The 72,089-nt window shown below is 43.9% G+C and overlaps 1 protein-coding gene across 2 annotated transcripts; it reads right to left on the bottom strand.

Annotated features, from left to right (window-relative positions):
• Positions 1–38,230: 38,230 nt before the first annotated feature.
• LOC121316669 (cytochrome c oxidase subunit 7A-related protein, mitochondrial-like) lies at positions 38,231–71,497 on the bottom strand. Of its 2 annotated transcripts, XR_005950432.1 has the most exons (5): positions 71,343–71,497; positions 69,773–69,907; positions 55,563–55,644; positions 38,849–40,292; positions 38,231–38,655 (listed from the first exon to the last, which is right to left on the bottom strand). XR_005950432.1 is itself a non-coding variant. In XM_041251715.1 (3 exons), exons 1-3 carry the CDS (start codon positions 71,412–71,414, stop codon positions 55,504–55,506), a joined length of 348 nt encoding a protein of 115 aa, XP_041107649.1. In that variant the 5' UTR covers positions 71,415–71,497; the 3' UTR covers positions 55,017–55,503. The 2 variants fall into 2 exon arrangements, 1 of the variants encoding a protein (XP_041107649.1); XM_041251715.1 differs by lacking the exons at positions 38,231–38,655; positions 38,849–40,292 and having other exon boundaries at positions 55,017–55,644.
• Between the last annotated feature and the right edge of the window lie 592 nt (positions 71,498–72,089).

Below are 72,089 nucleotides of genomic sequence, written 5' to 3'. Positions count from 1 at the left end.
ATTTGCATTTAGATTAAAACATCAACATGTTTTAGAATTATTCTTTATGGCTGTCGTTCTTTTCTTATTAATATTAACTGACCTTTTCAAGCAGAATTATCCAGGACCTTTCCGCTACACAGAAACTCAGCTGGATCATTTATTCCACGAGAGATTTCAACATAAACAAAGGGGAATTGTGCACAGCACCTTTTAAACAAGTTCATTCTTCCGAGACGACTGTTACAGCTTCCCATAACATAATGTACTGCAGCCTGTTTGCATAGAAACAAGAGATCAGGATGTAAGCTCTAGCAGATAGAAGATTCAACGATCATGTAAACTAAATCAGGATGTAAGCTCAGATAGGACCTGGAGGACTCAGCGATCATGTAACCTAAATCAGGATGTAAGCTCTAGCAGATAGAGGATTCAACGATCATGTAAACTAAATCAGGATGAAAGCTCAGATAGGACCTGGAGGACTCAGCGATCATGTAAACTAAATCAGGATGTAAGCTCTAGCAGATAGAGGATTCAACGATCATGTAAACTAAATCAGGATGAAAGCTCAGATAGGACCTGGAGGACTCAGCGATCATGTAAACTAAATCAGGATGTAAGCTCTAGCAGATAGAGGATTCAACGATCATGTAAACTAAATCAGGATGTAAGCTCAGATAGGACCTGGAGGACTCAGCGATCATGTAAACTAAATCAGGATGTAAGCTCTAGCAGATAGAGGATTCAACGATCATGTAAACTAAATCAGGATGAAAGCTCAGATAGGACCTGGAGGACTCAGCGATCACGTAAACTAAATCAGGATGTAAGCTCTAGCAGATAGAGGATTCAACGATCATCTAAACTAAATTAGGATGTAAGCTCAGATAGGACCTGGAGGACTCAGCGATCATGTAAACTAAATCAGGATGTAAGCTCTAGCAGATAGAGGATTCAACGATCATGTAAACTAAATCAGGATGTAAGCTCAGATAGGACCTGGAGGACTCAGCGATCATGTAAACTAAATCAGGATGTAAGCTCTAGCAGATAGAGGATTCAACGATCATGTAAACTAAATCAGGATGTAAGTTCAGATAGGACCTGGAGGACTCAGAGATCACATAAACTAAAGTTAGCACCAGTGGGAATCAAACAGCTCTCTGTCAATGGAGGCAAAGCACAGCACTACATTCATTTTATCAGCTTGAGCTTTCAGAGAGGTTTCGCAGCACTACATTCATTCTGTTTGCTTGAGGTTTCAGAGAGGTTTCACAGCACTACATTCATTCTATTTGCTTGAGGTTTCAAAGAGGTTTCACAGCACTACATTCATTTTATTTGCTTGAGCTTTCAGAGAGGTTTCACAGCGCTAGATTAATTCTATTTGCTTGGGGTTTCCTTTAGCCACAAACCTGAAAGACAGCTGTTACCCTGACATGGTATAGAATCAAAACATTTAAAATGTAGTTTTCAAATCATCACACACGCCTCTGAAAACGACACAAATCAATGAGCCCTGTTCATAAACCTAACCCTAACCCTAACCATAATCCTAACCCTAACCCTAACCCTAACCCTAACCCTAACCCTAACCCTTGAGCTGGATCAATTTTATTTCATGTTTAAAGGAGGCTTGTGTTTTAGATAGTGGAATCAATGGAAACTGTATAGACATACAGTAATTATAGTGTAGTTAAAGACACTTCACAATTGTAGTAACACTATAATTAAACGACGAGAGAACAGACGCATGCATAGAGAAAATTATAAAGGTTCAGGGTAAAGTTCTTTTTTGGGATCTCCTTCGTTACTCCCTCTGTTTTCCCGCAGTCCAAGGCAAGTCTTTTAAAAAGGAAATCTCAAGTGGAATTTGCAATTTTCAGCATTTTTTTTTCAACAGATATATTTCTGCCACAAGCAAACCTATTGCAAACAATAGCAGCTCAAGAGTGTCTTCTGCCTCCTGCCTCCCATCCTCTGTATCCCTCCTGCTCAGCCAGGCTGGCTTTATTGAAATGAGAAGGCTGATCATCTTTTGTCTCGACAGAGAGCATCTGATTTAATAAGCATGTTCCCTTGCAAACAATAACAGTTAAACAAAGACACAATGAAGCATGCATGACAGCGTGGACAGCCGCGGGGTGAACAGGTGACAGAGTAAACTGAAAAAACGAGAGCTGATCTTGAACAGGTCTTTGCCATTTATTGATGAATCAGAGGTCACTGGTAATCTGCCAAACAATATGTTACGAGCGGCCAGTGGGGATGAAGGGATAACCAGTGAACTACAGAACAGCTTGTCTTCCGCTCTGGAAAGATAAAAGATTAATTCATTTATTAACAGCAATGTCTCGCATCCTCTTTTCCAATCTGCCTCTTTCCTTGTCAAATAAGCTTGGATGGGGGTAATGCAGTTGTATTTATGCATGCGCTGATATTTGGAGGGATTTGAGTGTCACAGAGCCTAGCCTCCTCGGGTTTCTTCAGATTCATTCTCTAAGGTTCAATGAATGGAACTAGCATTTTTGCACATCATCTATTCATCAGAAATATTAGTAACACTGCAATAATAGTAATACTTATATTATAAAGAATGTGATTATTTATAATGTAACATTCTTCATACATTGCGCAGCAAGATCTTATTTTAAAAGCTTATTGTAAATCAGTTACTCTTTCCAATCCAGATCTCTACTTGTTAACGATCTATCCAGAGAGTTGCGGATTGTAGAGTTGTATTCTATCATAGAAACAGATTCAAAACTAATTCATGATGAGAACGATGGGCAGCACAGATGGTCATACTATTACCATTTCCTATAAATTCCATTAATTCCATATACTGAGGACTGTAAAAAACAAACAGGCTAGCACATGAATGGGTTGCGAAGAATAAATGCAATGCAATGAACCCCTCTGCTGACGGTTTGCTAATCCAGGTGACACCCAGGAGAGTCACTCTTCAAAGACCAGCTCCTTCCCCTCTGTGTGGACACACGCATACAGCATGTCCCTGGTCATGCAATGCTCCTTCCCCTCTGTGTGGACGCACACATACAGCATGTCCCTGGTCATGCAATGCTCCTTCCCCTCTGTGTGGACGCACACATACAGCATGTCCCTGGTCATGCAATGCTCCTTCCCCTCTGTGTGGACGCATACATACAGCATGTCCCTGGTCATGCAATGCTCATCTACAGGATCCTTACTTAGAAAAGTTTCCAACAGTAAAAGCATAGTAAAGTGTAATAAAGCACAATGAATGCATGGTAAAGCATAGGCAAGCCTTGTGAAACGCAGAGAAGTATGTTAAAGCATGTTAAAATAAACATGGCAAACCATGGCAAACTGTGGTAAATACATTGTAAAACCATCAGAAAAGAATGCTGAAAGTGCAAAATTATCTTGAACAAATACCAGAGTAAATGTTTATAAGGGCTCGCAGGCATTTCACAGTAGAAAAAATGTGCCAGAGAGTAATTGCACTCAAAACATTCAAAACACACAGCACATAACGGTCACTCTTTCTGCATTGGCTGTTAGTCTTCCTTGCCTGCTTCAGTGATACAGTACTCTCACACCTCTCACTGCTTCAGTGATACAGTACACCACACCTCTCACTGCTTCAGTGATACAGTACACCACACCTCTCACTGCTTCAGTGATACAGTACACCACACCTCTCACTGCTTCAGTGATACAGTACACCACACCTCTACTGCTTCAGTGATACAGTACACCACACCTCTCACACCTCTCACTGCTTCAGTGATACAGTACACCACACCTCTCACTGCTTCTACACCACACCTCTCACTGCTTCAGTGATACAGTACACCACACCTCTCACTGCTTCTACAGTACACCACACCTCTCACTGCTTCAGTGATACAGTACACCACACCTCTCACTGCTTCAGTGATACAGTACACCACACCTCTCACTGCTTCAGTGATACAGTACACCACACCTCTCACTGCTTCAGTGATACAGTACCCTCACACCTCTCACTGCTTCAGTGATACAGTACACCACACCTCTCACTGCTTCAGTGATACAGTACACCACACCTCTCACTGCTTCAGTGATACAGTACACCACACCTCTCACTGCTTCAGTGATACAGTACACCACACCTCTCACTGCTTCAGTGATACAGTACACCACACCTCTCACTGCTTCAGTGATACAGTACACCACACCTCTCACTGCTTCAGTGATACAGTACACCACACCTCTCACTGCTTCAGTGATACAGTACACCACACCTCTCACTGCTTCAGTGATACAGTACACCACACCTCTCACTGCTTCAGTGATACAGTACCCTCACACCTCTCACTGCTTCAGTGATACAGTACACCACACCTCTCACTGCTTCAGTGATACAGTACACCACACCTCTCACTGCTTCAGTGATACAGTACACCACACCTCTCACTGCTTCAGTGATACAGTACACCACACCTCTACACCACACCTCTCACTGCTTCAGTGATACAGTACACCACACCTCTCACTGCTTCAGTGATACAGTACACCACACCTCTCACTGCTTCAGTGATACAGTACACCACACCTCTCACTGCTTCAGTGATACAGTACACTCACACCTCTCACTGCTTCAGTGATACAGTACACCACACCTCTCACTGCTTCAGTGATACAGTACACCACACCTCTCACTGCTTCAGTGATACAGTACCTTCACACCTCTCACTGCTTCAGTGATACAGTACCTTCACACCTCTCACTGCTTCAGTGATACAGTACACCACACCTCTCACTGCTTCAGTGATACAGTCACTTCAGTGATACAGTACACCACACCTCTCACTGCTTCAGTGATACAGTACACCACACCTCTCACTGCTTCAGTGATACAGTACACCACACCTCTCACTGCTTACTCTAGTCATTGAGACCAGTCATTAACACATGTGCCACACACTATTGTTATGAACGCTCTACAGGTGAGAGGAGGAGGATCTCTTATAAAGTGTATTTTTGCAATTTTACCCCATGCTCTTTCCATGGTTATACAATACTATGCATTTACCATAGTTTACCCTGGTTTGCCATGTTTCTAGTAACATGCTATATTATACCTTGCCATTCTTTACAATGCTTACCAATAGGGTGGCCAGGAAAGAAAACTCGTGAACTACTGCACAACACAAGCGATGCAAACTATGTGTCTTTCTTTAGTAGATGGGCTTTTTAATTCCTTCCCCTTCCTGTGTGCACTGCACGTAGGCAAAAACAAAAACTTTGAGAAATATAATAAATAAATAATAAAAAAATACTCCAAAGCGGTTATCTTTCTTGTTTACTGTTCAGGTGACAGTGATGTTTTACTCAGTGTCTGTTCTGGCTTTTCTGTGACCTGTACTGTGTGTAGCAGGTGGGACAAAGGCAGTGCTGCATTGTTTTGATTTAGATTTCTAAAATCTAGTTTTCAGCATTAGACGTAAAATACCAAAAATGGACGACAAAGCAAAACAAGCAAACTATATTTCTGATGGGGATCGTGTCAAGACATTTCCCAAGGAAACTGTACATGCAGATGGAGGTTATTGTTTTGCATATCTTGTAATGTGATTTATAGATCGCTATAAATTCAGAATCACACATTAAACTAAAGGCTACTGCAGAGGTGGCTGAACAGAATGTTAAACAAACAACAGCTTTCAGAAAACAAACTGAAAAGTCAGCGCAGACACAAAAACTATCCCTTTGTCGGTTGTGCACTACAGGTACAATCAAGCACAGCTACCTCAAACAACCTGCTGTTTATTTTTTAAACACAGTTAGAATTTTAGACCCGTGAAACCCTAATTATAATCCTAATCCTAATTGGATGATTTGACCATGGGCATATGATTGAATACATTCTCCCCACTACGTTCTTTTTTGCTTTTTAGTGACAGGCTCGTCAACACCAGCCATCATGACACTTAAAACCAGTAAAACCGGACACACAATCGCACACGCCAAGAAAAACATGACTGCAGTTTAATGTGACTGGATAGCTGCACAGATGCAATGCAAACAACTCACTCAAGCAACACGCCCTAAACCAGTAGAGTAGGCCACGGCACCACGAGACAATACAGCAGCTACATATATGAAAGTTCCTAACAAGAAACTAAAAATGTCACATTTTACGCCTGGGTTTTCAACATTTAGTTGAAAAAACAGGATAAAAGGATAAAAAAACAGGCTTTGTCAGTCGGGACACGGGACAAAGCCCCTAATATCAGGACAATCTCGATTTTATCATGACATCTGGTCACCCTGCTTACCAGTGCTTTGTCATACTTTCACTATGCTGTATTACACTTTGCTATGCTTTTACTATAGGACATTTTTATAAAGGTTAAAAGCTGTATATCTCTCTGGTAATCTATTTTGTTTGTACCACAGGAGCACCACAGGAATGTAAGGTGGGTGCTGCAGTCACTCCAGCACCACAGTGCATACAGTCAAACAATCGATCAATCTTTATTTTATATAGCGCCTTTCATAATGGACCACCATCACAAAGTGCTTTACAAGATGCAGTAACAAGAAAATCCATAATACTTTAAATACAGAGAAATGCATAATACAGTAAAAAAAAATAAAATAAATAACAATGCATAATAAATTAAATACAGTGGAACGAGCATAATACAGAATAGTAGCATAATACATGAAATAGTACATTAAATACAGTGGAAAGTGCATAATACATGATAGTGGCATAACAGGACTATAGTGTCAGTGAGGCCAAAGGGGCATTGCATTTAAATTGTACAGAAAGCAGCTCTGCAGATCCTCACAAAAAGTCCCCCTCCCGTTTCAGGTGTTTAATCTGCTTTCAATTCCACGTCTCAAGAAATGTGCTTCGCTGTGATAATTGCCTGTTAATTTTTGATGTTATAATGAAGCACTTTGAATTCTGTTTGAGCACTAAAATCCTTTCATTGTCTAATTCCTTAAACCCACCAACGACACTGAAGTAAGTGACATACCAGCACCACTTAGCCATCTGTAAATCTCATGAAAATAATTGACTCTTTGTTCCCCTTACTTTGAAAAGTCATGTTTATGCTACTATTCTGTTTATGATGAACAGCCTGCATAAGACAGATCTCTACATGAGTGTTACACACAGCTTCAGAAAGGCCCAAATATTTTACCTGCGATTCTCTCCCCATAAAGCTCTGGAGACCTGAACATTCAGTGAGCAGCTCTGGAGACCTGAAGGTTCAGCGAGCAGCTCTGGAGACCTGAAGGTTCAGCGAGCAGCTCTGGAGACCTGAAGGTTCAGCGAGCAGCTCTGAAGACCTGAACGTTCAACGAGCAGCTCTGGAGACCTGAAGGTTCAGCGAGCAGCTCTGGAGACCTGAAGGTTCAGTGAGCAGCTCTGGAGACCTGAAGGTTCAAAAAGCAGCTCTGAAGACCTGAACGTTCAACGAGCAGCTCTGGAGACCTGAAGGTTCAGCGAGCAGCTCTGGAGACCTGAAGGTTCAGTGAGCAGCTCTGGAGACCTGAAGGTTCAGCGAGCAGCTCTGGAGACCTGAACATTCAGTGAGCAGCTCTGGAGACCTGAACATTCAACAAGCAGCTCTGGAGACCTGAACATTCAACAAGCAGCTCTGGAGGCCTGAACATTCAATGAGCAGCTCTGGAGACCTGAACATTCAACAAGCAGTTCTGGAGACCTGAAGGTTCAGCGAGTAGCTCCGGAGACCTGAAGATTCAGCGAGCAGCTCTGGAGACCTGAAGGTTCAGTGAGCAGCTCTGGAGACCTGAAGGTTCAGCGAGCAGCAATGGAGACCTGAACGTTCAGCGAGTAGCTCTGGAGACCTGAAGGTTCAGCGAGCAGCTCTGGAGACCTGAACGTTCAGCGAGCAGCTCTGGAGACCTGAAGGTTCAGCGAGCAGCTCTGGAGACCTGAAGGTTCAGAGAGCAGCTCTGGAGACCTGAAGGTTCAGCGAGCAGCTCTGGAGACCTGAAGGTTCAGCGAGCAGCTCTGGAGACCTGAAGGTTCAGCGAGCAGCTCTGGAGACCTGAAGGTTCAGCGAGCAGCTCTGGAGACCTGAAGGTTCAGCGAGCAGCTCTGGAGACCTGAAGGTTCAGCGAGCAGCTCTGGAGACCTGAAGGTTCAGCAAGCAGCTCTGGAGACCTGAAGGTTCAGCGAGCAGCTCTGGAGACCTGAAGGTTCAGCGAGTGTCCTCCAATTCCATGACCTAGCCAGCTTTCTCTTTCACAGTCTGGGTGTGGATGTCAGCAAGCTTCTGGAGGACAAAGGTGTCTGCTTGGCCAACCCTTCCGGTTTTGTCTCTCTAACCCGCTAGCTAATTAACACATCCACTAATTAACACAACAACATGGTGGCTTCAGTGCAAAGCACCTCATCAGCAAGAATGCTGGAGGGTTACAGTTAACCAGGATTTTAATAAAACAAACACTTCAGTTACTTCCAGCTAATAACATTTTGGCTCTCGTATATGATAATGAATGGTTGTTAAGGTTCCCAAACACTTTTTTAAACATGCAGTACCTGCGCACACCGGTGTTACACAATGCAAAGCCAGCAATGCCTTGCTAATAAAGAGCGTGTTGTATTTTTTATTATGTAAAGTTTGTGGTGCAGTTGGACAGGGTGTGAAGAACAGTAATTGATGCCCTTTACTTGTCTGCCTAATTTTGGAATTAAATTAATTTAGTCTTCCTTTTTTATACTTAATGCTTTTTTGCACTTCATTCATCTGGACTGTGGGAGCTGTGGGTTCATTACTCTGACTGGGAAAAGTTGAGCATGTTCGGAATGAATGGCTTCATTTTTTATCTCCCTGGGACCGCAATAAGAGATAATTGAGATATTGTGCTCTGTGAGGAATGAGGTCTGCAAGTCTTTCCTGAGTCAAAGCAATGGGTAACAAGGTGTGCACAATTAGAGGTGTTTGTTTAAGCAGCTTGCAGGACAGGACCAGTTTGCTAGTACTTGACTGGACCTGACTGCTATTAATCCAGACTCAATACCATCTTCTTTATTAACTATATATCATGAAAACACATTAAAAGGCAAACTGTTGGATTTTTTTAAAGGAATCTCATCAACAAGAGTCCATTACAACAACAGCTCACACGTATTCATGAACAAGAGGATATATGGCACATTAACTGCAGATTGGACTTTCCCTTTAAGATCTTTTCTAAGAAAAACATCTATTACAGCAGGATACATTGTGGTAAACAATTCAATTCAAAACAAAACCCCCAAACAACCTAAAAGAAGAAGTCACACAGCTCACCTGGTAAAAGCAAAGTCCCGTGATGTGACGAGCGAGTCACACAGCTCACCTGGTAAAAGCAAAGTCCCGTGATGTGACGAGCGAGTCACACAGCTCACCTGGTAAAAGCAAAGTCCCGTGATGTGACGAGCGAGTCACACAGCTCACCTGGTAAAAGCAAAGTCCCGTGATGTGACGAGCGAGTCACACAGCTCACCTGGTAAAAGCAAAGTCCCGTGATGTGACGAGCGACTCACACAGCTCACCTGGTAAAAGCAAAGTCCCGTGAAGTGACGAGCGACTCACACAGCTCACCTGGTAAAAGCAAAGTCCCGTGATGTGACGAGCGACTCACACAGCTCACCTGGTAAAAGCAAAGTCCCGTGATGTGACGAGCGACTCACACAGCTCACCTGGTAAAAGCAAAGTCCCGTGATGTGACGAGCGACTCACACAGCTCACCTGGTAAAAGCAAAGTCCCGTGATGTGACGAGCGAGTCACACAGCTCACCTGGTAAAAGCAAAGTCCCGTGATGTGACGAGCGACTCACACAGCTCACCTGGTAAAAGCAAAGTCCCGTGAAGTGACGAGCGACTCACACAGCTCACCTGGTAAAAGCAAAGTCCCGTGATGTGACGAGCGACTCACACAGCTCACCTGGTAAAAGCAAAGTCCCGTGAAGTGACGAGCGACTCACACAGCTCACCTGGTAAAAGCAAAGTCCCGTGATGTGACGAGCGACTCACACAGCTCACCTGGTAAAAGCAAAGTCCCGTGATGTGACGAGCGACTCACACAGCTCACCTGGTAAAAGCAAAGTCCCGTGATGTGACGAGCGAGTCACACAGCTCACCTGGTAAAAGCAAAGTCCCGTGATGTGACGAGCGACTCACACAGCTCACCTGGTAAAAGCAAAGTCCCGTGATGTGACGAGCGACTCACACAGCTCACCTGGTAAAAGCAAAGTCCCGTGATGTGACGAGCGACTCACACAGCTCACCTGGTAAAAGCAAAGTCCCGTGATGTGACGAGCGACTCACACAGCTCACCTGGTAAAAGCAAAGTCCCGTGATGTGACGAGCGAGTCACACAGCTCACCTGGTAAAAGCAAAGTCCCGTGATGTGACGAGCGACTCACACAGCTCACCTGGTAAAAGCAAAGTCCCGTGATGTGACGAGCGACTCACACAGCTCACCTGGTAAAAGCAAAGTCCCGTGATGTGACGAGCGACTCACACAGCTCACCTGGTAAAAGCAAAGTCCCGTGATGTGACGAGCGAGTCACACAGCTCACCTGGTAAAAGCAAAGTCCCGTGATGTGACGAGCGACTCACACAGCTCACCTGGTAAAAGCAAAGTCCCGTGATGTGACGAGCGACTCACACAGCTCACCTGGTAAAAGCAAAGTCCCGTGAAGTGACGAGCGAGTCACACAGCTCACCTGGTAAAAGCAAAGTCCCGTGATGTGACGAGCGACTCACACAGCTCACCTGGTAAAAGCAAAGTCCCGTGAAGTGACGAACGACTCACACAGCTCACCTGGTAAAAGCAAAGTCCCGTGATGTGACGAGCGAGTCACACAGCTCACCTGGTAAAAGCAAAGTCCCGTGATGTGACGAGCGACTCACACAGCTCACCTGGTAAAAGCAAAGTCCCGTGATGTGACGAGCGACTCACACAGCTCACCTGGTAAAAGCAAAGTCCTGTGAAGTGACGAGCGACTCACACAGCTCACCTGGTAAAAGCAAAGTCCCGTGATGTGACGAGCGACTCACACAGCTCACCTGGTAAAAGCAAAGTCCCGTGATGTGACGAGCGACTCACACAGCTCACCTGGTAAAAGCAAAGTCCCGTGATGTGACGAGCGACTCACACAGCTCACCTGGTAAAAGCAAAGTCCCGTGATGTGACGAGCGACTCACACAGCTCACCTGGTAAAAGCAAAGTCCCGTGATGTGACGAGCGAGTCACACAGCTCACCTGGTAAAAGCAAAGTCCCGTGATGTGACGAGCGACTCACACAGCTCACCTGGTAAAAGCAAAGTCCCGTGATGTGACGAGCGACTCACACAGCTCACCTGGTAAAAGCAAAGTCCCGTGATGTGACGAGCGACTCACACAGCTCACCTGGTAAAAGCAAAGTCCCGTGATGTGACGAGCGACTCACACAGCTCACCTGGTAAAAGCAAAGTCCCGTGATGTGACGAGCGACTCACACAGCTCACCTGGTAAAAGCAAAGTCCCGTAATGTGACGAGCGAGTCACACAGCTCACCTGGTAAAAGCAAAGTCCCGTGATGTGACGAGCGACTCACACAGCTCACCTGGTAAAAGCAAAGTCCCGTGATGTGACGAGCGACTCACACAGCTCACCTGGTAAAAGCAAAGTCCCGTGATGTGACGAGCGATTCACACTGCCAGGAGAGGACATGTTCACATCCTGGCTATGTGAAGTTGCTGGTCTTCACTGGGATGGGAATGTCACATTGACTTTGGTGCTCCAGCGGGTTAGAGAGGCAAAATTGGCTTTGAATGTTTCCCCCAACTGCACTACAGTGGTCCCTATTGGCCAGGCACCTGGTGAGCTCAAAGAGGACACCTGCAGGACTGTCCTTTGTCCTCCTTTGTGTAAAGAGGCAATTGGCTTGACAGTGGGAGATGTTTTGGGGGTTATCGAATTGGCTTGACAGTGGGAGCTGTTTTGGGGGTTATTGAATTGTCTTGGCAGAGGGAGCTGTTTTGAGGGTTATCAAATTGGTTTGACAGTGGGAGCTGTTTTGGGGGTTATCGAATTGTCTTGGCAGTGGGAGCTGTTTTGGGGGTTATCGAATTGGCTTGGCAGTGGGAGCTGTTTTGGGGGTTATCGAATTGGCTTGGCAGTGGGAGCTGTTTTGGGGGTTATCGAATTGGCTTGGCAGTGGGTAGTTGTTTTGGGGGTTATCGAATTGGCTTGGCAGTGGTAGCTGTTTTGGGGGTTATCGAATTGGCTTGGCAGTGGGTAGTTGTTTTGGGGGTTATCGAATTGGCTTGGCAGTGGGAGCTGTTTTGGGGGTTATCGAATTGGCTTGGCAGTGGGAGCTGTTTTGGGGGTTATCGAATTGGCTTGGCAGTGGGAGCTGTTTTGGGGGTTATCGAATTGGCTTGGCAGTGGGAGCTGTTTTGGGGGTTATCGAATTGGCTTGGCAGTGGGAGCTGTTTTGGGGGTTATCGAATTGGCTTGGCAGTGGGAGCTGTTTTGGGGGTTATCGAATTGGCTTGGCAGTGGGAGTTGTTTTGGGGGTTATCGAATTGGCTTGGCATGGGTAGTTGTTTTGGGGGTTATCGAATTGGCTTGGCATGGGTAGTTGTTTTGGGGGTTATCGAATTGGCTTGGCAGTGGGAGCTGTTTTGGGGGTTATCGAATTGGCTTGGCAGTGGGAGCTGTTTTGGGGGTTATCGAATTGGCTTGGCAGTGGGAGCTGTTTTGGGGGTTATCGAATTGGCTTGGCAGTGGGAGCTGTTTTGGGGGTTATCGAATTGGCTTGGCAGTGGGAGCTGTTTTGGGGGTTATCGAATTGGCTTGGCAGTGGGAGCTGTTTTGGGGGTTATCGAATTGGCTTGGCATGGGTAGTTGTTTTGGGGGTTATCGAATTGGCTTGGCAGTGGGAGCTGTTTTGGGGGTTATCGAATTGGCTTGGCAGTGGGAGCTGTTTTGGGGGTTATCGAATTGGCTTGGCAGTGGGAGCTGTTTTGGGGGTTGTCGAATTGGCTTGGCAGTGGTGGCTGTTTTGGGGGTTATTGAATTGGCTTGGCAGTGGGAGTTGTTTTGGGGGTTATCGAATTGGTTTGTTCAGCTGGGATTATAGCCCTCAGTATTACTGGTTTGATTCTCTGTTGGTTGATATGAAGCTGCAACCGATTGACACTGTATGCACAATATTTCACAATATGAGCCTTGTACTCTTAAACTATAGGGGCACTGCAGAGCTGCTCTGCTGGGGTCATACACGCTTGAGATCTGAATATCTCACACATTAAAGCAGCTACCAGCACAGTGTTTGCATAGCCTGGCAGATAAACAGAGTAATTGACACAGCCTAATGGTAAATCTTCATCAGAGTTTTAGTTACAATGTCGCAGTTTTATGTAGACTAATAATTGGGTAATGCAAACTAGTGGCGATGATTGTGGAAGCGTTTACAATATAATGAGTAGAGAGACAGAGAAAGCAGAGGAGTGCAGATGCCTTTCTGCAACATGACAGCTTTGTATAGCTAATGCACTGCCATAGGAAACAAGTGGAAGAACAAATAAAACACAGTGCATCATTAATGTCAAAGTATAATGGAGAGAGTGCCTAATTAACTTCAACATATAGCAGAGAGAGTGCGTAATTAACTTAATCTCACTAACAGAACTGAAGAGTGGAGATACTGTACAATAGAATATAATAATGAATGTTAAGAAGGGATTATGGGTTGTTGTCTATACAGCAACTCCCAAAACTAGTTTTCTACATTATTACAAACAAATAATTAAAACAGAAATCAGTTCAGTGACTGTGTTGTTAATATGTTCAGGTGTTTAAGACTGTAAGCTATATGAACAAACATTACAGCTGCGGCCAAAATCACATCCCCCTGTAGAATGAACTCATTTTGCTTCATAAAGTCGAATGAAACCTGCTGAATAATGTTCTGTTAACATTGAATTAACTACTGCTTTGTAGTTTTCCATATACTTAACGAAAAACAGAAAAATGTGACATTTCAAAATTATATAACATGAAATACTGTACTATTAGGGCTTCCAGTAGACTTGTGCTATATCATTTTGAGGGTTCTTAATTACATGATGTTAAATAAACCCTCTAAATGCTGTTCAGATAGCTGTAGGTTGACTGAAACGACTGAGTCCTTTAAAGGCATTGTGAGTCATGCATGTTTGGGAGTCATGCATGTTCAGGAAGGGACACATGTTGCTTTTATTGTTTTTAAAGCTAATTTAGATTCAGTGTGAAAGTGTCATTGGATTCAATGTGACTTGACTGAAAATAATATGATATTATTTAAAAAATGTACACAAAGTAAAGTGCATTGAATAAGACATAACTACAGAAAATGAGTATAGCTACCATCTGAATATAAATAAAGCGACTAACCATCTGAAAACCAGGACAGCAATATTTTAACCAACTGGAAACCAGTACAGCAATATTTTAACTATCTGGAAACCAGTACAGCAATATTGTAACCAACTGAAAACCAGTACAGCATATTGTAACCAACTGAAAACCAGTTCAGCAATATTTTAACCATCTGGAAACCAGTACAGCAGCATTCTAGCCAACTGAAACCAGTACAGCTACCTCAGCTTTGAGCAGATGAAAATCATGTGCTAGAAATTCAACCAAGAAAGAGAGAAAAGAAAAAACGGAAGGAAATATAATTGATCTGATGTGCTTAAAGAGGCTTGTTTTCGTGTGTATTGATGCTGAGATCAACACATTGCACAGGAAAAGGTAATAAAAGCTTGAAGCTCTTCTCACTATATCACTTCCCTGTCCCCTGTTCTCTGTACTATTGTAATAATAATAATAATAATAATAATAATAATACAAATTGTTGCAATACAGCTTCTTCTGTATCAACACTGCATATCATTTTTAATAAAATGAATACACAAAGAAATATATCTTATTGAGTCTTATTGCGTCTATATCTTATTAGATACAACTGTCAGTCCTGTATATGTGAGTTAATATTCTGCAGCACTAAAGACAACACCACTCCTTCATTTTAGAGATAAGAGAATGCTTTGATTTACATCCGGGCCCAGGCAGTGTGTAAACTGAATGACTGGTGCAGAATATCACAGCGCCAGGGCATCTCATACTGGGGTGTGGTTTAATATACACAGAGGTGAGGTGCGGTATATCACAGCGCCAGGGCATCTCATACTGGGGTGTGGTTTAATATACACAGAGGTGAGGTGCGGTATATCACAGCGCCAGGGCATCTCATACTGGGGTGTGGTTTAATATACACAGAGGTGAGGTGCGGTATATCACAGCGCCAGGGCATCTGATACTGGGGTGTGGTTTAATATACACAGAGGTGAGGTGCGGTATAGCACAGCGCCAGGGCATCTCATACTGGGGTGTGGTTTAATATACACAGAGGTGAGGTGCGGTATATCACAGCGCCAGGGCATCTCATACTGGGGTGTGGTTTAATATACACAGAGGTGAGGTGCGGTATATCACAGCGCCAGGGCATCTCATACTGGGGTGTGGTTTAATATACACAGAGGTGAGGTGCGGTATATCACAGCCCCAGGGCATCTCATACTGGGGTGTGGTTTAATATACACAGAGGTGAGGTGCGGTATATCACAGCGCCAGGGCATCTCATACTGGGGTGTGGTTTAATATACACAGAGGTGAGGTGCGGTATATCACAGCGCCAGGGCATCTCATGCTGGGGTGTGGTTTAATATACACAGAGGTGAGGTGCGGTATATCACAGCGCCAGGGCATCTCATACTGGGGTGTGGTTTAATATACACAGAGGTGAGGTGCGGTATATCACAGCGCCAGGGCATCTGATACTGGGGTGTGGTTTAATATACACAGAGGTGAGGTGCGGTATATCACAGCCCCAGGGCATCTCATACTGGGGTGTGATTTAATATACACAGAGGTGAGGTGCGGTATGTTAGTTTCCTAAATAAAAAGGAACACCTCACTGCAGTTGTACTCTACAATACCCGTATCAGTCACATAGCACTGGTTTAAAGGGGTCTGCAGCATAACACTTATTTTAGTTGAACATTGTACCAAAACCATATTTAATTAGAACGAAAGGCAGAAGCCAAGATTCACATGTATTTTTTTTCTCTGTTTAATATCTCTGAAATATATTACTGGCTGTTAAGCCTTTCTGATTGAATAGACACATTTAATACAGTACACAGCGATTTAGAAAGTCAATTTTGCGAATTCTAACTCAGAAATTAAACACTACCTAAAAATAAGTATTCTCTTGTTTTAATCGGTATATCCCATTTGCCTAATGCTTATAGTGCTAGTCCGCTTCATGCTTTAATTAGAGATCCAGATACTGGCCTCTCCTGTCCCTGCCTCAAAAGAACCAATTTAAAACAGAAACGGTGATATACAGAGTGTTCAATGATTCTTCACACACTGATATTCAGGGTGTTCAATGATTCTTCACACACTGATATACAGAGTGTTCAATGATTCTTCACACACTGATATTCAGGGTGTTCAGTGATTCTTCACACACAGATATACAGAGTGTTCAATGATTCTTCACACACAGATATACAGAGTGTTCAATGATTCTTTACACACAGATATACAGTGTTCAATGATTCTTCACACACAGATATACAGAGTGTTCAATGATTCTTCACACACAGATATACAGAGTGTTCAATGATTCTTCACACACAGATATACAGGATGTTAAATGATTATTCACACACAGATATACAGGGTGTTAAATGATTATTCACACACAGATATACAGAGTGTTCAATGATTCTTCACACACAGATATACAGAGTGTTCAATGATTCTTCACACACAGATATACAGTGTTCAATGATTCTTCACACACAGATATACAGAGTGTTCAATGATTCTTCACACACAGATATACAGAGTGTTCAATGATTCTTCACACACAGATATACAGAGTGTTCAATGATTCTTCACACACAGATATACAGAGTGTTCAATGATTCTTCACACACAGATATACAGAGTGTTCAATGATTCTTCACACACAGATATACAGAGTGTTCAATGATTCTTCACACACAGATATACAGAGTGTTCAATGATTCTTCACACACAGATATACAGAGTGTTCAATGATTCTTCACACACAGATATACAGTGTTCAATGATTCTTCACACACAGATATACAGAGTGTTCAATGATTCTTCACACACAGATATACAGAGTGTTCAATGATTCTTCACACACAGATATACAGAGTGTTCAATGATTCTTCACACACAGATATACAGAGTGTTCAATGATTCTTCACACACAGATATACAGTGTTCAATGATTCTTCACACACAGATATACAGTGTTCAATGATTCTTCACACACAGATATACAGTGTTCAATGATTCTTCACACACAGATATACAGAGTGTTCAATGATTCTTCACACACAGATATACAGGGTGTTCAATGATTCTTCACACACAGATATACAGGGTGTTAAATGATTATTCACACACAGATATACAGGGTGTTCAATGATTATTCACACACAGATATTCAGGGTGTTCAATGATTATTCACACACAGATATTCAGGGTGTTCAATGATGAAAGTTCACAGACACAAAATGCCAGCTGGTGCCGTGAACAGCCCCCTTTCATTTCAAAAATCTGCACATGCGCAGTAAAGGCGATATCTACTTTTTTGAGGTCTACCAATTTCCAGTGACACCGGTACATATAAAACAATTGGATTATTTCACTCTTTCATAGAAAAACAAATCAATATCCTTTTAAATGCTTTACAGCAGTGGGGTCAACTCCAATCTCCATTAGGGTTCATGTTTGTTTTTTTGTTTGTTCTTTTGCTTTTACTGCTGAAGCTGTTTTTCCAAACAACGCTTACAGTTGCCTGTACAAATTCACTGCATTAGGGTAGGTATATGGGTGAGATGGACAAGTGTTTCTTAAAGAGACACCTACTCCACTCTGTACAGCACTGCTGGTGCTCCGCTAAGGTCTTCCATCCAAGGTCAGACAAGACCAAACAAGCCCAGCCCAATCCAAGCCAGCCCACTCTAATCCAACTCAACCCAGCCCAGCCCAGCCCAACCCAATCCAGCCTAGCCCAATTGGTTTGGTTCGTTTGTAGGGTAGGGTTGGTTTTATACGGTTTGTTTTGGTCTCTTGTTGGGTTCGGGTAGGTTGGGTTGGGTTGGGTTGGGTCGGGTCGGGGTGGGTTGGATCAAACTGTTGGTTGGTTTGGGTTGAATCGAAAACTCTCCACTTATACAGGTCTGTATCTGGATCAAATGTGACTCCTGTCGTACACTCCCCTACCCTGTCACCCCCACACCCCTCCCAACCCCCACCCCCCCCACCCGCGTAGTCACACTCACTTTTTCATTAACAGGGAGATTTGCCCCCAAACTTTTGAAATCTAAGTTACACCCATGGGTCCAGGTCAGATCCAATTAGGCCTAACCCTGCTTTATTTCTAACACATATCAAGGCATGGTCAGGGCCCAAGGTGGATCTGTAATAACCCAAAAGCACATTGAAGAAATACAGAGGGGAGTTAGTGATGCAGTCAGCAGGGAAATAAAAGGACGAGACAGCAAGGCACCAGGAGGTGTAGGAGAATGAAGGGTTAGCAAAGAGAGTAATTACCAATAATAATACCCCCACCCCCCCCCCACCCCCATATAAATATAAATAAATGAAAAAGCAAAGATATTCATAAGGAGAAAAAAACACTTGAGGCTGACTGTGTGAAGTATATGAACCCTGAGATATATTGAGCACAGTGCAATTGATTGTAGAAAGAGAATGAATCATTTTAAACAACATAGTGCAAAGTGATTGATTGCGAGGGGGCAGAGGGGGGAGGAGGGTTGACAAATAGACTACGACAGATCAGATTCTGTGGGGTTTTTTTATAAAAAATTATTATTTTATTTTTTTATTGACTGTACATTTATCTTACGTACCTTTGAAGACTTAGATAAATCGCACAGCCGACTCGTGTGATTTATTTACTATTTTAGCACAATAATAATGCAATGACATTTCAAAGATTAAAAAAAAATACAGTCTTTTCCAACCACCATGTATGTGCTCTGCTTTGCTTTGTTTTATCAATAATAGCCTTGTGTTTTGCAAGCCCTTAAAATAATAAATCATTGATGATGTGCAGATGGACTGGGAGCTTTGGAACATGGAAACCACTTGAAACCATTTGATAAAAGCAGCCTTGAAGAGCCTTGTAAAGCTGCCAAGCACAAAGAGCTGAGCAGCTCAGCAAGCTGGCAGTATAGGAGCCTCCCTCCCTTCCCTGGACAGCACAGCAAGCTGGCAGTATACAAGCCTCCCTCCCTCCGCTGGGTAGCACAGCAAGCTGGCAGTATAATAGTCTCCCTCCCTCCCTTCTGGCTCCCATTGCATCCTGGGACACTGCTCACTGAAAACAAGTAATTTATTTCTCTCAGATGTAGATCAGTAATACCATGAAGATCAATGACCTGGTTGTTATGGTGAACCAAAGCCAAGTGATGGCATTGGCTGGTTTACAACCTGCTCCTCCAATGATCTGCCCTTCCTAATTTCACCACAGTGTTTAAATGTCCTGTGGTTGCTGTAAAGTGGAGTTAAAAGGAAAGGAAGGTAAAGGGGCCCCCTTGACTGGAGGTAAACTATCGAACCAGACGAGAGCAGAGCAGAGCAAGCGAGTGATTTTAATAGTGTGAAACGTTGTTGTTCTTACAGAGACGCATAGTTACTACTGGCTGGAATAAGAGACCTGTTGGAAGGTGTTCAGAACCCCTCGGGTGTTTGCTGCAGTAAGCGTGTCGACTGACATGTTTTGGGCGTTGTGTAAATGATATTTTGTATTTGCTAATAGCTTTTAGCTATGTAAAGAAAAGCACTGCTAGTACTGGGTATTATAATTTGTGATTGGTGTGCGTGTTACTGTTTATTGTCTTAGTATATTGTATTTTAGTATATTGTATTAAGATATCTGGGTTTGTCTCTGAATCTTTTCAAGGGGAAACTGGGTTGTTTAACTTGTTGTATGATGTTAAATTAATTGTTTATCCTCCCTGGATGTGCAGGTGTTGTAGCTGTGGGTAATAACTATTAATTTTGTGTGTGTGTGTATGTGTGTGCCTGTGTGTGTGTGTGTGTGTGTGTGTGTGTGTGTGTGTCCTCATAGACAACATGAACACACGCACACACTCAGGAGTATAGACAAAATAGAACACGCACACAGATCCTTGTGCGAGTCACTCACACTGGAGTATTCATATCTGTTTTATCCTTGTGCGTGTGTGAGCCCTCATATCTGTTTTATCCTTGTGCGTGTGTGAGCCCTCATATCTGTTTTATCCTTGTGCGTGTGTGAGCCCTCATATCTGTTTTATCCTTGTGCGTGTGTGAGCCCTCATATCTGTTTTATCCTTGTGCGTGTGTGAGCCCTCATATCTGTTTTATCCTTGTGTGTGTGTGAGCCCTCATATCTGTTTTATCCTTGTGCGTGTGTGAGCCCTCATATCTGTTTTATCCTTGTGTGTGTGTGAGCCCTCATATCTGTTTTATCCTTGTGTGTGTGTGAGCCCTCATATCTGTTTTATCCTTGCCCTCATATCTGTGTGTGTGAGCCCTCATATCTGTTTTATCCTTGAGTGTGTGTGAGCCCTCATATCTGTTTTATCCTTGAGTGTGTGTGAGCCCTCATATCTGTTTTATCCTTGAGTGTGTGTGAGCCCTCATATCTGTTTTATCCTTGAGTGTGTGTGAGCCCTCATATCTGTTTTATCCTTGAGCGTGTGTGAGCCCTCATATCTGTTTTATCCTTGAGCGTGTGTGAGCCCTCATATCTGTTTTATCCTTGTGCGTGTGTGAGCCCTCATATCTGTTTTATCCTTGAGTGTGTGTGAGCCCTCATATCTGTTTTATCCTTGAGTGTGTGTGAGCCCTCATATCTGTTTTATCCTTGTGCGTGTGTGAGCCCTCATATCTGTTTTATCCTTGAGTGTGTGTGAGCCCTCATATCTGTTTTATCCTTGAGTGTGTGTAGTACACTTGCTGAACATGATACCTGCCTTGTTTCTCTTCATCTCTCACTGCCCACCACTGCCTCTCTCCTGAATCAAAGAACCTTGTTTTGAATTGAAATTCATTTTTATTGGTGGTGGTGTGTGCCCCTCCTTGATTAGTGAGCAGGGTGTTACTGTCAGAACCTTCATTAGAGAATGAATCAATTTCTTTGTCAATATTTGTAACACAAGAACTGGACAAATGCTTAAAGCCGTTGCGTTCAAGTCAAGCCCTATTGAATTTCAGGGCAAAACAAATGGGTTACAGAATCCCTAAAGTAATGGCGTTTTGCACAGTATTGTGAGGAAACACAGCTAAATAAGTGCAGTGACAGGATCAGGAAACTGTGTTTGCCTTTCTACAGTGCAAGGGATAAATGTGTTCACTTTGTTTTGTTTTTATAGTTTTGTCGTGGAATTGAAATTGAACAATAAAAGAATGTCTGCTCTAGAACCCAAAGAATTTCCTTGATGTTCTTTGTGAGGAGTGGGTTGCCATCTTGACACAAGGTGGGCCGAAGCATAAGACAGACGTCCAGTTTTAGTGCACCCAGCATTGTTTCCCTCCACCCACTCAGTCGGGTACGGTTTGATGCAGCTGATCAGAATCAAAAATGAATTGAAAGTTATCACACAAGTGTGAAAAGCTCTGAAAAGCTTTGTGCAATTAACAGGTTTCAGTGGCGAGCCGCAGTCGGCTCATAACACATACATGCCTCTGAGTCATTAATTATGCTATTTTGGACACAGTTTGTGAAGAACACACACTGAAACACAAGTTTCAGTCCTAGATACTGTGTATAAATATGATATGCTTATATTGGAGATCCTGCATTCCATAAATTTCCCAGTGGTTGGATTACAGGGATTAAGTATATACTTCTAATCATTAAGTTCAATCAAAGAGCAGTACTGGCAGAGTTCTCTAAATTCAATGAATTCCCCTGCTGGAAACACCAGCCCATCCCCGAAGATGAAAGATGCAATAACTAACTTGGGTTCGCTGGGACAGTAAGTGCACACTGACGCCAGCGATCTCAAGGGCAGCACTAGGAAGAGCAAAATGGCAACCGATTTCTGATCAAAGGGAGGAAAAACTAGTCAAGTTCCCAGGAGGTACAGCAAAGACAATTCCACACAGCTGCTTGACAAAGCAGGGTGACCCACCCTGAGCAGAGAGACCTGCGGGTAATGAAGCCAGTGTATTATTAAATCTAGTCATTTTTACCAGCTCAGGAAACAGTTTTGCTCGACACACAGGTTCTCAGCAGGAATGAATACCCTCTCCACAGCGTCACCAAAGCAGAGTGCAAACTTAGTCCAGCAACCATATCATTTAATACAGTCTAACAAATGAATCTGAATACTGATACCATACTTAACAAGGTAGTTATGCCAACAAAATGCTCAGATATATAATGAAAAGTGTTGCATTCAAATCAAAGGAAAGTAATGTTACAATTCATTAGTAAGACCTCAACTAGAATATTGTGTTCATTTCTGGTCACCTTGCTACAAAAAGGATATTGCTGCTCTAGAAAGAGTGCAAAAAACCCCAGAATTATTCAAGGTTTAAAAGGAATTTAATTTGCAAACAGGCTAAAAAACTGAATCTGTTCAGTCATGAACAAAGATGTCTACGCAACAATCTGATTCAAGCTTTCAAAATTCTAAAAGGTATTGACAGTGTCGACCCAGGGGACTTTTTCAACCTGAAAAATGAAACAAGGACCAGGGGTCACAAATGGAGATTAGACAAAGGGGCATTCAGAACAGAAAATAGGAGGCACTTTTTTTTTTGGAGTCTGGAACCAACTCCTAGAATAATGTTGTTGAAGCTGACACCCTGGGATCCTTCAAGAAGCTGCTTAATGAGATTCTGGGATCAATAAGCTACTAACAACCAAACGAGTAAGATGGGCCGAATGGCCTCCTCTCGTTTGTAACCTTTCTTATATTCTTATGTTCTTAAATACACACAGCTTCTAGTATTGATCACTCCGTAATGAGTAATGAAGTAAAGGGTCTTTCCAGCAGGGAACTCATTCAGGTAACTTTGAATCACTCAATCAAATCAAGCTTATTCTGCGTTCATAACCAGATGATTGTCAATTGAAACAGAGTACCTTATGGCTAACAACGTAATTACTTGTCCAATGATCTTCAGAGAAGGGGTAAAAATCTTACCTGATCCATTACCTCCATGCTGCAAGTTAGAGCTTGACTCCTCCTCCCCAGCCTCCTCTTCAACCTCCTCCTCCCCAGCCTCCTCCTCCAGAGCCTCTTCCTTCCCAGTCTCTTCCTCCCCAGCCTCCTCCCCAAAATCCTCCTCCCCAGCCTCCTCCCCAGCCTCCTACTCCCCAGCCACCTAATCCCCAGCCTCTTGCTCGCCATCCTCCTCCACAGCCTCCTCCTCCCCAGTCTCTTCCTCCCTAGCCTCCTCCCCAAAATCCTCCTCCCCAGCCTCCTCCACAGCCTCCTCCTCCCTAGTCTCTTCTTCCCCAGCCTCCACCTCCACAGTCTCTTGCTCTCAGCCTCCTCCCCAGCCTCCTCACCAGAATCCTCCTCCCCAGCCTCCTCCCTAGCCTCCTACTCCCCAGCCTCCTGCTCCCCAGCCTCTTCCACAGCCTCCTCCTTCCCAGTCTCTTCCTCCCAGCCTCCTCCTCCCCAGAATCCTCCTCCCCAGCCTCCTCCCTAGCCTCCTACTCCCCAGCCTCCTGCTCCCCAGCCTCTTCCACAGCCTCCTCCTTCCCAGTCTCTTCCTCCCAGCCTCCACCTCCCCAGAATCCTCCTCCCCAGCCTCCTCCCTAGCCTCCTACTCCCCAGCCTCCTGCTCCCCAGCCTCTTCCACAGCCTCCTCCTTCCCAGTCTCTTCCTCCCAGCCTCCACCTCCCCAGAATCCTCCTCCCCAGCCTCCTCCCTAGCCTCCTACTCCCCAGCCTCCTGCTCCCCAGCCTCTTCCTCCCAGCCTCCTCCCCAGAATCCTCCTCCCCAGCCTCCTCCCTAGCCTCCTACTCCCCAGCCTCCTGCTCCCCAGCCTCTTCCACAGCCTCCTCCTTCCCAGTCTCTTCCTCCCAGCCTCCACCTCCCCAGAATCCTCCTCCCCAGCCTCCTCCCTAGCCTCCTACTCCCCAGCCTCCTGCTCCCCAGCCTCTTCTACAGCCTCCTCCTTCCCAGTCTCTTCCTCCCAGCCTCCTCCTCTCCAGCCTCCTCCCCAGGTTTGTGGAGACTGTACCACCAGTGTACAATGATAGACAGTATCATGCTTTTCCATACAGTACTTGAGTATCGTATTAGAAATAGAGGTTTACACATTGGCTTTACTTACATGTTAACTTTTTTCTTAGCCTATCCATTTCATCCTTTGATCCAACACGTATTCAATTTATTTATTTTTTTCTCCGGCACCCCCAAAGCTGATTATGTAAAAAAAACTTTTTCAAGAACTCAAGATCAGTGGTAACCCAAAAATCACTAGCATTGCAAAGAGTGAGTTTCTGCAGTTGTGACGCCGAACACTATAATCAATGCAGTTTGTGTTTATTAGTGACACTGTTAGACTAATTCTATTTTATATTCATATCAAACTCATTCTAGTGAGCACAAGTGAGAATTAACAAATGGGGGGCTCACATGGCACAACACAGAGAGATACTGGAGACAGCTTTTGATTTGAAAAGCAGTCTGAAGTTTCATGGAGTTTGAGCATTGTGACTGTATTACTCTACCAATAGATGATTATACTCTTTATAGCACGTTCACTCACACCCAGTCTCCTCCTGTGGATCAATTAGGCTGGGGTCATGTGTTTGCAGCTGTGAGGCAGGTCTGAGCCGAGGAGATGAAAGGATTACATGACTCTTTGAGCAGAGCTGGCACACAGTAGAGGTGAGGGTGACACACAGGCAGCAGTGTGGGGTCCCGGGTCAACGCTCTGCTGGAAACGGGGTAGAGGTGTGGGTGACACACAAGCAGCAGTGAGGGGTCCTGTGTCTGCGCTCTGCTGGAAACGGGGTAGAGGTAAGGGTGACACACAGGCAGTAGTGAGGGGTCCCGGGTATACGCTTTGCTGTGAAGCTTGATTTCCTCACATCGCACCAGTGCTTGCTATGCTTTATCAGAGCAGGACTGTGTGATCACCTGAGCCTGCGCTGCTAGGAGAAGGTGAGACAAACAGACTCATTCCTTCCCAGGACACAGAATGCCCTGCTGCTTGGGATGAACTCAGCAGAGTGACAGGCCAGTAAGTAAGGGACTGTGGCAAGGTGGTTACAGTGTGCAGGTATAGGAGTGCTGTTGTGATCAATAAACATACAGACAACAATAATCCAGGTGCAATGGTGTTTTATTTGTACAATCCAAAAGTATGATGACAAACACAGTAAATGATAACAATGATAACAGGCAATACAGCAGCATGTATTGCTCTGTTTTAATCCATGAGTTGGTTTTGACATAATAATAGTCCTGATCTTTAACACCCACACGTAACACAAACACAATCACAAGTCCACATTGTGTGCTTTAGTGCTTGTGGTGTAAAACCATTGCATTTAATAACAAGAACACATTTGTCCAGCATGTTTCTCCCCTCCTGTAAAGTGGAAGCTTGTATCTTTATCAAGGCAGTTGTCTTTATCACATGCACCAGCCTGTGCAGCTTTCATGTGGGAAATAAAAAACTAAACAGCACAGATTGGTAAATTCACACCATGCTCCATCTGAGCTTAGTGTGAAAGTGGCAGTGTCTAGTATCAGAGGACATCAACCATCAACACGTGTTAAATATGCACACATCACTGCACTGACAGGGTAAAGGTCAGCGGTCATCAACATGTGTTAAATATGCATGCTTCAATGCACTGGCAGGGGAAAGGGCAGAGGTCATCAACACGTGTTAAATATACATGCTTCACTGCACTGGCAGGGCAAAGGGCAGTGGTTTGGTTCTTCTCTCTAGACCTAATCTTCACTCATAATGAGCATGTCATTTGGAAATGGTCTCACTCATAATGAGCATGTCATTTGGAAGTGGTCTCACTCATAATGACCATGTCATGTGGAAGTGGTCTCACTCATAATGACCATGTTATTTGGAAGTGGTCTCATAATAAGCATGTCATGTGGAAGCGGTCTCATAATGAGCATGTAATTTTGAAGTGGTCTCACTCATAATGAGCATGTCATGTGGAAGTGGTCTCACTCATAATGACCATGTCATGTGGAAGTGGTCTCATAATGACCATATAATTTGGAAGTGGTCTCATAATGAAGTGCTCCACCAAGCCATGTGTCAGAAGAGGTATTTTAATTAAATGTCTTGACTTTGATGTTGAAGGAGCCATTAACAACATTAAGGAAAGATATTATTTTCATTTATATTGTAAACTAGTGAATGTGTTCTGCTGACATATTACACACAGCATCTCATTCAGTTTCCCTAATTTAACACGCATAAATACGAAAGTCAATGTTGTGTTGTTTTCACACTATCTGCTTACCAAACACCACTTATAAAACATTTTAATTAGCACTATAAAACAAGTACTTTGGCACATTTTTAAATCAATGCAAAAACATGCTCAACCTTCTGTGGTAATTTTGAGCTGTTTGATTTTCACATATTTTTCAAGACTTTAAATGACTAAGGAGCAGGGGGACAAATGCATGGGGACTGGGTTTATGGTTAAGGTTAGGGTTATATATGATATACTGTAGCAGAAACACATCCTGGAGGGTGAAATGGCTGGGATTAGGGTTAGGGTTAAGGTTAGGGTTATATATGATATACTGTAGCAGAAACACATTCTGGAGGGTGAAATGGTTGGGTTTAGGGTTAGGGTTAAGGTTAGGGTTATATACGATATACTGTAGCAGAAACACATCCTGGAGGGTGAAATGGTTGGGTTTAGGGTTAGGGTTAAGGTTAGGGTTATATATGATATACTGTAGCAGAAACACATCCTGGAGGGTGAAATGGTTGGGTTTAGGGTTAGGGTTAAGATTAGGGTTATATATGATATACTGTAGCAGAAACACATCCTGGAGGGTGAAATGGCTGGGATTAGGGTTAGGGTTATGTTAGGGTTATATATGATATACTGTAGCAGAAACACATCCTGGAGGGTGAAATGGCTGGGATTAGGGTTAGGGTTAAGATTAGGGTTATATATGATATACTGTAGCAGAAACACATCCTAGAGGGTGAAATGGTTGGGTTTAGGGTTAGGGTTAAGATTAGGGTTATATATGATATACTGTAGCAGAAACACATCCTGGAGGGTGAAATGGCTGGGATTAGGGTTAGGGTTATGTTAGGGTTAGGGTTAGGGTTAGGGTTAGGTTAGGGTTAGGGTTAGGGTTAGGGTTAGGGTTAGGGTTAGGGTTAGGTTAGGGTTAGGGTTAGGGTTAGGGTTAGGGTTATGTTAGGGTTAGGGTTAGGGTTAGGGTTAGGGTTAGGGTTAGGGTTAGGGTTATGTTAGGGTTAGGGTTAGGGTTAGGGTTATGTTACCACACATTTAAGATGGAATGTTAATCTTTTCAGGAATATTAACCCATTTGAACCCTGTTCATAAAAATACAGTCTAGGCCACAAATTGATTTTTGAGAATCATATCCACTTCAAAGATCAATGGCATATTTTAAGACATAAATACTACATTAAGAATATACTGATGCTTTAAAAAAATGTATTTGTATATGTGTGTACATACAGAATAAATGGAGAGGATGCATGCCATTATGCTTATATTGTATGTTGTAGTGGCTACAGTATACAATGTACTGCTTTCTATATAAGGTTCCCCTATTAGCACTCTGCTGACCATCTGCTACTGATACTTCCATCCTAATTAATGAAACAGCCTGTGGCACATGTTCAAAGTGTTTAATCCAGTCTTTAATTAACACATGTTTCTTTGACAGGTGAAATGTCCATAGAGATGATATCCAATAATAAACAAGCAGCTTGAGGGTGCTTAGACCTGGGATTCTACCACTTACCAGTTTGGCTCTAATATTGTGAAATGAATAGACTGTTAATTAAAGACTGAAGTAAATGCTTTTCAAAACATGCTCTCTCATGTTTTATTTTGTCGGTTTTCCCTTCTTTTGTGCTGCGCTTCGATTGTCAAGGTCTTTATTGACTTCATTAAAGTTAAATTATCTCCTGCTAGTTTCGATTTCCAGAACCACTCACTGTGTCAATAGATATTGATTAACCTTTTCGTGGAGGCAAACCGCAATGGAAGAATGCAACTAAAAAGGCAAGGGGTTACTGATAGGGATGTTTGTCACTGCTGTGTAAAAATATTGTCACAAAATTCCACCATAGGTCAGACTCTTGGAGGCATTAGGATTCATATGCAATCCATCCTTAAAGGAAACTGAAAGCAGGAGCTACAATCTTGTATCAGCAGAAATGTGTAGTGCTTGGTTTATCCCTTTGGTACTAAAGAGGTGGGGTTTGTCAATCAAATCGTTTTTAAAAGCTGATATTAATCACTCAAAAAAGATGTCCCACAACACTGGAATGGTATTGCTGGGATTGTACTAGTGCAGGTGCAACAAACCACAGCTTTTTGTGGGACAGGAAAGGTACTGCTCAATCACTTGGCTGGCTTTGTTAATGGGGTGTTTTAATATAAATGAATAAAGAGACCTCCTTTACTGTGGGTCTGCTCACATTCTCATGCTGTCGGTGCTGGTTTCATTATTTGCTCCACAGATGAATCAGAATTTCATATACAAACCCTGAGCCCATTGTACAGTCTTCAGTGTATCCAGACCAGCCTAAGCCAAGTCATACTGCTGTGCCTCACTGCCGCTGCTGCTCCATGAGAATTACCAGGGCCAGACTAAGCCAAGTCATACTGCTGTGCCTGTGCTGCTGCTGCTGCTCCATGAGAATTACCAGGGCCAGACTAAGCCAAGTCATACTGCTGTGCCTGCGCTGCTGCTGCTGCTGCTCCATGAGAATTACCAGGGCCAGCCTAAGCCAAGTCATACTGCTGTGCCTGCGCTGCTGCTGCTGCTGCTCCATGAGAATTACCAGGGCCAGCCTAAGCCAAGTCATACTGCTGTGCCTGTGCTGCTGCTGCTGCTCCATGAGAATTACCAGGGCCAGACTAAGCCAAGTCATACTGCTGTGCCTGCGCTGCTGCTGCTGCTCCATGAGAATTACCAGGGCCAGCCTAAGCCAAGTCATACTGCTGTGCCTGCGCTGCTGCTGCTGCTGCTACCATGGCCTAAGAATTACCAGGGCCAGCCACTAAGCCAAGTCATACTGCTGTGCCTGCGCTGCTGCTGCTGCTGCTCCATGAGAATTACCAGGGCCAGACTAAGCCAAGTCATACTGCTGTGCCTGCGCTGCTGCTGCTGCTGCTCCATGAGAATTACCAGGGCCATACTAAGCCAAGTCATACTGCTGTGCCTGCGCTGCTGCTGCTGCTGCTCCATGAGAATTACCAGGGCCAGACTAAGCCAAGTCATACTGCTGTGCCTGCGCTGCTGCTGCTGCTGCTCCATGAGAATTACCAGGGCCATACTAAGCCAAGTCATACTGCTGTGCCTGCGCTGCTGCTGCTGCTGCTCCATGAGAATTACCAGGGCCAGACTAAGCCAAGTCATACTGCTGTGCCTGTGCTGCTGCTGCTGCTCCATGAGAATTACCAGGGCCAGACTAAGCCAAGTCATACTGCTGTGCCTGTGCTGCTGCTGCTGCTCCATGAGAATTACCAGGGCCAGACTAAGCCAAGTCATACTGCTGTGCCTGCTGCTGCTGCTGCTGCTCCATGAGAATTACCAGGGCCAGACTAAGCCAAGTCATACTGCTGTGCCTGCGCTGCTGCTGCTGCTGCTCCATGAGAATTACCAGGGCCAGACTAAGCCAAGTCATACTGCTGTGCCTGCGCTGCTGCTGCTGCTGCTCCATGAGAATTACCAGGGCCAGACTAAGCCAAGTCATACTGCTGTGCCTGCGCTGCTGCTGCTGCTGCTCCATGAGAATTACCAGGGCCAGCCTAAGCCAAGTCATACTGCTGTGCCTGCGCTGCTGCTGCTGCTCCATGAGAATTACCAGGGCCAGACTAAGCCAAGTCATACTGCTGTGCCTGCTGCTGCTGCTGCTGCTCCATGAGAATTACCAGGGCCAGCCTAAGCCAAGTCATACTGCTGTGCCTGCGCTGCTGCTGCTGCTCCATGAGAATTACCAGGGCCAGCCTAAGCCAAGTCATACTGCTGTGCCTGCGCTGCTGCTGCTGCTGCTCCATGAGAATTACCAGGGCCAGACTAAGCCAAGTCATACTGCTGTGCCTGCTGCTGCTGCTGCTGCTCCATGAGAATTACCAGGGCCAGACTAAGCCAAGTCATACTGCTGTGCCTGCTGCTGCTGCTGCTGCTCCATGAGAATTACCAGGGCCAGACTAAGCCAAGTCATACTGCTGTGCCTGCTGCTGCTGCTGCTGCTCCATGAGGGCCAGCCTAAGCCAAGTCATACTGCTGTGCCTGTGCTGCTGCTGCTGCTCCATGAGAATTACCAGGGCCAGCCTAAGCCAAGTCATACTGCTGTGCCTGTGCTGCTGCTGCTGCAGGGCCAGAATTACCCAAGCCATACTGCTGTGCCTGCTGCTGCTGCTGCTGCCATGAGAATTACCAGGGCCAGCCTAAGCCAAGTCATACTGCTGTGCCTGTGCTGCTGCTGCTGCTCCATGAGAATTACCAGGGCCAGACTAAGCCAAGTCATACTGCTGTGCCTGCTGCTGCTGCTGCTGCTCCATGAGAATTGCTAAGCCAAGTCATACTGCTGTGCCTGCTGCTGCTGCTGCTGCTCCATGAGAATTACCAGGGCCATACTAAGCCAAGTCATACTGCTGTGCCTGCGCTGCTGCTGCTGCTGCTCCATGAGAATTACCAGGGCCAGCCTAAGCCAAGTCATACTGCTGTGCCTGCTGCTGCTGCTGCTGCTCCATGAGAATTACCAGGGCCAGCCTAAGCCAAGTCATACTGCTGTGCCTGCGCTGCTGCTGCTGCTGCTCCATGAGAATTACCAGGGCCATACTAAGCCAAGTCATACTGCTGTGCCTGCTGCTGCTGCTGCTGCTCCATGAGAATTACCAGGGCCAGCCTAAGCCAAGTCATACTGCTGTGCCTGCTGCTGCTGCTGCTGCTCCATGAGAATTACCAGGGCCAGCCTAAGCCAAGTCATACTGCTGTGCCTGCGCTGCTGCTGCTGCTGCTCCATGAGAATTACCAGGGCCAGCCTAAGCCAAGTCATACTGCTGTGCCTGCGCTGCTGCTGCTGCTGCTCCATGGGAATTACCAGGGCCATACTAAGCCAAGTCATACTGCTGTGCCTGCGCTGCTGCTGCTGCTGCTGCTGCTGCTCCATGAGAATTACCAGGGCCAGACTAAGCCAAGTCATACTGCTGTGCCTGCGCTGCTGCTGCTGCTGCTCCATGAGAATTACCAGGGCCAGCCTAAGCCAAGTCATACTGCTGTGCCTGCGCTGCTGCTGCTGCTGCTCCATGGGAATTACCAGGGCCATACTAAGCCAAGTCATACTGCTGTGCCTGCGCTGCTGCTGCTGCTGCTCCATGAGAATTACCAGGGCCAGCCTAAGCCAAGTCATACTGCTGTGCCTGCTGCTGCTGCTGCTGCTCCATGAGAATTACCAGGGCCAGACTAAGCCAAGTCATACTGCTGTGCCTGCGCTGCTGCTGCTGCTCCATGAGAATTACCAGGGCCAGCCTAAGCCAAGTCATACTGCTGTGCCTGCGCTGCTGCTGCTGCTCCATGAGAATTACCAGGGCCAGCCTAAGCCAAGTCATACTGCTGTGCCTGCTGCTGCTGCTGCTGCTCCATGAGAATTACCAGGGCCAGACTAAGCCAAGTCATACTGCTGTGCCTGCGCTGCTGCTGCTGCTCCATGAGAATTACCAGGGCCAGCCTAAGCCAAGTCATACTGCTGTGCCTGTGCTGCTGCTGCTGCTCCATGAGAATTACCAGGGCCAGCCTAAGGATGGAGCTCAAGTGGAACATGTTCTGTAAGGATTTCTTCATGAATAACCTTGTATATAGTTTTGGGTACTGCAGTTAATAGCACATGTGAAATACTCACACACACTCACACCCACAAAATCCACACCAGTATTTTCCTTGGTTTCATTAGCAAAACAAGATGTTCCCTTTTTTATGCTTCAACTGTGAAATAGATGTACACTCTGTAATGAATTGGCATGTCAGCCTATTGAACTGAATGGAAAGGCAATGGCTGGACATGAACCGCAAGGCATATGGTTCAAAGACAAACCTCTTACCATTCTATTAAACAACAAGCCCTGAAATGGAAAGGTCAGCGTTATTCACTCATCAGCCACTAGGAGGAGATTAATTTCAGCTTGCATTCATTTCCTGAAAGCTTTGTTTATTTATATGGGCCTGATTGGCTGCCATGATGAAACAGACCTGGAATTAAGATACTGAGCCAAACACTGAAAATAAAAAAATGAACACATATTAGCATTATCAGCTTAAAGCTCACAAAGATCAATTTGTAAATGAAAAATCAATCCTTCTTCCATGCGTAGACACCTCACACATCAAGGCATAGAAGCATAATGGTCTCAAGACAAGTGAGAAGACACTGTAATTTGAAGACAAGGGAAATGACTGCTTCAGTATTGAACATGACATACAGACCCAAATTTATAAAGGGATAAAACCGACCACAAAAAGCCACGTAATTTACGTGTTCAGTACCGCCGCACTCAAAATAATATTTTATAAGACTAATTAGGTGAAGCAGGAGATTTGAAATATCGCTCACCGCAATTAGCTGTGGAGAATTATACACCTCTCACAATAAGTAACGGGTTTAGGTCAACCGTGCGTGAGTAGATAAAAGAAAATGAATGGCACACAAAGATGGTAGTAGCCATGGTGATGAGGGTGCTCGGAAGCAAGATCTGAAATTTACCAATATGGAATTGGAGATTTTGGTATAAGCAGTACTTGTAACACATGAAGATGTGTTACAAGCTCGAAATTCATCACCAGGACAAAGGAATAAAATATGGAATGTGCAGTGGCCTCTTAATAAACAAATGTACCACTTCAGAGTTTGTAGCAGGTTGTTTATACATTACAACACATCATCCAGTTACTGTGCTTTGCATATTAGTTCAACTTGTTATTTCGTATAGAATAATTCCAGGCATATAAACTTTTCAAACTTCAGAAACAATCCGTTTTATTTACTTACAGCCATGACAGTCAAATGGGTGGAAAATTCTTCCACTGTACAGCAATATGTTCAACAACAATAATTACAAACAGCTTCACACAGTCTTCAGTTTAACTATGACTATATCTTCTTAGATTCTTATGCAGTTACAACTCTCCTATTTCTTGTGTATGATTTTAAAGCATATCTGCATGGTCTATAATATAGCTACATTATTCAGATGTGCTTACAACCAGCTGTACTGTATTTGCTCTAGCTACAATAACTGCATCATCTGTCCCACTGTCCTTTTTTTCAAACTTGAATTTAACAACACCACCTGAAGCAGTATTACATGTAAATGATGTATTTAGTGTTGCTATGTGGCAAAGTAGTTAAGTGGAGCGATGCAGTGTGTGATTAGACAGACAGGAGAGTTATAATCCAGTTGCAAAAGGATTTTATTATATCCAGGTCTGGTGACCAAATAATAGGACCCTGGCAATACACAACAGTGTGTATTGCACAGAATACATAACAACAGGTTGCAGTCTCAAATAATAAACACAAATATCCGCCCCACAATGATACCAACACGGTCACTAGTCCTGGGTGCGTGCAGTAGTGCTCGTGGCGGGGTCACCAGTCCTGGGTGCGTGCAGTAGTGCTCGTGGCGGGGTCACCAGTCCTGGGTGCGTGCAGTAGTGCTCGTGGCGGGGTCACCAGTCCTGGGTGCGTGCAGTAGTGCTCGTGGCGGGGTCACCAGTCCTGGGTGCGTGCAGTAGTGCTCGTGGCGGGGTCACCAGTCCTGGGTGCGTGCAGTAGTGCTCGTGGCGGGGTCACCAGTCCTGGGTGCGTGCAGTAGTGCTCGTGGCGGGGTCACCAGTCCTGGGTGCGTGCAGTAGTGCTCGTGGCGGGGTCACCAGTCCTGGGTGCGTGCAGTAGTGCTCGTGGCGGGGTCACCAGTCCTGGGTGCGTGCAGTAGTGCTCGTGGCGGGGTCACCAGTCCTGGGTGCGTGCAGTAGTGCTCGTGGCGGGGTCACCAGTCCTGGGTGCGTGCAGTAGTGCTCATGGTGGGTGATACTGTTTATTAGTGCCAGTAGTGCAATGCTGTTCCGGCTTTGTGCTGGCCTTTGGAATCGTGTTAGCCGTCTAGTAATTTACAAACAAGACAATTACAATCAAACAAACAAAACCCTCACGATACTATTATTTCTGACAGGGTCTCTCACCGTCCTTACAGGTTCAAAACACAAACCAAAGCGAAGGAACAGATTGCGTTTCTCCGGCCCCTTTTATGCTGTCACACATGACCCCTTGGTAAACGAGGGCAGCCACCTCTCCAATCTGCGGCTGCCACGTCGTTTCCCTTCAGGCTTTATTGCAACAGAGTCTTTCCCCCCTCCAGGTTGGCTGATTTCCCTTGAACCTTGGGAAAGAACTGTCAGGCCAGCCCCTCCAGGGAACTCTGTTCTCACTGCTTAGCGCCTTCACAAGTCGGGAGGGAGATTTACTACCAAGAATCATTGTATTTCTGTCACATGCTAATATAAGCATTTTAACAATTATAAATGAATCACTTTAATCTGGTATAGTTCCCTCTGCACTTAAAGTTGCAGTGCTTAAACCCCTGCTTAATAAAAGTAATTTGGATCCTACAGTTATTAACAACTATAGGCCTATTTCCAATATTCCACTTTTAGCCAAGGTCTTAGAGAAAGTTTTTGCCAATCAATTATTCAAATGTTTAGCTTGCAATGCTCTATTTGAAAAGTTTCAGTCTGGATTTCGATCTGCACAGAGCCCTGAGACGGCTCTTGTTAGGGTAGTAAATGATCTTTTGACAAGCTCCGACTCTGGCTTTCCTTCAATTTGAATTCTTCTTGATCTTAGCACTGCTGTGAACACCGTGGACCGCTCCATTCTATTAAATCAGCTGAGGAGTTGAGTGGGTTTGGCAGGCGGGGTCCATTCTTGGTTTAGGTCTTTCCGATGGGTTTCAGTACGTTTCTGTTGGGGAGATGGAGTCTGATTTGTCAGAGGTTGTCTGTGGTGTTCCTCGGGGTTCTATTTTAGGTCCCCTGTTGTTGTCATTAGGTGATATTATCCACAGGCATGGAGTGAATTTCCACTGTTACACTGATGATACTCAGCTGTACTTGTCTTTCAATCCAGACAATCCCTCTACTGGGGCGCTATTAGCTGCTTGCTTTGTGGATATAAAGTGTTGGATGTCACAGAATTTTCTGATGTTGAATTTTGATGAAACTGAGGTCATGCTTGTGGGTTCACAGCACCAATTCAAAAATGTTGATTTATATAAAACAGATCTTAGCAGCTTTTCCTCAGAACTAAAACTTGAAGCAAGAAATTTGGGGGTCATTTTTGATCCTGATCTATCATTTGATCAGAGGCTAATACATGCCTTTGTTTCATCGAGAATTGGCATGCAATTACCGGTATACAATGATTCTTTGTTGAAAACCTCCTTCCCGACCTGTGAGGGCGCTAAGCAGCGAGAACAGAGTTCCCTGGACAGGTTGGTCTGACTGTTCTTTCCCAAGGTTAAAGTGAAGTCGGCCAGCCTAGAAGGGGGCGAGACTCCATTGCAAGAACGCGATGACCCGGAAGGGAAACAAAGTGGCATCCGTAGATTGGACAGGCAGTTGCACTAGTTTACCAAGGGGTAATGTGTGACTAAATAAAAGGGGATGGAGAATCGTAATCTGTTCATTTGCTTTGGTATGTGTAAATAAACTGAGAAGGAGTGTGAGAGACCCTGTTCCTATTTCATAAAGTACTGTGAGTGTTTTGTTTGTTTTGTCTTGTAATTGTCTTGTCTTGTCTTGAACATTACCAGACAGCCAGCACAGTTCCAGAACTACACTTCACTAACAGTCATTAAATAACCTGTATCAGCCCCCTGGATGGAATATATATATATATATATATATATATATATTATATATATATATATAATATATATATATATATATATATATATATATATAAATACACAGTAATCGTGATCTACAGCTTCCTCTGCTGACTATCAAAAAAACCCCAGGGATTCTAACAAAGGGATTTACGCTCCACATTCTTAAATTACATTTATTTATAAAGTACAAAATAAATAATAATAATAAATCCTAACATCCTGCTCTTTCACTTCCCACAGACAGAAGTATAGCACCATGGTCTACTGCATCCCAACAAAGGGAGGGAGGCACGTTGCAACTCCACACTCTCTTCTGTGTTTTATTAGAACATTAATAATAATAATAATAATAAATGAAAAGTCACTTCCACCGTTCTCATTCATTCTCCTGCAAGTTGTTTCTGCAGCTGTGTTCTGTACAGCCGCATTGGTTCATAGCTGACCTTGTGCAATTTTACATATAGATTAAATTACATACAAAAAGCTTGTTTAGCTCAGACTGCTATATTAAATGGACTGATGTATTGAAATGGGATTAGACCTACCCAGGGCTTTCTGCACAAGATGTTCAGTAGCTTGCATGATTAAAGGCTCCTGCGATTGTGTCTGGGTGACAGCGGGGGCAGACTGTGGAGGATGCTTTCTGTGAGCAGACTGGCCGAGGATGCTTTCTGTGAGCAGACTGGCCGAGGATGCTTTCTGTGAGCAGACTGGCCGAGGATGCTTTCTGTGAGCAGGCTGGCCGAGGATGTTTTCTGTGAGCAGGCTGGCCGAGGATGCTTTCTGTGAGCAGACTGTGGAGGATGCTTTCTGTGAGCAGACTGGCCGAGGATGCTTTCTGTGAGCTGACTGTGGAGGATGCTTTCTGTGAGCAGACTGGCCGAGGATGCTTTCTGTGAGCAGACTGGCCAAGGATGCTTTCTGCGAGCAGACTGTGGAGGATGCTTTCTGTGAGCAGACTGGCCGAGGATGCTTTCTGTGAGCAGACTGGCAGAGGATGCTTTCTGTGAGCGGACTGGCAGAGGCTGCTTTCTGTGTCCCATCCTATGTGGTGTTGTACATACTGATTGGGGTTGGCTCTCCTAATACCCCTGTTTTGTTGCTTGATCTGGTTTTGTGTCTAGGATTGAATTGGATCATTCACGTGGACGAGCTTTGCTCTCACGAAATCGTTGGTTTACCCCAGATCCAAATTCAGTTAAAGGCAAAGAATTATAACTAAACACACTTGTATAAAAACATCTGTTAAATAAAAATAATAATAATAATAATAATAATAATAATAATAATAATAATAATAATAATAATAATAATAAAGTGGTTAAGAGACTGTTACATGATCTTGGTTAGTGGTTTGTAAATAACTGCTTTCATTTCTTTGAGTACTATGAAAGAAATTCCTCTATAGGGTTGAGAAATTGGGAATATGTATACAGTTATAGTCAAAAGACATAATACAGAGGACCTAATACAGATCTAATGCAGATCCCTGTGGCACTGGTTACCTTTCTCCATTTTGAGGTTTCTCCTCTAATCTGTACTTTCTGTTTTCTACATGTTAACCACTCCCTAAATCCACATGCATTCATTTCCTTGAATCCCTATTGCATTCAATTTGAGAATTAATTTTTTATGCGGGACTTTGTCAAAAGCCTTGTGGAAATCTAAATAAACCATGTCATAAGCTTTGTAATTATCCACTGTCGATTTTGCATCCTCAAAGAAATCAAGCAGGTTAGTTAGACACAATCTCCCTTTCCTAAATCCATACTGATTGTCTCCCAGGATACTGTTACCATAAAGGTAATTTCCATTTTGGATCTTGTTATAGTTTCCATAAGTTTACATATATTAGAAGTCAGGCTTATTGGTCTGTAGTTACCTGGTTTGGTTTTGTCTCCCTTTTTGTGGATCGTTATTACGTTTGAAATTCTCCAGTCTGTTGGTACAACCCCTGTGTCAAGAGACTGTTACATGATCTTGGTTAGTGGTTTGTAAATAACTGCTTTCATTTCTTTGAGTACTATGAAAGAAATTCCTCTATAGGGTTGAGAAATTGGGAATATGGTGGTAGGAACATCATGCTGAAGTCTGGATGCACTGCAAACCATGCTTGTGCTACCAATGCATGATGGAGATTGACATTGTCCCAGACTACCACAAATTTAACTCCAGCATTTGGATGAACGAGGCGATTATGCAGAACATTAAAAAAATTCAGCAGATGGGCTGAATTGTATGGCCCTGGCACAGGACTGTGTGCCATAACTCCATCTTGTGATATGGCCTCACACATTATTATATTCCCGTCCCACTGCCAGACTGAAGACCACTTTGTCAGAATAGAGGAACTCATGATAGTTAACTCCCTCATCCAACTCCATCCTTCTCTGAAAAACAAGATTCATTCATGTGATTTACTGTCATTTCACCATTCATGGAACAAGCTGACAGCCCTCCTACTGTACTGTACAACACAGGTCACATATCAAAAGAATATGCACAAAGACACAATTCTCAGCCACAAAGCATCTCACTGTTCATATCACCACTGTAGTACTAGCAAAATGACTGTACACTTACCTGAACATATTCACATCGCAATGCTTTCACTCTCTCCTCATTTCTTTGAAAAGGCACCAAATCAATCTGTTTCCTACTTATTTGGTGCCTTTTACATATGCGTCCAATAGTGGTTGTACTTATGGCATCAGCGCCTTCAAACATTTCCTTCAAACAAGTGAACCTGTCAGTCTGGTCCACCTGAACACAGGGGTTACCTTTAGATGCTTTAACACTTGAGGGATAACTTTCACTCGCTGCCTCTACTTTCACTTCCAGACACTTGAACTCATGTTGCCTCATGAATGCATACTTGTAATGCAAAGGATTGACATTTGATCCCAGCTGTTGCACGGTCTGTGCTCTGACCCCACAGGAGTGCACGGTTAACACTGACGTTTCAGGTTCTCTCTAGTCTCCATGATCTTTCCATGGCTGCAATGAGGGGATGCTCCCTCTGGAGAGAAGGTAACACTGTTTAAAGAAGATCCCCCCTGGGAGGTGTAGGATTCACCAGAGCCTTGAGGACTTGCTGGGTAGCACACCCTGTCTGAGCAATGCACCTGTGTTGTGTGTGGGGCAGCTCAGGGGCAGTGAGCATGGTTTAATAGGAGCTGCTAGAGCTGTGAATGTGAGTCGCTCCTGGTGTTTTGAGTTTCTTTGGGAAGCAGGCCTTAGGCTTAGGCTTGGGGGGAGTAGCTGAGCAGCATGTTAGGACACCATGTTTTGTTAGCAGTTAATGATAATGGATGGATGGATCACATGTTTAACCACGACTCATAAACTACAGGCTATCTAATCATAAACACATTCAGAGCCAATGGGGAATTCTGACAGGCATGCTCAGAGCACAATAAAACATGGAGAGTATTTCTCAGAAGAAGTATATCGAAGGAAAGCATTGTCATGTCCAAGGGAAATCTCAGCTTGATTATTGTGAAAGAAAAGGACAGAGGGAGATAGGGGAGATAGGGGAGAAAACCTTTAAAACTAGATAAAATGGGAAATCAACCAAAAAGCATCTGTTTTTAAAGTGATGTGGTTTCAGTCAGACATACAAGGCGACATCTCGTGTTGAAACTTACTTCCCTATTGCCAGAAATGAAAAGAAAAAACAAAACAGAAGTGTTTTTATTGTTCCTTATGGTAAACGACTGACTTTGAAATGTCACCTCTTCAGCTAACTCCCCATGGATGGACAGGTACCAGGGGTCACTCCAGAAATAGGACACACTTACAATGCTCATAATTACTGTCACAAGCTATAAGAAATGGCTCAGTCTGTTCCTCTGTACTCCCCATCCAGGCTGTGTGTGTGTGTGCGGTGGACCGAGCTCCCCTGAGCTTCACACTTCAGCAGGAATCATGGGGTTTCATACTGAATCATGAACAGGGTCCTTCTCCAGAGACAGCTGCCTGCTTTTACTAATTACACCATTTACAGATCTGTTCCATCTGAGCCTGCCTGCAAAAAAAATCATATTATTATTATTATTATTATTATTATTATTATTATTATTTTAAGCACTCTTTACAGTGGTACCTCCTGAAAAGGCAGCTCTTTATTTTCACAGAACAGGTTTTAAAAGGGTATCATGGTACAGGTGAAAGCCTCAACACAGTGAACATATCTAACTATTAACAAATGTTTAAAGTTCCTAAAAACTACACAAAAAATACTTATCAGGTGATATAAGGTAATTATTTAGTTTGCCTCAGCTCCCTGAACCTAACTTTTTAAAACTGTCAGTAAAGCATTTTATCAGCATGTCCCTCCAGCTGAGTTACTGGAACTCAATACCGCTGTTCACAGCAGGGAGATTCATGTCTGCATCAATCTCAGCTTCTCCGCTCTGTGTCCTCTATCTTCTTTGGTTCGAGTCTTTCCAGACAGCTTCCTAATCAACCCCGAGCACTGCGCTTTCTCTTCTCCAGATTCTCTGTCTGCTCCTGGTCTGGCAGTACCAGCATGGGCGGGATGAGGGACTCTAAGCTTCCTAATCTACACTGAGCACTGCTCTCTCTCTTCTCCAGATCCTCTGTCTGCTCCTGGTCTGGCAGTACCAGTATGGGGAGGATGAGGAGCTCACAGCTTCCTAATCTACACTGAGCACTCTCTGCTCCTGGGCTGGCAGGGGTGAGGGGCTCACAGTTTCTTTCAGGTCATACTGAGATTGCACTTCAGAACTCCCTCTACAACTTGGTTTAGTCAGGGTTCAGCTATGTGATAGTAAATCTTACTGCATCAAGCCCTTCACTAATGCTTTGTTTTCAATATTGTTGATGAGTTGAGACTGAGCATTGTGAAGTTCTGGATGTTCCTATAAAGTAACTAACAGTTCCCCTCGGTTCCTCTTCAGTGCTAGTTTCAATCTCAGACTGCACGCTGACACAGTCCCCAACAACGTCACCAGAAACACTTGACAGAATTACAGCCCTGTTATGCACAGTTGGCTGTACATCATTCCTTATATTTAATTGACAAATGTGATTAGAGAATTCTTTATCCAATGCACCCCAACAATTATAATGTAATAGATGTATCTTAGAGCATCATTCTGGAGAAATCACATTTCCTCCCTACCTAACTGGCAGGACTCCAGTAGGGCTGAATGCTGTATATGTGGACTCCATTAGTAAGGTTGTTTAAACCTTGTAAAGCAGATAATAATATAGTGCAGGATTAATGAATCATGTTATTAGTGCAAATGAATTGCAGTTCACTCAGGATTCCTGTTTCCTCATCTGCTGTTTGTAATTGGCTTCTAATCCATGCAGAAGGAGGGGAACAGGAAGAGTGTTCATGTGTACATTAAAGAAGCAGAGCCCAGATGCACATGAAGAGGGATCTGGTAATTAGAGCTTGTCAGCCTTGATTAAACAAACAAGAGGGTCTCTGCAATCAGGATGCTTTAAGGGCTTTATTTATAATGCTGGCACACTGCTCTTCCCAGGCAATTACCACTTTCAATGCATGAATATTAGCGCACAAGGCTGGTGAAAGGCATGCCACGCAGTCACGGCATGCAGTCACGCCCCGCATTCATGCCATGTAGTCACAACACGCAGTCACGGCACGCAGTCACGGTACGCAGTCACGATATGCAGTTACAGCACGCAGTCATGCCACACAGTCACGCCACATAGTCACAACACGCAGTCAGGACACACAATCACGGCACGCAGTCACGCCATGCAGTCACAGTACACAGTCACAGCACACATTCATGCCACGCAGTCATGCCACACAGTCACGCCATGCAGGCACACCACATAGTCATAGCACGCACATGTACATTTTGAATATAAATAGCTTCTGTTTTTCTATTTCTCCTGGTGCAGCCTGCGTTCCTGATGACTGAATAATGCAGTCCTTATTACAAAACTCTGCTTAGTGAAGAGGCACTGATTACACTTGCAGCAGCTCTGAACACCCTCTCAAGACACATGTTCCAGACATGAGGCTGAATGGAGGAAAGGAGGCCTCCCGTGGTGTCAGCTCATTTGGATAAAGACGCGTGATGTAGGCAGGGATCATTATCACATCACACCTCTTTGAAGACTCCTGAGCACGGAGCTCTTCCACAATCACACTCTCAATCACTCTGCGTGCATATCATTATCACATCACACCTCTTTGAACACTCCTGAGCACTGAGCTCTTCCACAATCACACTTTCAAACAAGAGGGATACACTGAGATCACACAGTGTGACAGAGGCGGGATACACAGGGATCGCAGCCCTGTGAATGAGGAGGAACACACAGAGATCACAGCCTTGTGATTGAAGAGGGATACACTGAGATCATAGCCCTGTGATTGAGGCAGGATACACTGAGATCACCGCCTTGTGATTGAGGAGGGATACACTGAGCTCACCAGTGAGATCACAGCCCTATGATTGAGGAGGGATACGCTGAGATCACAGTCCTGTGATTGAGGAGGGGTACACTGAGATCACAGCCCTGTGATTGAGGAGAAAAACACAGAGATCACAGCCTTGTGATTGAGGAGGGATACGCTGAGCTCACCAGTGAGATCACAGCCCTGTGATTGAGGAGGGATACACTTAGATTACAGTCCTGTGATTGATGGTGGGATACACTGAGATCACAGCCTTGTGATTGAGGAGGGATACGCTGAGATCACAGTCCTGTGATTGATGGTGGGATACACTGAGATCACAGCCTTGTGATTGAGGAGGGATACACTGAGATCACAGCCCTGTCATTGAGGCAGGATACACTGAGATCACCGCCTTGTGACTGAGGAGGGATACGCTGAGCTCACCAGTGAGATCACAGCCCTGTGATTGAGAAGGGATACACTTAGATTACAGTCCTGTGATTGATGGTGGGATACACTGAGATCACAGCCTTGTGATTGAGGAGGGATACGCTGAGATCACAGTCCTGTGATTGAGGAGGGATACACTGAGATCACAGCCTTGTGATTGAGGAGGGATACACTGAGATCACAGCCCTGTCATTGAGGCAGGATACATTGAGATCACCTACTGTGCCACCAACTCTTGCTCATCAGTTTCAAAGCCTGCAGACCAATCCTTGCACTTCTTTAAGCTTTTAAATATGGGGCTTAATTATGAATTATTAATAAAACAATGCTGTACTGTACAGTTATAGCCAAAAATGTAGCATCACCTGGAATTTTAGGGTTGAGTAATAAAAAAATAAAATAAAAAAAAAACTATGAGAACATAATTAGCTCTTTTAATTAACCATAATAGTAAAAAAAATTAAAAAGACAATTTTAAAAAATCTGTTTTTTTTATTAAGTATATGGATAACTACAAAGCGGAATGTAATTCAATATGTTAACGTATTATTATTCAGTAGAATTCATTAGACTTCATGAAGCAATATTAGTTAACTCTATAAGGTGATGATGCAAAACTATTGGTCACAGCTGTATATTCATTCATTTGATTCACTGGCTTGGCTAGCAGTTGGTTGCATTTCTGAAGGTTTCTCAGCTCCAGGCAGGTTTTACAGAGGTGGATTGATAATATAGTTCATTTCATAAACTTCTTCAACTTTGCTGTGCTTTACAAGTTACACAACATTTCCAATAAAAATCTGAGCAGAACATGCTGGATTTGGAACAATCTCTGGCAAACTGCTGGCCTGCAGAGGAGGCAAGGTCCCTGCTATTTTTAATGAACTCAATAAAGCAGTAAATCTCATCGGATGGTCTCAGGCAGTTCTGAAGAGAGGCAGGAAGGTGGCACAGAGCTGCATTGACAGCTAAGCCCAGTCAGCTAATTATTATTCACAAGGCTCATTCAATTCAATGATATATTCCAAAAGACTGCCTGGTGAAATAATGCATTTCATTAGGTAATAATCTGCTTGTGTTTTAATCATGCTGACAGATCAACTGACAGGTTTGAAACCTGGGATGGAGCCTGGGCATCAGTGTAATGGGATTAGAGGATCCCCACCCACTTGTAAAGTTCTTAGGATTGAATTAGGTTTGAAGAGGACTGCATACAACACACACACACACACACACACACACACACACACACACACACACGCTGTCTGTTCATAACTAGGAAGCAGCCTTGTGTTAGTAAGGTGTGATCAATATGATCTTGTGCTTTCTCTTGCTTGTCACTCCTGAGCCCCAGGCACACTGTTAATTAGATTTGCATTGTCAAGTATGTTGGAGTAAAGAGGATATTCTGCTATCCATCCTTCGTCATTATGAGCACTGAGAATATACTGTATAGAGAGAACCTATCTATATTACACTCAGGATAATTACTGTCTTAATGAAGTAACACCTTTACACCTGACCGTGGCATTTCAAACACAGCCCCAATACACACTTGTCTGAAACTGAAGAAGGAATCTATGAAAAAGATCTAGGAGTTTATGTTGACTCAGAAATGCCTTCATCTAGACAATGTGAGGAAGCTGAATCAAGGGAAGTAATGTTAAAACTTTACAATGAATTAGTAAGACCTCATTTAGAATATTGTGTTCAGTTCTGGTCACATCGCTACAAAAAGGATATTGCTGCTCTAGAAAGAGTGCAAAGAAGAGCGACCAAAATTATTACCGGTTTAAAAGGCATGTCATATGCAGACAGGCTAAAAGAATTGAATCTATTCAGTCTTGAACACAGAAGACTACACGGCGATCTGATTCAAGCATTCAAAATTCTAAAAGGTATTGACAGTGTCGACCCAAGGGACTTTTTCAACCTGAAAAATGAAACAAGGACCAGGGGTCACAAATGGATGTTAGATAAAAGGGCATTCAGAACAGAAAATGGCATTTTTTTTACACAGAGAATTGTGAGGGTCTGGAATCAACTCCCCAGTAATGTTGTTGAAGCTGACACCCTGGGATCCTTCAAGAAGCTGCTTGATGAGATTCTGGGATCAATAAGCTACTAACAACCAAACGAGCAAGATGGGCCGAATGGCCTCCTCTCGTTTGTAAACTTTTTTTATGTTCTTATGTGCTAATGTTCTTGTCAAAATGGCTGCTCTATGCACTTTTTGGTTTTGAGATCTGTCTTCTAAATCACTGTCGGAAGAACGATTTAAAAAAACTTAAAAAACATGACAACAAGTGCTCTGGCTTTTCTGTTCCGCACCACATCATGGATCGTTATTGCTGTGTTACCTGCTTGACATTACCTGTTACACTATCAGTGCACTAGCATAGCATTTTTAAAAGAGCTTTGAAAAAAGCTTTAAAGTTCTAAGTGTGAAAAGTTGTCAGGATGTTAACAGTGAAAAGAAGAGAGACAGGTGCGTTATTTCAATAGTTGTAGCGTACGTGAAGTCGTGGGACGCTATATTTTTGGACCCCCGATACTTAGTCTTTAATGTGCTCTAATGCACTGCTGTATATCTGCTGTTGATTTATAAACTGGTAAATATGCTGGTGTTGTCCCTTCTTGGAGTGAATGAATCCTCTTTTAAAAAGCAGATTGCCCCTGCTGCAGGTAAAGCCTGGTTCAAGATACTAGGCAGGCAATGTCATTGGTATCAAAGGCAGCTGTTAAGAAGTAGGATTAGGACGTGCTTTGACTGTTCTGACGTGAGTTCTTGTCTTCTCTGAAGAGTCTGGATGTTTAATTTTTCATTGAGTGTTGAATTACAAAGTAGGTTAGCACAATGTTAATGTTCCATATCATATATGATATTTACCCCAATCCCTAACCCCAGGACAAAGTCCCCTCCAACACTCCATGTTACCAATCTGTGCTATTTAATTATATCTCAACTCAGGCTGCAGGAGTGGCACACACGCTGCCCTGCCTCTTGCCTCTTGCTGCTGCCTCTCTTCACCGTCTCTCTCATCCTGGAGCACTGCGAAGCTGCTGTTTCATTTATTGCTTTTTAATTGTCCATCAAGAAAAGCATCTGTTGTTCATCTTGGTTAAATTATTAATTTCCTTCCCTGCAACCCTCGAATGCAACATTAGACTCTTGTCATTGTTTGTTTAAATCCCATGTTCTCTTATTTTGCGGAGAAGGCTGCAGACTCTCCTCCAGCCTGTCAGCACAGCTCTACCTGTCAGAGACACCTGTCTGAGAGCTGCAGTGCTGGGAGAATCCACTCTGTACTACCTGTCAGAGACACCTGTCTGAGAGCTGCAGTGCAGGGAGAATCCACTCTGTACTACCTGTCAGAGACACCTGTCTGAGAGCTGCAGTGCAGGGAGAATCCACTCTGTATTACCTGTCAGAGACACCTGTCTGAGAGCTGCAGTGCAGGGAGAATCCACTCTGTACTACCTGTCAGAGACACCTGTCTGAGAGCTGCAGTGCAGGGAGAATCCACTCTGTACTACCTGTCCGAGACACCTGTCTGAGAGCTGCAGTGCAGGGAGAATCCACTCTGTACTACCTGTCCGAGACACCTGCCTGAGAGCTGCACTGCATAAGAAAGTTTACAAATGAGAGGAGGCCTTTCGGCCCATCTAGCTTGTTAGTTTGTTAGTAACTTATTGATCCCAGACTCTCATCAAGCAGCTTCTTGAAGGATCCCATTGTGTCAGCTTCAACAACATTACTGGGGAGTTGGTTCCAGGCCACAATTGCAGACCACAATTATCTGTGTGAAAAAGTGCCTCCTATGTTCTGTTCTGAATTCCCCTTTGTCTAATCTCCATTTGTGACCCCTGGTCTTTGTTTCTTTTTTCAGGTCGAAAAAAGTCCCTTGGGTCAACATTGTCGGTACCTTTTAGAATTTTGAATGCTTGAATTAGATTGCTGCAGTCTTCTTTGTTCAAGACTGAACAGATTCAATTATTTTAGCCTGTCTGTATATGACATGCCTTTTAAACCCGTAATATTTCTGGTCGCTCTTCTTTGCACTCTTTCTAGAGCAGCAATATCCTTTTTGTAGCAAGGTAACTAGAACTGAACATAATATTCAAGATGAGATCTTACTAGTGCATTGTACAGTTTTAACATTACTTCCCTTGATTTAAATTCAACACTTTTCACTATATAACGAGGCATCTTGTTGTCCTTTTTTATAGCTTCCTCACATTGTCTAGATGAAGACATTTCTGAGTCAACATAAACTCCTCGGTCTTTTTCATAGATTCCTTCTTCAATTTCATTATCTCACTTATGGTATTTATAATGCATTTTTATTGCCTGCGTGCAGTACCTTACACCTTTCTCTATTAAATGTAATTTGCCATGTGTCTCCCCAGTTCTGAATGCTGTCTAGATCATTTTTGAATGACCTTTGCTGCTGCAGCAACAGTGTTTGCCACTCCTCCTATTTTTGTGTCATCTGCAAATTTAACAAGTTTACTTACTATACCAAAATCTAAGTCATTAATGTAGATTAGGAAGAGCAGAGAACCTAATACTGATCCCTGTGGTACTCCACTGGTTACCTTGCTCCATTTTGAGGTTTCTCCTCTAAATAGGAATTTCTGTCTTTCTGTTTATTACATGTTAACCACTCCATGTGCATGCATTTCCTTGAATCCCTACTGAGTTCAGTATGTGAGACTTTGTCAAAAGCTTTCTGGAAATCTAAATAAACCATGCCATATGCCTTGCAGTTATTCATTGTCAATGTTGCATCCTCAAAAAAATCAAGCAAGTTAGTTAGACACGATCTCCCTTTCTTAAAACCATGTTGACTGTCTCCCAGGATACTGTTACCATATAAGTAATTTTCCATTTTGGATTTTATTATACTCTCCATAAGTTTCCATATAATAGAAGTCAGGAGTCAGGCTTATTGGTCTGTAGTTACCTGGTTCAGTATTGTCTCCCTTTTTGTGGATCGGTATTACATGTTTGCAATTCTCCAGTCTGTCGGTACAATCCCTGTGTCAAGAGATTGTTGCTTGATCTTGGTTAGCGGTTTGTAAATAACTATTTTCATTTCTTTGAGTACTACTGGGAGGATCTCATCCAGCCCAGGGGATTTGTTTATTTTAAGAGCTCCTTGTCCGTTTAACACTTCTGCCTCAGTTATGCTGAAGTTATTTAAAACAGGATAGGAAAAGGTTGACATTGTGGGCATGTTGCCTGTATCCTCCTTTGTAAAAACTTGTGACAAGTAATCATTTATAGTACATTTGCTATTTTATTCTCGTTTATGATTTTGTCATTTGTATCACTTAGATATTTAACCTCCTCTTTGAATGTTCTGTTGCTGTTGTAATATTGGAAACACTTTTTGGAATTGGTTTTAGCCCCCTTAGCAATGTTCATTTCTATCTCTCTCTTGGCCTTCCTAACTTCCTTTTTGACTTGTGTTTGCAGTTCCAAGTACTCTTTCTGTGTATTTTGTTCTTGGTCCCTTTTAAATGCTCTGTAAAGTGTCTTTTTACTCTGAATATTATTTTTAATTGATCTATTAAACCATTTTGGCCATTTAGTTTTAGATTTTGATTTGTCTACTTTTGGGATATGTTGGAAAACATGGATTGAGAATTGATTAGCAGTTTGCTATGCATGTGGACTAGCAGAGCTATACTGGTGTTCTTTTCTGAAAAGAGACTAATATTGCAGATAGCAGACTGTTTGGTTCAAATTGCATGTACTGCTTACAATTGATAGAGACCTTGTGTCTACAAGTTTCTTGCCCAGCATTGACTGCAAGCTAACGAGATAACAATGCTGTGGACTAGAAGGGGCCAGGCTGTAAAGACTTCAGAGAGATCACAAGAGATAATCCCACTGGCATCAAAGGGGGTCGCAAGAAGATAACAAAAGGCAGATGTATGGACCTTTTGTCTCCAGGAGTGTGAAGAATGCACTGAGTTCAGAGGTTGTCACACTAGACTACACACACAGACACACACAAACACACACACTCACACAATAAATTAAATTACCTTGACCATTGGTTAAGTGTCAGAGAAAGGGGAGGTGGACCATCTATACAGAAGGGTATTTAATGTCATGCAAACATTGTAATGTTGAGTATTGTGTTTGTCCTGTACCTGGGACCAGACTCCCTGCATATTTCAATAAACCTGGCAACTGATTGAAGAAAAGGACTCTGTGCATTTTCTTGAATCTACTTAATCACCATCATTTTTTGTAAGTTACTTCAGGGTATAATTGTTTTGTGCCTCTAGTATTACATTTAAAAAAAAAAAAGCCATCCTTTTAATGTGGATGTTTTCTCTGTTTTACTCCAATCTACTCCTTCATAGTTTGGCTGTTTAAAATTGTAAATCTTAGCTTTAGTCGTTACTTTTTGGGTTTTAAAAAGCACTTCAAGTGAGACCATGCTGTGGTCAGAGTTTGCCAGTGGTTCTCTGACCTCTGTTGTAGTTAAAATCGTTATTTGAAAAGACTAAATCGAGGCATGCCTCCCCTCTAAATGGTGCCTTGACAAATTGCGTTAAGAAGCAGTCATTTTAAATCTGTTTTACTTTTAATAAAATTACTTTTAAACAGCGCGTGTAAAATAAACAACGCGTGTGAAAATTAATTTGACCTGACGTACCTGACAGGTGCTGAAAAATGGACCGCAAAGTAGATTATTTAAGTGAAGTTTGTCCCGCCTGTATAGATAGTCCTTGTTGTAGAATGAGGTCCAATGTTCAAGATAGATGAAGCCTTCCTGTGTGCATCACGTTTTCAGCCATGCGTTAGATTAATTATTTCCAGCTGTCTGTATGCTCTTTTGCAAGGCGCTGGCAGTATCCCAGAAAATACCACAGTTTTGGTCTTGTCTTTTAATTTCCTTCCTAGCTCTCTTTTGCAGGGTTCTTGATCTGTCTCTTCCAATGTTGATCAAATCAACATGAAGTTTTAACTCTTTAATCTACTCTCATGTAATGGAAATCACAGCAGTGTGCCTCTCGATGAAGGAGCTGGTCTGGGGCTGATATGATTTACTGTGCATCAATGAATCAAGAAACTTGAATACAGAACACAGAATGCTGACTAGGGTACTGAAACACAGCTAAACGGTTCTTGAGCGATGAATAAATACTTACCCTTTTATATAACATTGGCTTATTCGTCAGTCTCTTGCTCAGTGGCTTTAGCGATATTGTTTGCAGGACAAGGTGCACTATACTGGACTGAACTGCATACAATTAAATACAATAGAGGGCAGCAGTATCAAAGAACTTTTTAAAAATGCATGCTATGCATCTCATTAGATAGGGTCTGTCATTTACAGGACGTGGAATGTTTTTTAATGACAGGAAAAAAGCAGTTTCCTTGAGTTTCATGTTCATGGATTTGAAATACACAAAGCTCCCTTGATGCTAAACAGAAACAGACTGCAGCTCTTTGACCAGCAAGTACAAATTTTGCATTCATTTGCTGGTAATATTTCCAACAAGTCACACAAGAATACAGCTGAGGCTTTTGATTTTAATAGAGCAGCCGTTTCAGTGCATCTCTACTATTAATACAGTATCAGCAGCTGTGCTCATTATTTCACAGAATGTAAAGTTAAAAAAAATATATATATCATTTTTTCTACAACAGCATTGACTTTGGGAAATAAAATGTAAAACCAGTTATGATGAATCGTTTCCTTTTCATTTTCAACCAACTGGGAATTGCTCTCAGGTACAACTGCCTGCTATTGTGTTGAGACAAAGAGCAACTCAAAGAAAAGCCATTTCTCACACTTGTATTCTGCCGGTTCCATTGTTTCTACAGCACAGTACAATAAGGACAGATCATGGTATGCCTTTATGTTGTCTGAGTGACAGTTCAAAGCCAGAATGTCAAGGTTTTAAAGGTTATTTGTTCATTATGATCTGCATCAACATTAGTCTAAGGCACACAGTTAATAGACTCATTTGACAGGCTGCCTGTTTAGAATGTCTCAGCAAAGCCCACACAAGGACTGCAAGGCATTGACTGTTGCTATTGGGCTGTTGCCACGGGAACCAAAAGCCTCTCTCTACAAGTAGCCAATTCTATTATTTTTGTTCAGTGTTGAAAGAAGAAAATATGCCATGATCACTGTTATTTGCTAGATGTGTCTGATGCAGAATAACACTGTGAGTATGATATATACAATGTATGAATTTTTCCTCTTTCATTATATACTGCAACCATGCTGTTTTTTTGCATTGCCCCTTACTTGGAACTCCTAACAGGATCCTTTCAATGCTGCAACTGGTTCAAAACACAGCTGCTGTTCTAAATGGAACAGAAGGGTGACACACACACTATAAAGATATGCTGATCAAACCCAGTCTCTTATACATTTCCCTGTACCCCAGTCATTGAAATAACGATGCATGTGTTCAGATCTAGGTGCGCACATATTGAGATCAACGGTTCATGTGTAAGGTTTGACGAATGCAGGTACAAAGAAATGTTGCCCTTTTTAAAAAAAAATAATTCACTGCAAATTTCACAATGCTCATATCAGTTATACTCAGGCTTTTCAGTTAATCTATTGTGCGACTATTGAGCACGCAGTAAACAGGGCAAAAAGGATGCTCTAGATTAACAGTGTGATTGTGAAAGTACACTCTAACTCTCCTTCAGCGCTGCGATACACTGTGAAGCAAGTCCAGCAGCCCGATTAGCTCCCTTACTCTCCTTTGTGATGTTCCCAAGTTAGAAATTCTTCAAACAATGCATTATGGGCTTAAAGGCATCAATTTTTGATCAGACCCTAATCAAGTGTCCCATGACATTTCTATGACTGCATGAAGGGCCAAGGAAGATCTAATGGACGGTGAAACACCCAAACAGAACCTCTGGGATATTTACCTATAACTAGCTTTGAAACGGTACAAGTACTGGAGATTAAAAAAGAAACTCCAGCCACACAAAACAGAAGCTTTCAACCCTGAAGGCTAGAAATAGGGTTGCTGCAGCGTGTAGCTGTGCTTTAGAAAGATGTGCTGCAGCGTGTAGCTGTGCTTTAGAAAGATGTGCTGCAGCGTGTAGCTGTGCTTTAGAAAGATGTGCTGCAGCGTGTAGCTGTGCTTTAGAAAGATGTGCTGCAGCGTGTAGGTCTGGTTTAGAAAGATGTGCTGCAGCGTGTAGCTGTGGTTTAGAAAGATGTGCTGCAGCGTGTAGCTGTGCTTTAGAAAGATGTGCTGCAGCGTGTAGGTCTGGTTTAGAAAGATGTGCTGCAGCGTGTAGCTGTGCTTTAGAAAGATGTGCTGCAGCGTGTAGCTGTGCTTTAGAAAGATGTGCTGCAGCGTGTAGGTCTGGTTTAGAAAGATGTGCTGCAGCGTGTAGCTGTGCTTTAGAAAGATGTGCTGCAGCGTGTAGCTGTGCTTTAGAAAGATGTGCTGCAGCGTGTAGCTGTGCTTTAGAAAGATGTGCTGCAGCGTGTAGCTGTGCTTTGATGTGCTGCAGCGTGTAGGTCTGGTTTAGAAAGATGTGCTGCAGCGTGTAGCTGTGCTTTAGAAAGATGTGCTGCAGCGTGTAGCTCTGGTTTAGAAAGATGTGCTGCAGCGTGTAGCTGTGCTTTAGAAAGATGTGCTGCAGCGTGTAGGTCTGGTTTAGAAAGATGTGCTGCAGCGTGTAGCTGTGCTTTAGAAAGATGTGCTGCAGCGTGTAGCTGTGGTTTAGAAAGATGTGCTGCAGCGTGTAGCTGTGCTTTAGAAAGATGTGCTGCAGCGTGTAGCTGTGCTTTAGAAAGATGTGCTGCAGCGTGTAGGTCTGGTTTAGAAAGATGTGCTGCAGCGTGTAGCTGTGCTTTAGAAAGATGTGCTGCAGCGTGTAGCTGTGCTTTAGAAAGATGTGCTGCAGCGTGTAGCTGTGCTTTAGAAAGATGTGCTGCAGCGTGTAGGTCTGGTTTAGAAAGATGTGCTGCAGCGTGTAGGTCTGGTTTAGAAAGATGTGCTGCAGCGTGTAGCTGTGCTTTAGAAAGATGTGCTGCAGCGTGTAGGTCTGGTTTAGAAAGATGTGCTGCAGCGTGTAGCTGTGCTTTAGAAAGATGTGCTGCAGCGTGTAGCTCTGCTTTAGAAAGATGTGCTGCAGCGTGTAGCTGTGCTTTAGAAAGATGTGCTGCAGCGTGTAGGTCTGGTTTAGAAAGATGTGCTGCAGCGTGTAGCTGTGCTTTAGAAAGATGTGCTGCAGCGTGTAGCTGTGCTTTAGAAAGATGTGCTGCAGCGTGTAGGTCTGGTTTAGAAAGATGTGCTGCAGCGTGTAGGTCTGGTTTAGAAAGATGTGCTGCAGCGTGTAGCTGTGCTTTAGAAAGATGTGCTGCAGCGTGTAGCTGTGCTTTAGAAAGATGTGCTGCAGCGTGTAGCTGTGCTTTAGAAAGATGTGCTGCAGCGTGTAGCTGTGCTTTAGAAAGATGTGCTGCAGCGTGTAGCTGTGCTTTAGAAAGATGTGCTGCAGCGTGTAGCTGTGCTTTAGAAAGATGTGCTGCAGCGTGTAGCTGTGCTTTAGAAAGATGTGCTGCAGCGTGTAGGTCTGGTTTAGAAAGATGTGCTGCAGCGTGTAGCTGTGGTTTAGAAAGATGTGCTGCAGCGTGTAGCTGTGGTTTAGAAAGATGTGCTGCAGCGTGTAGCTGTGCTTTAGAAAGATGTGCTGCAGCGTGTAGGTCTGGTTTAGAAAGATGTGCTGCAGCGTGTAGCTGTGCTTTAGAAAGATGTGCTGCAGCGTGTAGCTGTGCTTTAGAAAGATGTGCTGTAGCGTGTAGCTGTGCTTTAGAAAGATGTGCTGCAGCGTGTAGGTCTGGTTTAGAAAGATGTGCTGCAGCGTGTAGCTGTGCTTTAGAAAGATGTGCTGCAGCGTGTAGCTGTGCTTTAGAAAGATGTGCTGCAGCGTGTAGGTCTGGTTTAGAAAGATGTGCTGCAGCGTGTAGCTGTGCTTTAGAAAGATGTGCTGCAGCGTGTAGGTCTGGTTTAGAAAGATGTGCTGCAGCGTGTAGCTGTGCTTTAGAAAGATGTGCTGCAGCGTGTAGCTGTATATAAGCATGGCAGCACATGTGACACTGCAACCAGCAGCGGGGTCTCTGAACTAGTGTGATAATTACAGTACTTCTGAGAGTTACACCATTCTGGTAGAAGGGATTTTTGTTGTGGGTCGGGTTTATACAAATAATAATGCTATCTACATTTGTTTTATTCTCACTGTCACTCGAGCAGGCAAACTCACCCAAAAAAAAATCCCAGCACTTCCATCAGATCTTGATTAGCGGGTTTACCCTAAATCTGTCTTCCCTGCTTAAACCAGAGAAACCTGCAGCACAGTGCCACCCAAAGCGACTTGCACAGCTGCGTGGAAAGTTTAGATTTTTGAAAATTCAAGATTTGAATAATCTTATCCTAATAAAATTTGTCATTAAAAATAGTGCAGAAGCTTTGCTTCTTTGCATGACCTAATTAAGCATCCTTGGTGAGTGGGCATATCTGTAGAGGCTGCAAGCTGACCCTTGGTGTATGCACACTATTTATTTATGTCTGTTTAGTTGATGCTGCAATAAATTAAGCCAGTCGCTAAAACAAAACACCTTTAATGAATAAAACCCGAAACCAGTCTTGTAAATGGAAGTAGAATTAGAAATGATACAGTAGTATACATCATAACTGGATCATTTTTTCACGAGGCTGTTGAGTTGAGTTACATTCAAATTAGAACACTTCCGATTATAAAAAAAAAAGAAATAAAAGGACTTGAGTTAACAACTGAAAAGAATATGCGTTGCCCGCATCAGATGTCCCTTTAATATTGTAATAATGACAAAAAGTACTATATATTTTAACAGAAGAAATTTCTATCTGAACTATGGTTGTTCATTACTGTTAACATGTTATGTCCAAAAGCAAAGCATTTGAATTAATCTCACAAACCCTGAGTAATTTAACTATTGAATCAAATTCAGCTTCTTTTTATATAATATTGCATATAATCCAAACACAACGTGCTTTGAAACAAAGTGTGGTAAATTTAAAAGAAAAAATAAATGTATTGCCTTTATTTTTACATCAACAAAACGTGAATACAATAGGCCTACTTCTGATTTAGCCTAAAGTACGTATCCTAGCAAGACGCCAATCTACCGTACTAGCACTAAAAGAAGAGCACTGTTACACAGCAAGCCGGCAACAGGACACTTCAAACTGGGTTCTAATTGAATGCAGATTCACCAATATGTAACTGAAGCTTGGGAAATTTCGGGACAGATTATCAACAATCGATGCATCAATTAATTGTTGCATCCCTAATAACAAACTATGAGTCTGATAACATGGAAGCTGCTGATCAGCGTTTCCTGGACTGAGAGGCCATATAAAGTGCTACCAGGCAGTAGAGGGTCCCACCTATCGTCAGTGCCATGGTGGTCCTGTACAGCAGCTTGTCAGGAACACCCCGCTTCAGGTGGACAGGGACTCCATCAGAACTCTGAGGAGAGAGAGAGAGTGTGCATTACTGTCTGTATACCAGGGACCAGTTTACCACTGCTGAAAAGGAAATCTGTACTGATTCTGTAGTCTTTAATATCAAGACTACAGACAAGCCATTTGATGATTAAAATGTATGTGTATTAAGACAGATCATCATACAAGGGCCTCATGTACAGAAACAAAACTTGAGGGATATTACAGCAGTATCATTTTACCAGGTCAAGCAATAGCTCATAGACCATGAAGTCTTCACAGATACACGACTCATAGACCAAGAAGTCAAGTCACCACAGATATACGACTCATAGACCATGAAGTCAAGTCACCACAGATACACGACTCATAGACCAAGAAGTCAAGTCACCACAGAGACATGATTCATAGACCATGAAGTCAAGTCACCACAGATACACGACTCATAGACCAAGAAGTCAAGTCACCACAGATACATGACTCATAGACCATGAAGTCAAGTCACCACAGATACACGACTCACAGACCATGAAGTCAAGTCACCACAGATACACGACTCACAGACCATGAAGTCAAGTCTCCACAGAGACACGACTCATAGACCATGAAGTCAAGTCTCCACAGAGACACGACTCATAGACCATGAAGTCAAGTCTCACAGAGACACGACTCACAGACCATGAAGTCAAGTCACCACAGATACACGACTCACAGACCAAGAAATCAAGTCTACACAGATACACGACTCACAGACCAAGAAATCAAGTCTACACAGAGACACGACTCATAGACCATGAAGTCAAGTCTCCAGACAAACGACTCACAGACCATGAAGTCAAGTCACCACAGATACACGACTCATAGACCATGAAGTCAAGTCTCCACAGAGACACGACTCATAGACCATGAAGTCAAGTCTCCACAGATACACGACTCATAGACCATGAAGTCAAGTCTCCACAGAGACACGACTCATAGACCATGAAGTCAAGTCACCACAGACACACGACTCATAGACCATGAAGTCAAGTCTCCACAGAGACACGACTCATAGACCATGAAGTCAAGTCACCACAGACGACACGACTCATAGACCATGAAGTCAAGTCTCCACAGAGACACGACTCATAGACCATGAAGTCAAGTCTCCACAGAGACACGACTCTAGACCATGAAGTCAAGACCACAGACGACTCATAGACCATGAAGTCAAGTCACCACAGAGACACGACTCATAGACCATGAAGTCAAGTCACCACAGATACACGACTCATAGACCATGAAGTCAAGTCACCACAGATACACGACTCATAGACCATGAAGTCAAGTCACCACAGTACACGACTCATAGACCAGAAGTCAAGTCACCACAGATACACGACTCATAGACCATGAAGTCAAGTCACCACAGATACACGACGACTCACACAGACCAAGAAGTCAAGTCACCACAGATACACGACTCATAGACCATGAAGTCAAGTCACCACAGATACACGACTCATAGACCATGAAGTCAAGTCACCACAGATACACGACTCATAGACCATGAAGTCAAGTCACCACAGACACACGACTCATAGACCATGAAGTCAAGTCACCACAGAGACACGACTCATAGACCATGAAGTCAAGTCACCACAGACATACGACTCATAGACCATGAAGTCAAGTCACCACAGATATATGACTCATAGACCATGAAGTCTCCACAGATACACGACTCATAGACCATGAAGTCAAGACCAGAGACACGACTCATAGACCATGAAGTCAAGTCACCACAGATACACGACTCATAGACCATGAAGTCAAGTCACCACAGATACACGACTCACAGACCATGAAGTCAAGTCACCACAGATACACGACTCACCAGACCACCACAGAACCATCAAGTCTACCACAGAGACACGACTCATAGACCATGAAGTCAAGTCTCCACAGATACACGACTCACAGACCATGAAGTCAAGTCACCACAGATACACGACTCATAGACCATGAAGTCAAGTCTCCACAGAGACACGACTCATAGACCATGAAGTCAAGTCTCCACAGACACACGACTCATAGACCATGAAGTCAAGTCTCCACAGAGACACGACTCATAGACCATGAAGTCAAGTCTCCACAGAGACACGACTCATAGACCATGAAGTCAAGTCTCCACAGACACACGACTCATAGACCATGAAGTCAAGTCACCACAGATACACGACTCATAGACCATGAAGTCAAGTCACCACAGAGACACGACTCATAGACCATGAAGTCAAGTCACCACAGACACACGACTCATAGACCATGAAGTCAAGTCACCACAGTCACACGACTCATAGACCATGAAGTCAAGTCACCACAGAGACACGACTCATAGACCATGAAGTCAAGTCACCACAGATACACGACTCATAGACCATGAAGTCAAGTCACCACAGACACACGACTCATAGACCATGAAGTCAAGTCACCACAGACACACGACTCATAGACCATGAAGTCAAGTCACCACAGACACACGACTCATAGACCATGAAGTCAAGTCACCACAGACACACGACTCATAGACCATGAAGTCAAGTCACCACAGAGACACGACTCATAGACCATGAAGTCAAGTCACCACAGACACACGACTCATAGACCATGAAGTCAAGTCACCACAGACACACGACTCATAGACCATGAAGTCAAGTCACCACAGACACACGACTCATAGACCATGAAGTCAAGTCACCACAGACACACGACTCATAGACCATGAAGTCAAGTCACCACAGACACACGACTCATAGACCATGAAGTCAAGTCACCACAGACACACGACTCATAGACCATGAAGTCAAGTCACCACAGACACACGACTCATAGACCATGAAGTCAAGTCACCACAGATACACGACTCATAGACCATGAAGTCAAGTCACCACAGATACACGACTCATAGACCATGAAGTCAAGTCACCACACACGACTCATAGACCATGAAGTCAAGTCACCACAGACACACGACTCATAGACCATGAAGTCAAGTCACCACAGACACACGACTCATAGACCATGAAGTCAAGTCTCACACGACTCATAGACCATGAAGTCAAGTCACCACAGACACACGACTCATAGACCATGAAGTCAAGTCACCACAGACACACGACTCATAGACCATGAAGTCAAGTCACCACAGACACACGACTCATAGACCATGAAGTCAAGTCACCACAGACACACGACTCATAGACCATGAAGTCAAGTCACCACAGACACACGACTCATAGACCATGAAGTCAAGTCACCACAGACACACGACTCATAGACCATGAAGTCAAGTCACCACAGACACACGACTCATAGACCATGAAGTCAAGTCACCACAGACACACGACTCATAGACCATGAAGTCAAGTCACCACAGACACACGACTCACAGACCATGAAGTGAAGTCACCACAGACATACGACTCACAGACCATGAAGTCAAGTCACCACAGACACACGACTCATAGACCATGAAGTCAAGTCACCCCAGATACACGACTCATAGACCATGAAGTCAAGTCTCCACAGACACACGACTCATAGACCATGAAGTCAAGTCACCACAGACACACGACTCATAGACCATGAAGTCAAGTCACCACAGACACACGACTCATAGACCATGAAGTCAAGTCACCACAGACACACGACTCATAGACCAAGAAGTCAAGTCACCACAGAGACACGACTCATAGACCATGAAGTCAAGTCACCACAGACACACGACTCATAGACCATGAAGTCAAGTCACCACAGAGACACGACTCATAGACCATGAAGTCAAGTCACCACAGACACACGACTCATAGACCATGAAGTCAAGTCACCACAGAGACACGACTCATAGACCATGAAGTCAAGTCTCCACAGATACACGACTCATAGACCATGAAGTCAAGTCACCACAGAGACACGACTCATAGACCATGAAGTCAAGTCACCACAGACATACGACTCATAGACCATGAAGTCAAGTCACCACAGACACACGACTCATAGACCATGAAGTCAAGTCACCACAGACACACGACTCATAGACCATGAAGTCAAGTCACCACAGACGACTCATAGACCATGAAGTCAAGTCACCACAGATACACGACTCATAGACCATGAAGTCAAGTCACCACAGACACACGACTCATAGACCATGAAGTCAAGTCACCACAACGACTCATAGACCATGAAGTCAAGTCACCACAGACACACGACTCATAGACCATGAAGTCAAGTCACCACAGACACACGACTCATAGACCATGAAGTCAAGTCACCACAGACACACGACTCATAGACCATGAAGTCAAGTCACCACAGACACACGACTCATAGACCATGAAGTCAAGTCACCACAGACACACGACTCATAGACCATGAAGTCAAGTCACCACAGACACACGACTCATAGACCATGAAGTCAAGTCACCACAGACACACGACTCATAGACCATGAAGTCAAGTCACCACAGACACACGACTCATAGACCATGAAGTCAAGTCACCACAGACACACGACTCATAGACCATGAAGTCAAGTCACCACAGACATACGACTCATAGACCATGAAGTCAAGTCACCACAGACACACGACTCATAGACCATGAAGTCAAGTCACCACAGACACACGACTCATAGACCATGAAGTCAAGTCACCACAGATACACGACTCATAGACCATGAAGTCAAGTCACCACAGATACACGACTCATAGACCATGAAGTCAAGTCACCACAGACACACGACTCATAGACCATGAAGTCAAGTCACCACAGACACACGACTCATAGACCATGAAGTCAAGTCACCACAGACACACGACTCATAGACCATGAAGTCAAGTCACCACAGACACACGACTCATAGACCATGAAGTCAAGTCACCACAGACACACGACTCATAGACCATGAAGTCAAGTCACCACAGACACACGACTCATAGACCATGAAGTCAAGTCACCACAGATACACGACTCATAGACCATGAAGTCAAGTCACCACAGACACACGACTCATAGACCATGAAGTCAAGTCACCACAGATACATAGACCATGAAGTCAAGTCACCACAGACACACGACTCATAGACCATGAAGTCAAGTCACCACAGACACACGACTCATAGACCATGAAGTCAAGTCACCACAGATACACGACTCATAGACCATGAAGTCAAGTCACCACAGACACACGACTCATAGACCATGAAGTCAAGTCACCACAGATACACGACTCATAGACCATGAAGTCAAGTCACCACAGACACACGACTCATAGACCATGAAGTCAAGTCACCACAGACACACGACTCATAGACCATGAAGTCAAGTCACCACAGACACACGACTCATAGACCATGAAGTCAAGTCACCACAGACACACGACTCATAGACCATGAAGTCAAGTCACCACAGACACACGACTCATAGACCATGAAGTCAAGTCACCACAGACACACGACTCATAGACCATGAAGTCAAGTCACCACAGACACACGACTCATAGACCATGAAGTCAAGTCACCACAGACACACGACTCATAGACCATGAAGTCAAGTCACCACAGACGACTCATAGACCATGAAGTCAAGTCACCACAGATACGACTCATAGACCATGAAGTCAAGTCACCACAGATACACGACTCATAGACCATGAAGTCAAGTCACCACAGACACACGACTCATAGACCATGAAGTCAAGTCACCACAGACACACGACTCATAGACCATGAAGTCAAGTCACCACAGACACACGACTCATAGACCATGAAGTCAAGTCACCACAGACACACGACTCATAGACCATGAAGTCAAGTCACCACAGACACACGACTCATAGACCATGAAGTCAAGTCACCACAGATACACGACTCATAGACCATGAAGTCAAGTCACCACAGACACACGACTCATAGACCATGAAGTCAAGTCACCACAGACACACGACTCATAGACCATGAAGTCAAGTCACCACAGACAACGACTCATAGACATAGAAGTCAAGTCACCACAGATACACGACTCATAGACCATGAAGTCAAGTCACCACAGATACACGACTCATAGACCATGAAGTCAAGTCACCACAGACACACGACTCATAGACCATGAAGTCAAGTCACCACAGACACACGACTCATAGACCATGAAGTCAAGTCACCACAGACACACGACTCATAGACCATGAAGTCAAGTCACCACAGATACACGACTCATAGACCATGAAGTCAAGTCACCACAGATACACGACTCATAGACCATGAAGTCAAGTCACCACAGATACACGACTCATAGACCATGAAGTCAAGTCACCACAGACACACGACTCATAGACCATGAAGTCAAGTCACCACAGACACACGACTCATAGACCATGAAGTCAAGTCACCACAGACACACGACTCATAGACCATGAAGTCAAGTCACCACAGACACACGACTCATAGACCATGAAGTCAAGTCACCACAGACATACGACTCATAGACCATGAAGTCAAGTCACCACAGATACACGACTCATAGACCATGAAGTCAAGTCACCACAGACACACGACTCATAGACCATGAAGTCAAGTCACCACAGACACACGACTCATAGACCATGAAGTCAAGTCACCACAGACACACGACTCATAGACCATGAAGTCAAGTCACCACAGATACACGACTCATAGACCATGAAGTCAAGTCTCCACAGACACACGACTCATAGACCATGAAGTCAAGTCACCACAGATACACGACTCATAGACCATGAAGTCAAGTCACCACAGACATACGACTCATAGACCATGAAGTCAAGTCACCACAGACACACGACTCATAGACCATGAAGTCAAGTCACCACAGACACACGACTCATAGACCATGAAGTCAAGTCACCACAGATACACGACTCATAGACCATGAAGTCAAGTCACCACAGACACGACTCATAGACCATGAAGTCAAGTCACCACAGATACACGACTCATAGAGCATGAAGTCAAGTCACCACAGAGACACGACTCATAGACCAGAAGTCAAGTCACCACAGAGACACGACTCATAGACCATGAAGTCAAGTCACCACAGACACACGACTCATAGACCATGAAGTCAAGTCACCACAGATACACGACTCATAGACCATGAAGTCAAGTCACCACAGACACACGACTCATAGACCATGAAGTCAAGTCACCACAGACACACGACTCATAGACCATGAAGTCAAGTCACCACAGATACACGACTCATAGACCATGAAGTCAAGTCACCACAGACACACGACTCATAGACCATGAAGTCAAGTCACCACAGACACACGACTCACAGACCATGAAGTCAAGTCACCACAGACACACGACTCATAGACCATGAAGTCAAGTCACCACAGACACACGACTCATAGACCATGAAGTCAAGTCACCACAGACACACGACTCATAGACCATGAAGTCAAGTCACCACAGACACACGACTCATAGACCATGAAGTCAAGTCACCACAGACACACGACTCATAGACCATGAAGTCAAGTCACCACAGACACACGACTCATAGACCATGAAGTCAAGTCACCACAGATACACGACTCATAGACCATGAAGTCAAGTCACCACAGACATACGACTCATAGACCATGAAGTCAAGTCTCCACAGATACACGACTCATAGACCATGAAGTCAAGTCACCACAGACACACGACTCATAGACCATGAAGTCAAGTCACCACAGATATACGACTCATAGACCATGAAGTCAAGTCACCACAGACACACGACTCATAGACCAAGAAGTCAAGTCACCACAGATACACGACTCATAGACCATGAAGTCAAGTCACCACAGACACACGACTCATAGACCATGAAGTCAAGTCACCACAGATACACGACTCATAGACCATGAAGTCAAGTCACCACAGATACACGACTCATAGACCATGAAGTCAAGTCACCACACACGACTCATAGACCACGAAGTCAAGTCACCACAGACACACGACTCATAGACCATGAAGTCAAGTCACCACAGATACACGACTCATAGACCATGAAGTCAAGTCACCACAGACACACGACTCATAGACCATGAAGTCAAGTCACCACAGACACACGACTCATAGACCATGAAGTCAAGTCACCACAGAGACACGACTCATAGACCACGAAGTCAAGTCACCACAGACACACGACTCATAGACCATGAAGTCAAGTCACCACAGACACACGACTCATAGACCATGAAGTCAAGTCACCACAGACACACGACTCATAGACCACGAAGTCAAGTCACCACAGATACACGACTCATAGACCATGAAGTCAAGTCACCACAGACACGACTCATAGACCATGAAGTCAAGTCACCACAGATACACGACTCATAGACCATGAAGTCAAGTAGACTCACGAAGTCAAGTCACCACAGACACACGACTCATAGACCACGAAGTCAAGTCACCACAGAGACACGACTCATAGACCATGAAGTCAAGTCACCACAGACACACGACTCATAGACCACGAAGTCAAGTCACCACAGAGACACGACTCATAGACCACGAAGTCAAGTCACCACAGAGACACGACTCATAGACCACGAAGTCAAGTCACCACAGACACACGACTCATAGACCATGAAGTCAAGTCACCACAGAGACACGACTCATAGACCACGAAGTCAAGTCACCACAGACACACGACTCATAGACCACGAAGTCAAGTCACCACAGAGACACGACTCATAGACCACGAAGTCAAGTCACCACAGAGACACGACTCATAGACCACGAAGTCAAGTCACCACAGACATACGACTCATAGACCACGAAGTCAAGTCACCACAGAGACACGACTCATAGACCATGAAGTCAAGTCACCACAGACACACGACTCATAGACCATGAAGTCAAGTCACCACAGATACACGACTCATAGACCATGAAGTCAAGTCACCACAGACACACGACTCATAGACCATGAAGTCAAGTCACCACAGATACACGACTCATAGACCATGAAGTCAAGTCACCACAGACACACGACTCATAGACCATGAAGTCAAGTCACCACAGATACACGACTCATAGACCATGAAGTCAAGTCACCACAGACACACGACTCATAGACCATGAAGTCAAGTCACCACAGTACACGACTCATAGACCAGAAGTCAAGTCACCACAGACACACGACTCATAGACCATGAAGTCAAGTCACCACAGACACACGACTCATAGACCATGAAGTCAAGTCACCACAGACACACGACTCATAGACCATGAAGTCAAGTCTCCACAGACACACGACTCATAGACCATGAAGTCAAGTCACCACAGACACACGACTCATAGACCATGAAGTCAAGTCACCACAGACACACGACTCATAGACCATGAAGTCAAGTCACCACAGACACACGACTCATAGACCACGAAGTCAAGTCACCACAGACACACGACTCATAGACCATGAAGTCAAGTCACCACAGACACACGACTCATAGACCATGAAGTCAAGTCACCACAGACACACGACTCATAGACCATGAAGTCAAGTCACCACAGACACACGACTCATAGACCATGAAGTCAAGTCACCGACTCACACGACTCATAGACCATGAAGTCAAGTCACCACAGATACACGACTCATAGACCATGAAGTCAAGTCACCACAGACATACGACTCATAGACCATGAAGTCAAGTCACCACAGACACACGACTCATAGACCATGAAGTCAAGTCACCACAGACACACGACTCATAGACCAAGAAGTCAAGTCACCACAGATACACGACTCATAGACCACGAAGTCAAGTCACCACAGACACACGACTCATAGACCATGAAGTCAAGTCACCACAGACACACGACTCATAGACCATGAAGTCAAGTCACCACAGACACACGACTCATAGACCATGAAGTCAAGTCACCACAGACACACGACTCATAGACCATGAAGTCAAGTCACCACAGACACACGACTCATAGACCATGAAGTCAAGTCACCACAGATACACGACTCATAGACCATGAAGTCAAGTCACCACAGACACACGACTCATAGACCATGAAGTCAAGTCACCACAGATACACGACTCATAGACCACGAAGTCAAGTCACCACAGAGACACGACTCATAGACCATGAAGTCAAGTCACCACAGATACACGACTCATAGACCATGAAGTCAAGTCACCACAGAGACACGACTCATAGACCATGAAGTCAAGTCACCACAGATACACGACTCATAGACCATGAAGTCAAGTCACCACAGAGACACGACTCATAGACCATGAAGTCAAGTCACCACAGACACACGACTCATAGACCATGAAGTCAAGTCACCACAGACACACGACTCATAGACCATGAAGTCAAGTCACCACAGACACACGACTCATAGACCATGAAGTCAAGTCACCACAGACACACGACTCATAGACCATGAAGTCAAGTCACCACAGACACACGACTCATAGACCATGAAGTCAAGTCACCACAGACACACGACTCATAGACCATGAAGTCAAGTCACCACAGACACACGACTCATAGACCATGAAGTCAAGTCACCACAGACACACGACTCATAGACCATGAAGTCAAGTCACCACAGACACACGACTCATAGACCATGAAGTCAAGTCACCACAGACACACGACTCATAGACCATGAAGTCAAGTCACCACAGACACACGACTCATAGACCATGAAGTCAAGTCACCACAGACACACGACTCATAGACCATGAAGTCAAGTCACCACAGACACACGACTCATAGACCATGAAGTCAAGTCACCACAGATACACGACTCATAGACCATGAAGTCAAGTCACCACAGACACACGACTCATAGACCATGAAGTCAAGTCACCACAGACACACGACTCATAGACCATGAAGTCAAGTCACCACAGACACGACTCATAGACCATGAAGTCAAGTCTCCACAGACACACGACTCATAGACCATGAAGTCAAGTCACCACAGACACACGACTCATAGACCATGAAGTCAAGTCACCACAGAGACACGACTCATAGACCATGAAGTCAAGTCACCACACACGACTCATAGACCATGAAGTCAAGTCACCACAGAAACACGACTCATAGACCAAGAAGTCAAGTCACCACAGACACACGACTCATAGACCATGAAGTCAAGTCACCACAGACATACGACTCATAGACCATGAAGTCAAGTCACCACAGACATACGACTCATAGACCATGAAGTCAAGTCACCACAGACACACGACTCATAGACCAAGAAGTCAAGTCACCACAGACACACGACTCATAGACCATGAAGTCAAGTCACCACAGACACACGACTCATAGACCATGAAGTCAAGTCACCACAGATACACGACTCATAGACCATGAAGTCAAGTCACCACAGACACACGACTCATAGACCATGAAGTCAAGTCACCACAGACACACGACTCATAGACCATGAAGTCAAGTCGACTCATAGACCATGAAGTCAAGTCACCACAGACACACGACTCATAGACCACGAAGTCAAGTCACCACAGACACACGACTCATAGACCACGAAGTCAAGTCTCCACAGACACACGACTCATAGACCATGAAGTCAAGTCACCACAGACACACGACTCATAGACCATGAAGTCAAGTCACCACAGACACACGACTCATAGACCATGAAGTCAAGTCACCACAGACAGACACGACTCATAGACCATGAAGTCAAGTCACCACAGACACACGACTCATAGACCACGAAGTCAAGTCACCACAGACACACGACTCATAGACCATGAAGTCAAGTCACCACAGACACACGACTCATAGACCATGAAGTCAAGTCACCACAGACACACGACTCATAGACCATGAAGTCAAGTCACCACAGACACACGACTCATAGACCATGAAGTCAAGTCACCACAGACACACGACTCATAGACCACGAAGTCAAGTCACCACAGACACACGACTCATAGACCATGAAGTCAAGTCGACTCATAGACCATGAAGTCAAGTCACCACAGACACACGACTCATAGACCATGAAGTCAAGTCACCACAGACACACGACTCATAGACCATCACCACAGAAGACTCATAGACCAAGTCACCACAGACACACGACTCATAGACCATAGAAGTCAAGTCACCACAGACACACGACTCATAGACCATGAAGTCAAGTCACCACAGACACACGACTCATAGACCATGAAGTCAAGTCACCACAGATACACGACTCATAGACCATGAAGTCAAGTCACCACAGACACACGACTCATAGACCATGAAGTCAAGTCACCACAGACACACGACTCATAGACCATGAAGTCAAGTCACCACAGACACACGACTCATAGACCATGAAGTCAAGTCACCACAGACACACGACTCATAGACCATGAAGTCAAGTCACCACAGACACACGACTCATAGACCATGAAGTCAAGTCACCACAGACACACGACTCATAGACCATGAAGTCAAGTCACCACAGACACACGACTCATAGACCATGAAGTCAAGTCACCACAGACACACGACTCATAGACCATGAAGTCAAGTCACCACAGACACACGACTCATAGACCATGAAGTCAAGTCACCACAGACACACGACTCATAGACCATGAAGTCAAGTCACCACAGACACACGACTCATAGACCATGAAGTCAAGTCACCACAGACACACGACTCATAGACCATGAAGTCAAGTCACCACAGACATACGACTCATAGACCATGAAGTCAAGTCACCACAGATACACGACTCATAGACCATGAAGTCAAGTCACCACAGACATACGACTCATAGACCATGAAGTCAAGTCACCACAGACATACGACTCATAGACCATGAAGTCAAGTCACCACAGACACACGACTCATAGACCATGAAGTCAAGTCACCACAGACACACGACTCATAGACCATGAAGTCAAGTCACCACAGACAAACGACTCATAGACCATGAAGTCAAGTCACCACAGACACACGACTCATAGACCATGAAGTCAAGTCACCACAGATACACGACTCATAGACCATGAAGTCAAGTCACCACAGATACACGACTCATAGACCATGAAGTCAAGTCACCACAGACACACGACTCATAGACCATGAAGTCAAGTCACCACAGATACACGACTCATAGACCATGAAGTCAAGTCCACAGAAACACGACTCATAGACCATGAAGTCAAGTCACCACAGATACACGACTCATAGACCATGAAGTCAAGTCACCACAGACACACGACTCATAGACCATGAAGTCAAGTCACCACAGATACACGACTCATAGACCATGAAGTCAAGTCACCACAGACACACGACTCATAGACCATGAAGTCAAGTCACCACAGACACACGACTCATAGACCATGAAGTCAAGTCACCACAGACACACGACTCATAGACCATGAAGTCAAGTCACCACAGACACACGACTCATAGACCATGAAGTCAAGTCTCCACAGATACACGACTCATAGACCATGAAGTCAAGTCACCACAGACACACGACTCATAGACCATGAAGTCAAGTCACCACAGACACACGACTCATAGACCATGAAGTCAAGTCACCACAACGACTCATAGACCATGAAGTCAAGTCACCACAGATACACGACTCATAGACCATGAAGTCAAGTCACCACAGATACACGACTCATAGACCATGAAGTCAAGTCACCACAGACACACGACTCATAGACCATGAAGTCAAGTCACCACAGACACACGACTCATAGACCATGAAGTCAAGTCACCACAGATACACGACTCATAGACCATGAAGTCAAGTCACCACAGACACACGACTCATAGACCATGAAGTCAAGTCACCACAGATACACGACTCATAGACCATGAAGTCAAGTCACCACAGACACACGACTCATAGACCATGAAGTCAAGTCACCACAGATACACGACTCATAGACCATGAAGTCAAGTCACCACAGATACACGACTCATAGACCATGAAGTCAAGTCACCACAGAGACACGACTCATAGACCATGAAGTCAAGTCACCACAGACATACGACTCATAGACCATGAAGTCACCCCCCCCCCACCCCCCCTCTTCCAGTACCTGAAAGAGCCTCTGCAGGTCAGGGACTCTGTTGGCCCTCAGGTACTGCACCATCTCTCCTGAATGCGATGCCACTTTGGTCGGAGTGGTGAACATCATGGGCTGGGGCTGCGAAGGCACACCTGGTCTCAGCCCCTGCAGAGAGCCAAAAAACACATCCTTATAAGAATCCCAATCATATAGAAAGGCACACCAGTCGCTTACAGGATTAACATTAACTGCTATGCTCAAGATTGAACATGTATTATTATAAAATTACAGGATTAACATTAACTGCTATGCTCAAGATTGAACATGTATTATTATAAAATTACAGGATTAACATTAACTGCTATGCTCAAGATTGAACATGTATTATAATAAAATTACAGGATTAACATTAACTGCTATGCTCAAGATTGAACATGTATTATAAAATTACAGGATTAACATTAACTGCTATGGTCAAGATTGAACATGTATTATTATAAATTACAGGATTAACATGAAATGATCAAGATTGAACATGTATTATTATAAATTACAGGATTAACATTAACTGCTATGCTCAAGATTGAACATGTATTATTATAAAATTACAGGATTAACATGAAATGCTCAAGATTGAAAATGTATCATTATAATTTAGCTTTTATCATAATGGGTTTGAATAACTTTATGTTTTTATTGTGCTACTATTGCATCATTGTGTTTTACAGTATTACTTTGTATTTTTATCAAGTAAAAGTTTATATATGGATGTCTATATTGGTACCAATATTTATATGCATGTATTTATTTTATACTATTATTCTACACTTATTAATTCATCTTATCTGACAGTGGTGGATGTGTATGATGTTATATTAATGTACTGTTGTATCCTAATGTATCATTCTCTGTGCTGTGTTTTGTACAGTGCTTTGTCTAAAAACACTAAGTAAATAAAATAAATAACTAACTACAGTAGGGCTGACAAGCTGCTCTTCAGAATTGAGGAAAAAAGATGCCTACGTCTTAAAATAACTGCTTCAAATACAGTAACACAAATCTCAGTATAACTACTACTATTTTTTTTTTTTTAAACTGAAGTTTATAACTACAACACATCCCACCCACATCAGATGTCAAATTGTACTTCCCATTAGAAAACACGGCATGCTATTCGCAGAGTACACAATGAAATACTCAAACAAATGGCAAAGCCATTAACTTCTACTTCCTCAAACGCAGTTGCATGTATAAAAAACATACAGATTGCGACATGGAGGTTAACCACAGAACAAGTATCTGAGTACCAGTGAGTGAACTGCCAGCAATAAGAATCGTATTTACATTTGTGGAGTGGATGCACCGTTATGTACGCGTCAAGTCGAGTCAAGTCGAGTCAAATCAAGTCCCGTTTACCCTTACCCCGTTTGTAAAATGCCATTCAGTCCGATGCGATGTGTATCAAAGTGCAATGCAGAGGCCAGTGCAGACATGCTGAAGTGAAAGCAGGAAGTACCGAGGCGAGTCGCGCTGCTCAATGACTGAAGCTCATTCTGTGCAGCCTTCAGATATTATATAATCTCCCGATTGAAGTCGTTACCTGAGGGCAGTAGGCGAGAGCCGGCTTAGATCCGCTCAGTCTCCCGGGGAACCCGCTGAATTTGTAGTACATTTTATATTTGATTTGCTATTAAAAACCAGCGAGGTTCACTCTACTCCAGACACCCAACCACCCGGCATGCACAGAGAGACTGACCACAGGACAGTCCTCGAGCAGTGACGCAATCAGGCTATCGACGCAGCGCCTGTAAGAAATACCAGGGCTGCCAAGTGACATTTTAAAACCGATCTGGTATTTTTTATTGAAAAATGATACGTTTCATACATATGTATTTACTGCATGAATATACCAGTTGTTTCTTGTTGAATTGCTTTGATCGTACGTTCACGCAAAAATAGAAAGCAACCACTGCAATGGCACACTGTGTGAATTCATACGCACAGTGCGTTTCCTTGATTAGTGGGTTGTGTGCTTACCTTACAAAGGTACCACCAAATGCTCCTGTCAGCAGGAATAAAGCAATGAATACTCCTCTCCCAATACCAAAACCCTAACCCTAAGGTCAGTATCCTAAACTGCAGCCATTACGCATCTAAAATAGTTCATGTTTGTCAGTGAATAAGTGTTTTTGTTACTTAAAAAAAGTGACAGGAGGTGCTGCCTTCCTCATTTCTCCTGACAGGAACGTTTCGTGGTACCTTTGCAGGCAATGGGCCCGTTACATACCTCGATTTGTCAATACAACACAATACCATACAGATGTCAATAATACAGCACAGCTGCTGT

The sequence above is a fragment of the Polyodon spathula genome, chromosome 6 (assembly GCF_017654505.1).
Source record: "Polyodon spathula isolate WHYD16114869_AA chromosome 6, ASM1765450v1, whole genome shotgun sequence".
Taxonomy (NCBI): domain Eukaryota; kingdom Metazoa; phylum Chordata; class Actinopteri; order Acipenseriformes; family Polyodontidae; genus Polyodon; species Polyodon spathula.
This window is presented reverse-complemented; position numbering and strand designations above follow the sequence as displayed.

Bases quoted from the DNA above. Each gene is read 5' to 3' on its own strand.
- LOC121316669 (XM_041251715.1), bottom strand. From the start codon at position 71,414: ATGTACTACAAATTCAGCGGGTTCCCCGGGAGACTGAGCGGATCTAAG. The intron at 69,908-71,342 runs GTAACGACTTCA...GGCTCTCTGCAG, and splicing joins CTCTCGCCTACTGCCCTCAG to GGGCTGAGACCAGGTGTGCC. The intron at 55,645-69,772 runs GTACTGGAAGAG...CTCTCTCCTCAG, and splicing joins ACCTGCAGAGGCTCTTTCAG to AGTTCTGATGGAGTCCCTGT.